Source organism: Fringilla coelebs, assembly GCF_963513975.1.
Source record: "Fringilla coelebs genome assembly, chromosome: 3".
NCBI classification, from domain to species: domain Eukaryota; kingdom Metazoa; phylum Chordata; class Aves; order Passeriformes; family Fringillidae; genus Fringilla; species Fringilla coelebs.
This window is the reverse complement of record NC_140030.1, coordinates 502985-563932: the sequence shown is the minus strand read 5'-3', so window position 1 is coordinate 563932 and position 60948 is coordinate 502985. Positions and strand designations below refer to the sequence as shown.

Here is a 60948-nt window from a genome sequence, read left to right as displayed (position 1 = left end):
CAGCCCAGCACAGCACAGCCCAGCACAGCCCAGCTCAGCACAGCACAGCACAGCACAGCCCAGCCCAGCCCAGCACAGCCCAGCACAGCCCAGCCCAGCCCAGCACAGCCCAGCACAGCCCAGCCCAGCCCAGCCCAGCACAGCCCAGCACAGCACAGCCCAGCCCAGCACAGCACAGCACAGCACAGCCCAGCACAGCACAGCCCAGCCCAGCACAGCCCAGCACAGCCCAGCACAGCACAGCCCAGCACAGCCCAGCCCAGCACAGCCCAGCACAGCACAGCACGGCACAGCCCAGCCCAGCACTCCCAGCCCAGCCGAGCACTCCCAGCCCCCGCGGGCTCTGGGGCGCACCCTGGGCCCCCCCAGGCGCTGTGGCTGCTCTGGGGGTCCCCCCAAAGTCCCCCCACCCTCAGCACCTGCGAGGTCCGGCCGTGGCATGGATCAGACCCGGGGGCTTGGGGGCTGGAAGCAACACCTGGCACAGGTGCTGGGAGTGGCAGCGTCAGCTCCCCACGGCCCTCCGGGCTCCTCCGGGGTCTCGGGAGCTCCCCAAGCCCAGCCCTGACCCCCAAGCCCTCTGAGCCCCTCAAGCCCAGCCCTGAGCCCCTGAGCCTCCCAAACCCAGCCCTGACCCCCTGAGCCCCCTGAGCCCCCCAAGCCCAGCCCTGACCCCCTGAGCCCCCCAAGCCCAGCCCTGACCCCCTGACCCCCCCAAGCCCAGCCCTGACCCCCTGAGCCCCCTGAGCCCCCTGAGCCCCCCAAGCCCAGCCCTGAGCCCCCGCTCCAAGCCCAGCTGGGTTCTCCTGGCAGAGCCCAGCCTAGGGGGTCTCTGTGGATCCAGAATTCCCGGGGGTCTCTGTGGATCTGGAACCCTGGGGGTCTCTGTGGATCTGGAACCCCGGGGGTCTCCGTGGATCTGGAATTCCCAGGGGTCTCCCCGGGGGTCTGTGCCCCCCAGCCCTGGCTGCTGCTGTGGGTCTCCGTGGGTCTGTGCCCGCTGGAATTCCAGGGCTCCGTGCCCCCCACCCACCCCCCGAGGGCCCCCAGACCAGGATCGGGGTCACTCTGGGGTCTCCCCCATCCCCCCCTGCCCAGGGAGGATCCGGGGGTCCCTGCAGCCCCGGGGTGGGGCAGAGCCCCGAGATGTCCAGGCAGTGCTGGCACCAGGGACAGGGACACGGCTGGCACCGGCATGGGGACAAGGGACGGGGCGAGAAGGGATGGCCTGGCCTGGCCTGGCCTGGCCTGGCCTGGCCTGGCTTGGATTGGATTGGATTGGATTGGATTGGATTGGATTGGATTGGATTGGATTGGCCTGGCCTGGCCTGGCCTGGCTTGGGTTGGATTGGATTGGATTGGCTTGGCTTGGATTGGATTGGATTGGATTGGCTTGGATTGGATTGGATTGGATTGGATTGGATTGGATTGGCTTGGCTTGGATTGGATTGGATTGGATTGGATTGGATTGGATTGGATTGGATTGGATTGGCTTGGATTGGATTGGCTTGGCTTGGATTGGATTGGCCTGGCCTGGCCTGGCCTGATTTGGCTTGGATTGGATTGGATTGGATTGGCATAGAACGGCTTGGCTTGGCTTGGCTTGGCTTGGCTTGGCTTGGCGGATTGGATTGGATTGGATTGGAGTGGATTGGATTGGATTGGATTGGATTGGATTAGCCTGGCCCGGCCTGCTTTGGCTTGGCTTGGCTTGGCTTGGCTTGGCTTGGCTTGGCTTGGCTTGGCTTGTCCTGGCCTGGCCTGGCCTGGCTTGGCTTGGATTGGCTTGGCTTGGCTTGGCTTGGCATAGAACGGCCTGGCTTGGCTTGGATTGGATTGGGGGATTGGATTGGATTGGCATAGAACAGCCTGGCCTGGCTTGGCTTGGCTTGGCTTGGCTTGGATTGGCTTGGATTGGATTGGCTTGGATTGGATTGGCATAGAACGGCCTGGCTTGGCTTGGTTTGGTACTGCACAGCTCCTGGCCCCACTTGGCATGGCCCAGCCTGGCTTGGCACAGCACAGCTTGGCACGCCTTGGCATGACACTGGACAGCCCTTGGCTTGATCTGGCACGGCCTGGCTTGGCACGGTACAGCTCGGCTTGGCTTGGCACTGCACAGCCCTAGACTCTGCTTGGCTTGGCCTGGCCTGGCCTGGCTTGGCATGGCACGGCTTGGCACAGCACGGCGTGGCTCAGCTTGACACTGCACAGGCCTTGGCTTGGCCCCGCCTGGCCTGGCATGACTTGGCTTGGCACGGCACAGCTTGGCATGGGACTGCACAGCCCTTTACTGTCCCGGCTTGGCTCGGACCAGCCTGTCCCGGTCTGGACTGGCACAGCTCAGCTTGGCACAGCTTGGCTTGGCACAGCACAGCCCTTGTCTCGGCCCGGCCTGGCCTGGCACAGCACGGAATGCCTTGGCATGGCTTGGCACGGCTCGGCACAGCAAGGCTTGCTTTGGCACGGCATGGTTTGGCACGGCACGCCTTGCGTTAGCACGGGGCTCTGTCCCTGCCCCGGCGCAGGAGCTCAGCTCTGCGCAGTGCTGTGCCGTGCTAAGGCATTCCATGCCGTGCCAAGCCGTGCCGTGCCGTGCTAAGGCATTCCATGCCGTGCCAAGCCGTGCCGTGCCGTGCTAAGGCATTCCATGCCGTGCCAAGCCGTGCCAAGCCGTGCCGTGCCATGCCCCGAGCTGTGCCCGTGCCGTCCTGTGCCCGTGCTGCTCCCGTTCCGAGCCGAGCCGTGCCGTTCTGAGCCGTGCCGTGCTGTGCCGTGCCAGCGGTGCCCGTGCTCAGCTGTGCCGTGCCCTGAGCCGTGCCCGTTCCCGTTCCCGTTCCGAGCCGTGCCGTGCCCTGAGCCGTGCCCGTTCCCGTTCCCAGCCATGCCCTGAGCCGTGCCCGTGCCCGTGCCTGTTCCCGTTCCGAGCCGTGCCCTGAGCCGTGCCCGTGCCCGTTCCCGTTCCGAGCCGTGCCCATGCCCGTGCCCGTTCCCGTCCCGAGCCGTGCCGTGCCCGTGCCGGTGCGCGCGGCCGGCGGGCTCTAGGACCGCGCGGCGGGCTCGGTGCTGCAGTGGAGGCGGCGGCGCTGCGGGAGGAGGCCTGGCCGGGCAGCGCAGCGGCGGCGGCGGCTCGGCGGGGCTCGGCACGGCTCGGCGGGGCTCGGCGGGGCTCTGCGCCGGGCCCGCAGCGGCCCAGGTAACCGGGACAGCGGGACGGCGGCACGGCGGGACGGCGGCACCGCCGGGACCCCGGCACCGGCACCGCCGGCCCGGCCCGACTCCGCTCGGGCGCGCTCGCGTCCGCTCGGCTGCGTTCGGTTCAGTTCGGGGGATGCGTTCGGCACGGCTCGGCTCCGTTCGGTTCGGTCCAGCCCCGTCCGGTTCGGTTCGGGTGGTGCCTTCGGAAGGGCTCGGGCCCGTCCGGAGGGGGTTCGGGTTCCTCCGCGGGGGTTCGGGTCCCTGCGGCTGAGGTTCGGGTGCCCCCGGCCGAGGTTCGGCTCCCTCCGGCGCACTTCGGCTGCCTCCGGCGGGGTTCGGCGGGGCTCGGCCCGGGCCGGCGCGGCCCCGGTGCGTCCGCCGTCCCGGGCCCGCGGCAGGAAAACACGGCAGGGCCGGGCCCGCCGGGCCCCCCCGGCCCCGCGCCGCCCCCGCCCGACCCGGCCCCGCTCGGCCCGGCCGTGCGAGCGGGGGTGGCCGCGCGGCCCGGCCGGCCCGGCCCCCGCGGCGCCGCCGTGTCCTTGAGCGCGGCGCGGGCGGCTGAAGGGCAGCGGGGCCCGGTGGCACCGCCGGCTGTCCCCCCGGTCCCCTCCCGGCCCGCGGTGTCACCGCCGTGTGCCCCCCGGGGAGACGCGGGGCCGCGGCCGCCCGTGCCCTGCCCGCGGCGGGGCCGCCCGGGGGAGCGGCCGGGCCGGGCCGGCCCTGCCCGAACTTGGGGGATTTTGCACCAAAAATCCCCCCGGGGGAGGCGCCGCGGCGCGGGGCCCGCGGGCGGGGGCGGCCGGGCCGGGCCGGGCCGGGCCTGCCGGGGCCGGGGGCTGCCCGGCCTGCCCGCTCTGCTGCCCCGCTGGGCCCGGCTCCTTCCCCCTTCCCTCTCTCCTCCGCTTCCCTCTCCCCTTCTCCGCTTCCCTCTCCCTCTTCCCTTCCCTCTCCCCTTCCCTCTCTCCTTCTCCCCTTCCCTCTCCCCTTCCCTCTCCCCTTCCCTCTGGGGGAGCACTCGATGCTCTGTTTCCCCTGCATCTCCCCCTTCCCACTCACTGCCCACTTCCTCATCACTTCCCCCTTCCTGCTCATTTCCCTCTCACTTCCCCCTTCCTGCTCATTTTCCCCTTCTCTTGCCCTCTCACTTCCCCCTTCCTGATGATTTTCCCTCTCACTTCCCCCTTCCCGCTCATTTCCCCCTTCCCTCTCACTTCCCCCTTCCTGTTCATTTTCCCTTTCCATCTCACTCCCCTGCCCCTCTGGCTTCCCATCCCACTCTTCCTTCCCCTTCCCCATCATTTCCCCTTTCCTTTCTGCTCTCCCTTTCCCTTTTTGCTCTCCCCTTCCTTCTTGCCTCTCGCCCTTCCCACTCTCTTCCCCCTTCCCTTCCCACTCCCTCCCCACTTCCCTTCCCACTTCCCCGCTGTCTCCCTCCCCCTCACTTCCCCTCTCCCCTCCCTCCCTCCTCCGTCCCCCTCTCCCTTTCCTCCCACCGCCGTTTCCTCCCCCCGCTTCGCTTTCCGGGGTGTTTCGCCTGCGCAAACCTGTGGCCAAATGAGATTTTCCTCCGAGCTCGCTTCCTCTTTCTGCCTTGCTGCCCTTTGTGTGACGTCGCCGGTGTCACCGCGGCACCGGCCGAGTTCCGTGCTGGCCGCCACACCGGGCGGCCACATCCCGTGGTGGCCGTGACCCCCGGGAGCCCCGGCTGGGGGTGGCACCGGGCCCGGCAGCCCCGGCGGCTCCGGCCCCTGTGCTGAGTCAGCTCCAAACTTCCCGGTGGAGCAGTTCGGTGACACCGAGCAGCTTTGGTGACACCGAGCAGCTTTGCTCCCTCGAGGAATGGTGCCATGGCGGTGCCCAGGGGCAGGCCCGGCGTGTCCCGGTGTGTCCCGGTGTGTCCCGGTGTATCCCGGTGTCCCCCGCTGACCCTGGCTGTCCGTGTCCCTGCCCTCCGGTGGCAGCTCCGCTGTGCCCCCGGCCCCGCGCCGTGCCACGGCAGCCGCTCGCAGACCCTCGGGCAGTGGTTTTGGTGCAGGAAGTTTTATTTTGGCACATCCCAGTTTCATTTTGGCCCATCCCGGTTGTGTTTTGGCACCTCCCGGTTGTGTTTTGGCCCATCCCGGTTGTGTTTTGGCACATCCCAGTTTTATTTTGGCACCTCCCGGTTGTGTTTTGGCCCATCCCGGTTGTGTTTTGGCCCATCCCGGCTGTGTTTTGGCACACACCCGCCCTGCCCCACGCCTCCCCACGGCTGTGCCCCGGCAGGCCGCGGTGCCCGGGGCGGTGTGTGGGCCGGCAGGTGCCGCGGGAGCGTGCCAGGCACGCGTGTGCCACGGGGGCTCCGGGACGGCCTGGGTGTGCGGGATGGCTCCGGGGCCTGGCAGGGTTTGAGTTTGGGTTTGGGTTTGGGTTTCGGTTTGGGTTTGGGTTTGGTGGGATGGCTCCGGGGCCTGGCAGGGTTTGGGTTTGGGTTTGGGTTTAGTGGGATGGCTCCAGGGCCTGGATTGGCTTTGGCTTTGGCTTTGGCTTTGGCTTTGGCTTTGGCTTTGGTGGGATGGCTCCAGGGCCTGGGATGGGTTTGGATCTGGGTTTGGGTTTGGCTTTGGTGGGATGGCTCCAGGGCCTGGATTGGGTTTGGATTTGCTGGGATGGCTCCAGGCCCCGGCAGGGTTTAGGTTTGCTGGGATGGCTCCAGGGCCTGGATTGGGTTTGGATCTGGGTTTGGGTTTGGTGGGATGGCTCCAGGGCCTGGGATGGGTTTGGATCTGGGTTTGGGTTTGGGTTTGGTGGGATGGCTCCAGGCCACGGCAGGGTTTGGGTTTGATAGGATGGCTCAAGCCCTGGGATGGGTTTGGTGGGATGGGTTTGGGTTTGGGTTTGGGTTTGGTGGGATGGCTCCAGGGCCTGGATTGGGTTTGGGTTTGGATCTGGCTGTGCTGGGATGGCTCTGAGGCCTGGCAGGGTTTGGGTTTGGGTTTGGTGGGATGGCTCCAGCCCCGCTCAGTTTCCCTCCCAGCGCAGGAGGAGCCCCTGGGAGGCTCCACTCCCCGGCTCTGCCCCATGCTCTGCCCCAGCTCTGCCCCATGCTCTGCCCCATGTTCTGCCCCATGCTCTGCCCCAGTGCTGCCCCAGTGCTGCCCCATGCTCTGCCCCATGCTCTGCCCCGTCCTCTGCCCCAGCTCTGCCCCAGGTCTGCCCCGGTGCCCGCCCCACGTGTGCCGGTGCTGTCGGGCCCGTTCCCAGCTCCCAGCTCCCAGCTCCCAGCTCCCAGCTCCCAGCCCATCCTGCCCTGCTGAGCTCGGCTCCCGCTCGGCTCCCAGCCCTGCCCCAGGCTCCCCGGGGCTCTGCTCATCCCCGGTAACGGAGCGCCTGCAGCTCCCGGTGCTCCCGGCGGGGCCTTCCCGCCCCTGCGGGGTCCCCTGGCTCCATCCACACTGTCCCACCCGCAGGGCTGGCCACGGGGGTGCCACACACCTCACTGTCCCATCCCACCCCTGAATACCCCATAGCACCCTGTAACAACCCATAACACCCCATAACATCCCATCCCATCCCACCCCATAACAACCCATAACATCCCATCCCACCCCTGCGGGGTCCCCTGGCTCCATCCACACTGTCCCACCTGCAGGGCTGGCCGCAGGGGTGCCACACACCTCACTGTCCCATCCCACCCCTCAACACCCCATAACACCCCGTAACAACCCATAACATCCCATCCTACCTCGTAACAACCCATAACATCCCATAACAACCCATAGCACCCCGTAACACCCCATAACAACCCATAATAGCCCATAACACCTCATAACATCCCATAACACCCCATCCCACCCCATAACACCCCATAACATCCCATAGCACCCCGTAACACCCCATAACAACCCACAACATCCCATCCCACCCCTGAACACCCCATAACATCCTATAACACCCCATAACACCCCATAACATCCCATAACAACCCATAGCACCCCGTAACACCCCATAACAACCCATAACATCCCATCCCACCCCTAAACACCCCATAACACCCCATAACATCCTATAACACCCCATCCCACCCCATCCCACCCTGTAACACCCCATAACATCCCATCCCACCCTATAACACCCCATAACACCCCATCCCACCCCATAACATCCCATCCCACCCCATAACACCCCATCCCAGCCCACCCCAGCCCACCCCAGCCCGTGCCCTGCGCAGGTCGGTGCTGCTCTGGCTGTGGGGCCGTGCCTGCCTTTGGCTGTGGGGTGCAGCAGGGCCGGGCCTGGGCCTGGGGGACCCTGGGGATTGTTCATGGGGGGTGGGATTGTTCATGGGGGGTGGGATTTGCTCTTTGGGGTGCCGTGGGGTGCTGGGGATTGTTCATGGGGGGCTGGGATTGTTCATGGGGGGTGGGATTTGCTCTTTGGGGTGCCATGGGGTGCTGGGATTGTTCATGGGGTGCCCTGGGGTGCTGTGGTGCCCTGGAGTGCAGGAAATCACACTCTGGGGTGCTTTGGGGTGCTGGGATTGTTCATGGGGGCTGGGATTTGCTCTTTGGGGTGCCTGGGGTGCTGGGATTGTTCATGGGGTGCTGTGATTCGCTCTTTGGGGTGCTGTGGTGCCCTGGAGTGCAGGAATCACTCTCCAGGGTGCTGTGCATCACTCCCAGGGGTGCTGTGGGGTGCAGGAATCACTCCCAGGGCTGCCATGGGGTGCAGTGACTCCATCCTTGGGTGCCATGGGGTGCAGGAATCACTCCCAGGGGTGCCATGGGGTGCAGTGACTCCATCCTTGGGGTGCCATGGGGTGCCATGGGGTGCAGGAATCACTCCCAGGGGTGCCATGGGGTGCAGTGACTCCATCCTTGGGGTGCCATGGGGTGCCATGGGGTGCAGGAATCACTCCCAGGGGTGCCATGGGGTGCAGTGACTCCATCCTTGGGGTGCCATGGGGTGCAGGAATCACTCCCAGGGCTGCCATGGGGTGCAGGAATCACTCCCTGGGGTGCAGGGGTGCCACAGGATGCAGTGACTCCATCCTGGGCTGCCATGGGGTGCAGTGACTCCATCCTTGGGGTGCACCACGGGTCTGTCTCAGTGCTGCTGAGCGCCCCAGGGTCCCCCCTCCGGGCCAGGTGTGTTTTTAGGATGGCCCCAGGGTCCCCCCTCCGGGCCAGGTGTGTTTTTAGGATGGCCCCAGGGTCCCCCCTGCGGGCCAGGTGTGTTTTTAGGATGGCCCCAGGGTCCCCCCTCCGGGCCAGGTGTGTTTTTAGGATGGCCCCAGGGTCCCCCCTGCGGGCCAGGTGTGTTTTTAGGATGGCCCCAGGGTCCCCCCTCCGGGCCAGGTGTGTTTTTAGGATGGCCCCAGGGTCCCCCCTCCGGGCCAGGTGTGTTTTTAGGATGGCCCCAGGGTCCCCCCTCCGGGCCAGGTGTGTTTTTAGGATGGCCCCAGGGTCCCCCCTCCGGGCCAGGTGTGTTTTTAGGATGGCCCCAGCTCTCGCTGGCGCTTTGCCCCCCGAGGCTCCCGGAGCTGCGGCACGCGTGGCCAGGCGCTCCTCCCGCAGGGGCCGAATGTTTCACCCTAAATTACAGCCCCGGAGCTGAGGTCAGGGCCGCCGTGCTTTGGGCACAGCCATCTGTCGGAGGCGAAACTGCGTAGCCCGGGGACGCCCACCCTGTCCCTGCCCCCCCGGCAGCAGCTCCCACGCCGAGGGGGGCTCGGGGGTGACTCAGGGGCTGGGGGGCGCAGAGGCTGGGGGTGACTCACGGCCGCCGCTCCTGTCCCCTCTGAGTCAATCGCGGAGCCGTTCCGTGATGCTGGGAAGGAGGAGGAGGAGAAGGAGGAGGAGGAGGAGGAGGAGGAGCGCGGCGGTGGCAGTGACTCAAAGTGACAACAACAATAATAATACGCTGCGGCACTTGTCACGGGAGAGGCGCTTGGACGGGGTCCCTCGTGCGTCCCCACGGCCGCCGGCGCACGGGGGACCCCGGCCAAGGCGGGGGTGTCACCGCCGCTCGCGGGGTCACCTCGGGACGGGCCGGGGGGGCACTGCGGTGACGGGATCCCACCGGCACGGGGGGCTGCGGGGGACCCCGCTCGCCGTCACCTAAAATGGCCGGTTAGGTCCCTGCAGGCTCCCGGCTGCGGCACGGCACCGCCGAGGTCCCTAAATATATATAAAAAAAAGGAAAGAAAAAAAAGGGAAAAAAAAAAAAAAAGGCGGGATTTCGGGTGGGTTTTCCATTTTCGTGCCGGTGGCTGCCGCGTGTCTCGCCCAGCCGGCGCAGGTAACCTACTTCGGAACGCCTCTGCCGCCGCGGCGAGCGTGACTCGCCGCTCCTGCCGTGCGGGAGCGGCACCGCCGGGGCCCCCGGGCAGCGCCGGCACCGGGGACGCAGCCGGCCGCGGACGGGGGCCGCCGGCCGGTACCGGAGCGCCGGGCCGGCTCCGTGACCGCCGCCGAGCCCAGCGGCGGCCGGGGGATGCCGCCGAGGACGGTACCGGCGGCCTGAGCGAGGGCACGGTGCCGAGCCCCCCGTCCCGTCCCGTCCCGTCCCGTCCCGTCCCGCAGCGGCGCGGCGGGCGAGCGCAGCCGGTAAGAGCGCGGGGAGCGGGGCCGGTAGCGCTGCCCGGTCCCGCACGGCCCCTCCGGGATGGGGCGGGCAGCGGGAGGCGGCCGGGCCGCGGCGGCTCCCCGGCTTTGTTCGGCGGCCGGGGCTGCCGCGGGGTTTGTGCGCAGAACAACTATTTTTAGAGCGTTCGGAGACCATGTTGGCTGGAAGCGAATCAAAGCCGCGAACAGCGCCAAGCGGGCTCGGCCGCCGCCGCACCGGCGGTCGGGGGGGGGGAACTCAGCCGCCCCCCGGGGCTGCCGGGGGTCCCCGCTGCCGTGGGGGGCCGGGGGCTGCGGGCGGTGCCGGCGGCACGGCGGAGACCCCCGGCTGCGGGACCCCCGAGGCGCCTCCGGGCGCGGGGGATCCCCCGAGGTGCCCGGTGCAGCCGCGGTGTCCCCGGTGCTTCCCGCTGCACGTGTCTGGCCGTGCCGTGCCGTGCCGTGCCGTGCCGTGCCGTGCCGTGCCGTGCCGTGCCGTGCCGTGCCCGCCCCGGGGCCGTGCCGAGGCGCGGCGGGAGCGGGGTCCCGGGGGGGTTCGGGGATGGTGGGGGGTTCCGGCAGTGGCACCCCGGAAGGCGACTCGAGGGGGAACGGGGCCGGGGTGCCGTGCCGTGCCGTGCCGTGCCGTGCCGTGCCGTGGGGCTGGTGGCACAGCCGCTGGCAGGGGGGCCAGTAGCAGCGGCGGGGGCTGCGGGGGGTGCGGGGTGCCAGCCCCGGGCCCTCACCGACGGCATCCCGGTGCCCGGGGGCCAAGTGCCCGGCCGAGCGTGCCCGTGGAGAGCTGGCGTGGGGGGCACCCTGTGCCGCCAAGGGGACGGGCCGGGGCTTCCCGGGGCCTCCCCGGCTGCTGCGGGAAGGGGCCGGGGAGTTCCTCCCCAGCCGGCACAGGGCTGTGCCTGGCGTACAGCGGGCACCCCACAGCCCCGGTCTGGTACTCTGCACCCCCAGGTCCCACACCCCTCACCCCAACCCTCCACCCCCAGCCTGCACCCACCCCCCACTCCCCCTGCCCACGTCCTCCCCCCAGCCCAGCCCAGCCCAGCCCAGCCCGCGAGAGGGGCCGTTCCGGAGGCGCTGGGGCAGGGGGGCTGAGCTCCCCCATCTGCCCCCCAGCCCCCGGCCCAGCACCCCGAATCCCGGGGCTCCCCGCGCCTGTGTCGGGGGGCGGCTGCACCCCCCGGCCCCCCAGCAGCCCCCGCCGCTCCGGCCGCGGGCCGGGGGGATGCCTTGGGCTGGGAGCGGTGCCGAGAGCGGCGTCCTGCCTGCCCCGGCCCCCCCGAGCCCCCGCCCGAGCCCCCCGCCCGCCGCTGGGAACGGCTGCGGCTGGAAAGCTCTAGAAACAAATTGCAGCTCCGGTGCCAAAGGCAACAGCAGCCCCGGCCATGGCGAATGCAGCGTTTGCCATAGCAACAGGTGCCGGCTGGCGCCTCCCCCCCGGCCCCCCGCAGCCGGCCCCCGGCCCCCCGCGGGCAGCACCCCGCACCCGGGACCCCGCACCCCGCGCCCCGCACCCCGTCCCGCGCAGCCGGCACCCCCAGACCCCACAGCCAGCATCCCCCAGCTCCCTGCAGCCGGCACACACAGCCTGCAACCCCCCGGGCCCCCAGCCAGCACCGGCCCCCCCAGTCCCGCACCCCTGGCACCCCACACCCTACAGGGGATGGTCCTGCCGGCCCCAGCACCCTGCACATCCTACACGGGGCAGACCCTCTGCCTGGTACCCCACAGTGTGCACTCTGCACCCCAAACCCTGCCCTGTGCGCCTGCAGCGTGTCCTGCACCCCACACACCCTGCACCCCACAGCCCTGCACCCCAAACCCTGCCCTGTGCCCCTGCAGCGTGTCCTGCACCCCACACACCCCAAACCCCACACACCCTGCACCCCAAACCCTGCCCTGTGCCCCTGCAGCATGTCCTGCACCCCACAGCCCTGCTGCCGCCACCCCCTGCACCCCACAAAATGCGCCCTGCACCCCTCGTACCCCACACTGCACACCCCCCTCCGTGCACCTCACAAGGTGCACGATGCGCCCCAAAACCTGCACTGGGCACCCCGTGCTGTGCAAAGGGCACCCCACACTGTGCACCCGTCACCCTGCACCCCACAGCAGGGACACTGTGCCCCACAGCTGCACCCTGTGGGCTCCCCATGCCTCACACCGTGCCCCCTGTGCCCCAAACCGCTCCACACCTGCACCCCGTGCTGTGCACCCCTCACCCACACCCTGCACTGACACTGCACCCCACACCGTGCACCCCCTGCTCACCCCTCACCCACACCCTGCACTGACACTGCACCCCACACCGTGCACCCCCTGCTCACCCCACACCCTGCACCCCCTGCTCACCCCTCACCACCCACCCTGCACTGACACTGCACCCCACACCGTGCACCCCATGCTGTGTGCCCCTCACCCACACCCCGCACTGACACTGCCCCCCACACCGTGCACCCCCTGCTCACCCCACACCCTGCACTGCCCCCCACACCGTGCACCCCATGCTCACCCCTCACCCACACCCTCTGTGCACCCCCTGTTCCCCCCGCACCCTGACCCTCTCCCCGCACCCCCTGTTCCCTCCTCACCCCGACCCTCTCCCCGCACCCCCTGTTCCCTCCTCACCCCGACCCTCTCCCCGCACCCCCTGTTCCCCCCGCACCCTGACCCTCTCCCCGCACCCCCTGTTCCCCCGCACCCTGACCCTCTCCCCGCACCCCCTGTTCCCTCCTCACCCCGACCCTCTCCCCGCAGCCCCGCAGCCCTGGCCGGGCCGGGGTCGCGCCCGCGGCGCTGGCGGGGCAGGAGCGCAGCCCTGCCCGGCCGAGTCAAGGCTGTGGCACGTTAATAATTGCCGGGGCTGGGGCCGGGCCGGGGGCGGCGGGGCGGGAGCCCCCCCTGACCCGCGTCCCTCTGCGCTTCCCGCAGGGCCAGCAGGATCCAGGCAGCGGCGGGGGACGGCTCCCGGACCCCTCCTCGGCGCAGCGGGCTCCGCTCAGGTGCTGAGAGGCGGCGGCCCCCGGCCCCACCATGCCGTCCAGCGGGAGCCTGGACGCCGGCAGCCCCGCGCCCAGCCGCGAGGCGCTCGACACGCACAAGGTACGGCCCGGGGCTGCGGGGGCCCGGCCCGTCCCGGGGGAGCCCGGCACGTCCCGGGGGGCTCCAGGGCTCGGCTCCTTCCCGGCCGGCGGGAGAAGGGGGCGCGGGGCCCCCGGTGCCCCGGGGCGGAGGGGACGGCGCGGGGCGGGGGGAGCGGGAGAGGCCTGAGCCGCGGGCGGGATTAGCGCGGATTGAGCTATTCCTGGCGCTGGGCAGCGCGGGGAGTGGATGGGACAGAGATCTGATGTCACCTCCCGGCTGCGGGTAGAGCTGGGCCAAGGCGGCTGGCGGGGTGGGGGTGTCCCCAAGCGGGCTGTGTCCCCCAGGATGGGGGATGTCCTAGCCCCGGAGGGGGTGCTGGGGTCATGCCCTGTGCCAGGCCGGATGCGTGGTGGCCTGTAACGCTCGTGCCGGCCCTGCTCCCCCCTCGGGGGGTCCCACCTGTTCCGGGGGTCCCTGCACCTCCTCCATGTGTGACACCGGGCTCAGGGGGGACACCTCGGCCAAGTACATGCCGGTGCCAGGGCTGGCAAGGCCGTGGCTCTTCCTGTGGGGCAGTGTCCATCAGCGCAGGGCAGGGCTGGTCAGGGCGTGGGCCCCGGGGCTGCGGCCAGCTGGACACCGTCCCACTGCGGGCACGGCCAGGTCGGGGTCATCCCGGTTCCTGCTGGCCGGCTGGGTCACGCTGCTCTCACACGGTGATGCTCCCCATCCTCCAGCCATTGCTCCCGGCGGGGCTGGCCGGTGTGACCGCTGGGATGTGTCCGTGTGTCCCCTGGGATGTGTCCGTGTGTCCCCTGGGATGTGTCCGTGTGTTCCCTGGGATGTGCCCGTGTGTCCCTTAGGATGTGTCCGTGTATCCCCTGGGATGTGTCCGTGTGTCCCCTGGGATGTGTCCGTGTATCCCCTGGGATGTGTCCGTGTGTCCCTTAGGATGTGTCCGTGTGTCCCCTGGGATGCGTCCGTGTGTTCCCTGGGATGTGTCCGTGTGTCCCTTAGGATGTGTCCGTGTGTCCCCTGGGATGTGTCCGTGTGTCCCCTGGGATGTGTCCGTGTGTCCCCTGGGATGTGCCCGGCACGTTTTTGGCGCAGCTGGGGCACGGGGAAGCCGGGGGTGGGTCGGTCTTGCCCTTCAGTGTTGCCGGCAGGAGCCAGGAGCAGGGTGGATGCAGAGCCCCCGTGCTTTGAGGCGGTTCTGGGGGCACGGAGGGCACAGGGCAGAGCTGGGGCAGTGCCCGCTGCAGCCCGGTGCCCCCGGGAGCAGGGCAGAGCCGGGGCAGTGCCCGCTGCAGCCCGGTGCCCCCGGGAGCAGGGCAGAGCCGGGGCAGTGCCCGCTGCAGCCCGGTACCCCCGGGAGCAGGGCAGAGCCGGGGCAGTGCCCGCTGCAGCCCGGTGCCCCCGGGAGCAGGGCAGAGCCGGGGCAGTGCCCACTGCAGCCCGGTACCCATGGGCACAGGGCAGAGCCGGGGCAGTGCCCGCTGCAGCCCGGTACCCCCGGGAGCATGGCAGAGCCGGGGCAGTGCCCGCTGCAGCCCGGTGCCCCCGGGCCGTGGCACTGCCCGGCGCTGGCAGCAGCGCTCGGCCGGGCGCTGTCCCGGGCTGACCCCGTGGGATGCGGCGTCGCCTCCCCCGCGGCCACGCGCCGAGGTCACCGTGCCGAGGGCGGCCGCTGCCCGCGGGGCCGGCGCGGCCGAGCCTCCCCCGGCGCCTCCGGCGCGGCGGGGCGGCCGGTGCCGGTGGCTCCCGGCGGGGCCGAGCCCCGCTCCCAGCCGGGGCAGGTCTGCGCTGCCGGGACCCCGGGGGCCGCGGGCCGGACCGTGCCGGCGGTACCGCGGAGCGGGGCCGGTACCGGGGAGCGGCGCCGGTACCGCGGAGCGGAGCTGGAGGCGCAGCCAGCACTGCGTCATGCCGCAGCTCGGCCGCGGTTCCCTCCGGGCTGTTGCTTGGCAGCGGAGCAGGAGCGGCACCGGGGACGTGCCACGGAGCCCCGCGCTCCGGGGGACGGGCGCGGGTGATGGATGGGCGATGACTCAGCTCCCGCGGGATGATGCGGGCGGCGAGGGGCTGCGGCACCGGCTCCCCTGCCGGGATGGGGGCACGGAGCCCCCTCTGCCAGCCCTGCTGCCGCCAGGGCTGCAGCCCCACTCCTGCCCTGCTTTTGGGGTCCCTGCTGTGCCCCCGGGAGGGTTCCCTGTCCTGATAGGCGCTGGGAGCATCTCCCTGGTTCTACGGCAGGGACCCTGCTGTCCCCTCACGGTGGCAGCCCTCGAGCCAGCTCTGCCCCTCCAGCTTTTCACTCTGGGGTCCCCCTAGCCTCTCTGGGTGCCCCCCAGCTGCATCCTCTCCTGGCCATGGGAGGCCTGGCTACCACCTGGTGCACATGACACCCCCAAATCTTTCATGTACATCCACTAAATGCTGCCAGGGCCTGGATGAGGCCAGGGAGGGACAACTGGCTGGGGCAGTGCCAGCAGCCAGGGTAGCCCTGGGGCAAAGGGACAGGTGCCAGGGTCTCCCTGGGGCAGGCCTGCACCCCTGGGTGCTGCCCTGGCCTTGCAGCACAGCGAGGCACAGGGGGCCTGTGGGGCAGGGACCCCAGAATCCCCTCAGGGACTTCTGCACAAGGGTGCTGCTGAATCTGGGATCCTGACATCGTCCTTGGACCTGTCCCAAAAGTTTCCAGCAGGATGCCATGTGGAATGGGGCCCGGCCCTGGCGGAGGCCCTGCGTGCTGCGGTGTCTCCTGTCCTCATTCAGTGCTGGCAGTGCCAGCAGGTGCCAGGGCTGGGGGGGTCCCCACGTGGGGCTGGGTGGTCCCCACAGGGCTGGGGGGGTCTGTGCACGGGCTGGAGGCTGCTCAGCCCCACAGGCAGGCGAGTGGGGCTGGGACAAGCACGGTTCTGGAGGGACACCATGGGCCTGGGACAGACCTACGTGCACCAGGACCCGGCAGGGCAGCAAGGTGCACAGGGCAGGCAGCTGAGCCTGGGCTGGTGGCACAGAGGGAGCTGGTCTGGGGACCACGGCTGGGGCACCACGGCAGCGCGACACCGTGGCAGCGGGGCACCGGAGCCGTGGGAAACCGCGGCCGTGGGGCACAGCGCGTCCCAGTGCCGTGGGATGTTCGTGCCGGACCCCCGGGGATGTTCCAGATGCATCCCGAGGGCGCGGCTGCCCAGCTCGGGGGCGCAGGGCAGGAATGCGGCGGCGCCGCGGTGCGGGGCCGCCCGGCTGCAGCTGCCTGCCGGCGCTGTCTGCCTGCCAGCCCCATCCCCTCCCTGGCCTCTCCCTCACCAGCCCCCCGCCGGCCTCTCCTCCTTCCCCCGCTTCCCCTCCGCGGCCTCTTCCTGCTTGGCTGCTGCCGCCGGGATCTTCTGGGGCTCAGGTGAAACCCACCCCGCGCCCTGCCCGTGCCCCCCCTTGCCCGCCCTGTGCCCCCCGGTGCCGCGGTGCCCGCAGCGGGGACGGGGCCCCGGTGCTGGCGGCTGCCGGGGCACGGGAGCCACGGGAGCAGGTTCCCTTCCCGGGGCCGCCTTCCTGCTGTGCCGCCATGCTGGCACATGCGTGCTGGGCCACCGCGCCAGGGACGGGCACGGGGCACTGCCAGCTGCTCTGGGGCACGGCGGGGTCCCCAAAGAGGGCGGCTGCCCGCTCCCGGGGTGCCCGGCTCCTGCTGCTGGCCCTCGTCCCCAGGGAGCCTCGTGGCTGCCCGCAGGCCCGTCCCGTGGGGTGCCCACAGGGCCCTGGCTGCCTTCTGTGGCACGGGGTTTGGGGGGTGGCAGCAGTGGCACCTGTCCTGAGCCAGCCGCGGCACGGTGGCACAGGGCAGGAGGGTCACCCGCCGAGGCTGTGCCGCAGCCCAAGCGTGGCAGGAGCCACTGTCACCCTTCCGAGCGCCCCGGTGCTGCTGGTGCAGCCCCTGTCACCCTTCCGAGCGCCCCGGTGCTGCTGGTGCAGCCACTGTCACCCTTCCGAGCGCCCCGGTGCTGCTGGCCCAGCGATGCTCCCCGCTGGCTGGGCAGGTGCCCCTGGTCCCCCCGCGGTGCCCGCCGTGCCCGTGACCCCGTGCCCAGCCCGGCTGCCCGGCGGTGTAACCGTCCTGTCTGTGTCCGGCTCGCAGGGGGAAGAGGAGCCCGAGGAGAACCCGAGCAAGGAGGAGAAGCAGGAGCCGGGCACGCCCATGAGGAAAGCCGGGCGGCCCGGGAGGAAGCGCAAGCATGCCCAGGTGAGCCGGCACGGCGCCAGGTGGGGGGCAGTGGGTGTCCCCCCGCGGGGCTGTCCTGCTTTGGGGACAGGGCTCAGCTGCTGGCGTGCCACGGGCTGGCCTGGCTGCCCCGTGTGCCGGGCTGCTGAGGCAGAGGAGCCCCCAGAGGGGCTGTCCCTCCCCTCCTGGCCCTCAGCCACCCCTCCTGTGCCCCGGGTGGCTCTGCTCCACCCTGCACTCACTCCCTGCCTGGGTGGCTCTGACCCTGCTCCCCCACCCTGGGGCTGCTGGGCCCAGGCAGCAGAGCCCCCTGAGGGTCTCCCCAGCTCCTGCCCACGGGTGATGCCCACCCAGCACTCCGGGCTCGCTCAGCCCTTGCTGGGCCACCGTGCCTGCCAGGGCCAGCTGGGAGTCACGGGGTGCTCAGGGCTTTTGGGGTGTGCTGGGACAGGGCCCCAGGGGCTGAGGACACTCGTGGCTCGTCCCTTCCAGGCTGTGGTGTGTCCCAGTGCCACTGGGGAGCCACCTCCCTGCAGGGTGGCACCTGGCTGCTGCCACAGTGAATTTGGTGTGAGGGGAGGAGCAGGTTCCTCTGCTGCTGAAGGCCCAGAGGGAAGGTGCCCTCGGGTTCCAGGCTCAGACAGTGTCCCCAGTCCTCATTCCCACAGGAGGGGACAGGGGAGTGACAAACAGGCCCAGGGTGATGAGTGGGCCAGGGGAATGAGCAGGGCCTGGGGGACAAACAGAACTGAGGTACCTCCACCCTTAGAAAGCTGCAAATCCTTTTAGGAAAAGTTTCTGGCAGCCAAAAGGGTTCATCCTGTGCTGGGACACTTCAGGTCCAAGCTGCCTGTCCCGACAGTCCCTGATCCCTGCCGTGCCTGTCCCTGGTCCCTGATCCCTGCCATGCCTGTCCCTGGTCCCTGATCCCTGCCATGCGGTGCCAGGTCACGGCACAGCCGTGTGTCACAGTGTCACCCGGGGTGGGGCTGTGCGGGCTGGCCGGCTCAGCCGGCGGTGGCCCCGGGCCGGGGGAACGTGCCGGCCGGGAGAGCCGCTGCTGGAAGAACAATGCTGGCACGGGAGCAAGCGGAGAGCTGCGCAGGAGCAGCGGGGCCTGGCATTCAGCAGGGCTCCGGCCAGCACGGCCCCAGCGCCCCCGGCACGATGGAGGAGCGGCAGCAAGGCCAGGGCAGCGGGCACATCCTGCCCCGAGCGGGGCAGTGCCCGTCCCGGTGTGCTCCGGCACTGCCGCCTGTGCCACGGCTGGGCCAGGGCTGGGCCAGGGCTGGGGCTGGTGCTGGTGCTGGTGCTGGTGCTGGTGCCAGAGCTGGTGCCGGTGCTGGTGCTGGTGCCGGTGCTGGTGCTGGTGCTGGTGCCGGTGCCAGAGCTGGTGCCGGTGATGGTGCCAGTGATGGTGCCGGTGCCAGAGCTGGTGCCAGTGCCAGAGCGGGTGCTGGTACCAAAGCCGGTGCTGGTGCTGGTGCTGGTACCAAAGCTGGTGCTGGTACCTAAGCTGGTGCCAGTGCTGGTGTTGGTGCTGGTGCTGGTACCAAAGCTGGTACCAAAGCTGGTACTGGAGCTGGTACCAAAGTGCTGGTGCTGGTTCTGGTGCTGGTGCTGGTGCTGGTGCTGGTACCAAAGCTGCTGCTAGTGCTGGTTCTGGTGCTGGTGCTGGTTCTGGTGCTGGTGCTGGTACCAAAGCTGGTGCTGGTTCTGGTGCCAAAGCTGGTGCTGGTGCTGGTGCTGGTTCTGGTTCTGGTTCTGGTTCTGGTGCTGGTGCTGGTTCTGGTGCTGGTTCTGGTTCTGGTTCTGGTGCTGGTGCTGGTTCTGGTGCTGGTTCTGGTGCCGAAGCTGGTACCAAAGCTGGTGCTGATTCTGCTGCTGGTGCCGGTACCAAAGCTGGTGCTGGTTCTGGTGCTGGTTCTGCTGCTGGTGCCGGTACCAAAGCTGGTGCTGGTGCTGGTGCTGGTTCTGGTACTGGTACCAAAGCCGGCGCTGGTGCCGGTGCCAGCCCTTTGCCAGCAGCTGCAGTGCCAGGAGGGCAGAGCTGGCCGGGCCAGGGGAGCCCCCGCTGACAGAGCCACTCACATCTGCTCCCTGTCCCCGCTGTGCCAGGGGCTCCGGGGCAGGCCCAGGGCAGCTGGCTCTGCCGAGGGCACCAGGCCGGCCCTGGGGGTCCCTGCACCTGTGCCCAGGTGGGCAGGTGGGCCAGAGGGGCCCTGTCCTGGTCAGGGGTGCGAGAGGGCGCGGGGTGCCAGAGGGGGGCTGGCTGGGCACGGGGTGCCAGAGGGGGGCTGGCTGGGCACAGCCCCGTGGGGACGGGTGTCACGGTGTGGGTGAGCTGTGCCAGGCTGTCCTGTGGTGCGCCGTGCCATGCTGAGCCGTGCTGAGCCATGCCATGGCTCCAGGACCAGCGTCCCCGGTGCCAGCTGTGCCTGGCAGAGGGACACCCCTCAGCAGGGTGGCTCTGCAGGTGACAGGGGCACCTTCCCTGCGGTGGGGTGGGCACGAGAGTCCCCAGCCCCAAGTGCCACCCCCCGTCATCCCGTTGGGGAGCGTCCCCGGTGTCGCCCTGTGTCCCCAGGGCACGGGGCCGTGCGGAGCAGCCTCCTTGGCGGGGCCCAGCGGAGGGGAGGGAGCAGGAGAAAGGCAGACCTTGTTCCCAGCGCCCGGCGGCCGCAGGAAGCGCCGGCTGGGGGGGCAGGAAGGCTCTGGGGACGGGGACAGGGACGGGCAGGGGACAGGCCACCACCGGGTGGCTCCTGGCGAGCTGGGGTCCGGTCCTGGCGCATAGGGGAGCTGGGTGCCAGGCTTGGCAGCCGTGCAGGGCTGGCGGTGGGTGTTGGTGGGGGGGACGGATGGGGCGTGCAGGGCGTGCTGGGTGGGCCGTGTGTCCCTGTCCTGGCAGGGGACACCGTGCCTGTCCTGCCCCAGCGTGCCAGGACCCTCCTCCCCAGCACGGCTCCTCGGCAGCACCGCGGCCCCGGCCTTGTGCACCCGGTCCTGGTGCCACTGCCAAAGCCTGGCAGCACCCAGGGGAGCCTGGGCCATGTGTGCCCAGCACCCAGGGGACACCGTGCCGTGTGTGCCCAGCACCCAGGGGACACCGTGCCCTGTGTGCCCAGCACCCAGGGGACACCGTGCTGTGTGTGCCCAGCACCCAAGGGACACCATGCCGTGTGTGCCCAGCACCCAGGGGACACTGTCCCATGTGTGTGCCCAGCACCCAGGGGAGCCCGTGCCGTGTGTGCCCAGCACCCAGGGGACACCGTGCTGTGTGCCCAGCACCCAGGGGACACCGTGCCCTGTGTGCCCAGCACCCAGGGGAGCCTGTGCCATGTGTGCCCAGCACCCAGGGGAGCCTGGGCCATGTGTGCCCAGCACCCACGGGACACCGTGCCATGTGTGCCCAGCACCCAGGGGAGCCTGTGCCATGTGTGCCCAGCACCCAGGGGACACCGTGCCCTGTGTGCCCAGCACCCAGGGGAGCCTGGGCATGTGTGCCCAGCACCCAGGGGACACCGTGCCGTGTGTGCCCAGCACCCAGGGGACACCGTGCCATGTGTGCCCAGCACCCAGGGGAGCCTGGGCCATGTGTGCCCAGCACCCAGGGGACACTGTGCCATGTGTGTGCCCAGCACCCCACACCAGCTGAGCCCCCTGGGCCTGTCCCAGCAAGGGGCTGGGCTGCGCTCCCACAGCCCCCTGAACCCCACAGCCCCGCTCAACCCCGCAGCCCCCTGAACCCCACAGACCCCCTGAACCCCACAGCCCCTCAAACCCCACAGCCCATCAAACCCCATAGTCCCCCCAAGCCCCACAGCCCGTCAAACCCCACAGCCCCCCCGAGCCCCACAGCCCCCTGAACCCCACAGCCTGCCTGAACCCCACAGCCCCCTGAGCCCCACAGCCCCCCATAACCCCACAGCCCCCCGAGCCCCACAGCCCCCCCGAGTGTCCCAAGCCCCGCTCCTGCCCCGGAGCACAGCGCCGGCCTTCCCGTTTCCTCCCGTTTCCTCCCCGGCCCCAGCGATTGTTCTCGCACGGATGCGGCCCCGGAGCGGCGGGAGCGGGGCCAGGGCCGCCGGGACCCCTCAGCTGTGTCGGGGTGACACCCGGGGGTGCGGTGGTGTCCTGGTCTGGGACCTGTCCTGGTTTGGGCCCTGTCCTTGCTGTGGGACTGGCAGGGACTTTGCTCCCTGGTGTCCACCTTGCCCCGTTTCCAGCTCCCTGCGCTGCTCCTGGGCCACGCTGTGGTGTCCCTGCTGTCCCTGCTGTCCCCCCAGCCGTGCTGTCCCTGCTGTCCCTGCTGTCCCTGCTGTCCCTGCTGTCCCCCCCATCCGTGCTGTCCCTGCTGTCCCTGCTGTCCCTGCTGTCCCTGCTGTCCCCCCAGCCGTGGTGTCCCTGCTGTCCCTGCTGTCCCCCCAGCCGTGGTGGCTTTCTGGCCCTCCTGGGCTCTGCATCCCCGGGCCAGGCACGCCAAGGCCTGGCCTTTGGCCTCTGAAAGCCCAGCTGTGCCCTGTTCATGGCCTGGGACAGCACCCCCTGATCCTCAGCACCCCCAAACCCAGCACCCCCTGATCCCCGGTACCCCCTGATCCTCAGCACCCCCAAACCTAGCATCCCACTGATCCCCAGCACCCCCCAAACCCAGCACCCCCTGATCCCTGGCACCCCCCAATCCCCAGCACCCCCAAACCCAGCACCCTCTGATCCCCAGCTCCCCCTGATCCCCAGCACCCCCAAACCCAGCACCCCCCAATCCCCAGCACCCCCAAACCCCGGCAACCCCAAACCCAGCCCCCCCTGATCCCCAGCTCACCCTGATCCCCGGCACCCCAAAACCCAGCACCCCCTGATCCCCAGCACCCCCTGATCCCCAGCTCCCCCCAAACCCAGCACACCCAATCCCCAGCCCCCCTGATCCTCAGCACCCCCTGATCCCTGGCACCCCCAAACCCAGCCCCCCGATCCCTTCCCCGCCGGCTGCAGCGGCAGTGGCAGCGCTGGGGCTGCAGGGAGCAGGTGAGGGGTGGCAGTGCCATGGGGGGACAGGCCAGGGGGTCCTGTGCCCCGTGTCACCGGCAGGGACCTCGGGGAGGAGGCGGTGCCTGTCACCTGCCACCCCCTGGAGCCTGTGCCTCGGTGCCAGCGGCACCAAGCAGCGGCACCACCCTGAGCTCACGCCAGGGCCCCCAGCTGGACTGTGTCCCCTGTGTCACCAAACGGGCCATTGTGGCACCTGGAGTTCACTGGGGACAGGCAGGAAGGGTCCACTGCCCACTGTGCCACCCTGGCATCATGCTGTGTCACATGGCATCGTGCTGTGCCACGCTGGCATCGCGCTGTGCCACCCTGGCATGGCACTGTGCCACCTGGCATAACACTGTGCCACCCTGGCATCACACTGTGCCCCCTGTCATCACACCGTGTCACCTGCCATCGTGCTGTGCTGCCCTGGCATCGCACTGTGCCACCCTGGCATCGCGCTGTGCCACCCTGGCATTGTGCTGTGCCACCCTGGCATCACGCCATGTCACCTGGCATCGTGCTGTGCCACCCTGGCATCGTGCTGTGCCACCCTGCCATCACGCTGTGCCACCTGGCATCGCGCTGTGCCACCCTGGGATCATGCTGTGTCACATGGCATCACACTGTGACACCCTGCCACCACGCTGTGCCACCTGGCATCGCGCTGTGCCACCCTGGGATCATGCTGTGTCACATGGCATCACACTGTGACACCCTGCCACCACGCTGTGCCACCCTGGCATGGCGCTGTGCCACCCTGGCGTCACGCTGTGCCACCCTGGCATGACACCGTGTCACCTGGCATCACGCTGTGCCACGCTGGCATCACACTGTGCCACCCTGGCATCATGCTGTGCCACCCTGGCATTGCACTGTGCCCCCTGTCATCACACTGTCACCTGCCATCACGCTGTGCCACCCTGGCATCACGCTGTGCCACCTGGCATTAGGCTGTGCCACCTGGCATCACGCTGTGCCACCCTGGCATCACGCTGTGCCACCCTGGCAGCGCCCTGTGCCACCCTGGCATGACACTGTGCCCCCTGCCATCACGCTGTGCCACCCTGGCAGCGTGCCCTGGCATCACGCTGTGCCACCCCGGCACCCTGCTGTGCTGCGGGAGGACACCGGGGCCACCAGGAGGGAGTGACAGCAGCTCCAGGGTCGGGCTGGGCTGGGCTGGGCTGGGCTGGGCTGGGCTGGGCCTGTCACACACACACACACGTGTCATGTACACACCTGGCACACACACTCAATTGTCACATACACCTGTCTCTCTCTCACACACACACACCTGTCACACACACACCTGTCAGACACACACACACCTGTCACACGCACACACACTTGTCATGTACACACCTGCCACACACACATTTGTCACATACACCTGTCTCTCTCACACACACACACACACCTGGCACACACACACAATTGTCACACACACCTGTCAGACACACACACACACCTGTCACACACACACACACACACACATACCTGTCACACACACACACACACACACCTGTCACACACACATTTGTCACACACACCTGTCACACACACACACACACACACACACCTGTCACACACACACACACACACACACACACACACACACACCTGTCACACACACCTGTCACACACACCCACCTGCACACCTGTGTGTCGTGGGGTTCCCCCAGGGCCCAGCTCTGCGTGTCCCCAACACCCTCCCCTGTCCCATGTGCCAGCGGTGATGGGCCACACCAAGGGCCCCCCTGCTGTCCCCTGCTGTCCCCTGCTGTCCCTCACCCCGGTGCGATGGCACAGGTGTGCCAGGCAGGATGGGCAGTGCCAGTGTCCCCTGTGCCCACAGGCCCTGGACACCTGGGGCACACCCAGCGTGCTGTGCTCTGGATGGCACCGTGACCCCATGTCCTGGTGCCCAGAGGGTTGTGGCACCTGGCTCTGAAAGTGTCCTTCTGCTGTGGTGTCCTGGCCCTGTGTCTGCTCCTGAGGGTGTCACAGCAGCCTGTCCATGTCCCTGTGGTGTCCTATCCCTGTGTCCTGCTCCTGAGGGTGTCACAGCACCATGTCCATGTCCCTGTGTGGGGCCATGTCCCTGTGTCCTGCTCCTGAGGGTGTCACAGCACCATGTCCATGTCCCTGTGGGGCCATGTCCTCATGTCCTGCTCCTGAGGGTGTCACGGCACCATGTCCATGTCCCTGTGGTGTCCTGGCCCTGTGTCCTGCTCCTGAGGGTGTCACAGCAGCATGTCCATGTCCCTGTGGTGTCCATGTCCCTGTGGTGTCCTGTCCCTGTGTCCTGCTCCTGAGGGTGTCACAGCACCATGTCCATGTCCCTGTGGTGTCCTGGCCCTGTGTCCTGCTCCTGAGGGTGTCACAGCACCATGTCCATGTCCTTGTGGGGCCATGTCCCTGTGTCCTGCTCCTGAGCATTCTGTGGCTCCCTGTCCTGATCCTCGTGGTGTGTCACCTTTTGTTATGGTCCTGAGGATGTCACGGCATTGTGTCATTGTCCCAAAGGTGTCTTGTCACTCTGTGCACGTCCTGAGGGCGCGGTGACATTGTGTGACATTGTGTCACGGTCTGAGGGTGTTGCTGCAGTGTCCTGGTCCGTGAGGGTGCCACACACCCCTGTGTGACTGACACTCTTGGGAGTGCCATGCTGGGGTGTCCTGGTCCTCAGGGTGACACAGCAGCGTGTCCTGGTCCCAAGGGTGTCACACCCATGTGTCCTGGCCCTGGGGCTGCTGTGACACCTGTCCTGGTCCCAAGGGTGTCACACCCATGTCTCCTGGCCCTGGGGCTGCTGTGACACCTGTCCTGGTCCCAAGGGTGTCACACCCATGTGTCCTGGCTGCTGTGACACCTGTCCTGGTCCCAAGGGTGTCACACCCATGTCTCCTGGCCCTGGGGCTGCTGTCCTGGTCCCAAGGGTGTGACACCCATGTGTCCTGGCCCTGGGGCTGCTGTGACACCGTGTCATGGTCCCAAGGGTGTCACACCCATGTGTCCTGGCCCTGGGGCTGCTGTGACACCTGTCCTGGTCCCAGGGTCCCCTCGGCAGGCAGCAGCACCTCTCCCACCTGGCGATCCCGAGGTGGGACCGAGGCTTTTCAGCGCAGGGATGTCCTGCTGTCCCCCCCCGTGCCAACACCAACCGCAGCTCTTCCCCCCCTCCCAGCAGGCGGAGAGCAGTGACACCCCCAAGGACACGGCGGCCGTCCCCAAGTGCCCCCCGCCCTGCCCCGAGGCCAGTCCCGCCGAGCCGCTGCCCAACGGGGACGTGGAGGGCGACGCCGAGGAGGCCGGGGCCAGCCCCAAGGGCGGCCGGCCCGAGGAGGACGAGACGGAGAGCCTGGCGGACGGGGAGACGGGCCGGGCGCTGGAGAACGGCCGCTGCACGCCCAAGGAGGGGCTGGACGCCCCGGCCGAGGAGGGCGAGCTGGCCCCTAACGACGCCCAGAAGAAACGCGGCAGGAGGAAACTCCTGGAGGCCACGGAGAAAGGTGAGAGCTCAGCCCTGGGGGCTCCCCGCTCCAGGGCCCGGCCCCCAGGGAGCCCAGGGACCCCCAGCCCCACAGGGACCCCCAGCCCCACAGGGACCCCCAGTCCCACAGGGACCCCCAGCCCCCAGGGACCCCCAGCTCCCAGGGACCCCCAGCTCCCAGGGACCCCCAGCCCCCCAGACACTCAGAGACCCCCAGCCCCACAGGGACCCCCAGCCCCACAGGGACCCCCAGCTCCCAGGGACCCCCAGCCCCACAGGGACCCACATCCCCCCAGGGACCCCCAGCCCCCCAGACACTCAGAGACCCCCCAGCCCCACAGGGACCCCCAGCTCCTCAGAGACTCAGAGACCCCCAGCCCCACAGGGACCCACAGCCCCCAAGGACCCCCAGCCCCCCAGAGACTCAGAGACCCTCAGCCCCACAGGGACCCCCAGCCCCACAGGCACCCCCAGACACTCAGAGACCCCCAGCCCCACAGGGACCCTCAGGGACCCCCAGCCCCACAGGGACTCCCAGCCCCACAGGGACCCCCAGCCCCCAGGGACCCCCAGCCCCCCAGAGACTCAGAGACCCCCAGCCCCCCAGGGACCCTCAGGGACCCCCAGCTCCCAGGGACCCCCAGCCCCACCATCCCGCTCCATGGGGGCTCTGGGCTGGGCAGTGCTGCTGCAGGAGGAGGAGGAGGAGGAGGAAGGGCTCAGCCCCTCCATGCCATGCAGGATTTGGGGTGAGGGGCTGTTCCCACGTGCTCATTCCCCTGCCGGCAGGAACAGGGGTTGGGCTCCTTGCAGAGGATTTCCTCCTTGTGCTCGGTGCCCCGTGGTGCCAGCACGTCCCTGTCCCCCTGTGAGACCCCCCTGGCACCTGTGCCAGCCCTGCCCGAGCTGGGGGTGTGGGGGCCACCGGAGGTGCTGGGCTGGGGGCACCAGGCAGGGCAGAGGGGCCAGCGCCGTGCTGAGGGCTCAGCCCTGCCCAGCTGGGGCACAGCTCAGCACAGGGGGTCCCGGGGGGGCCCAGGGCATTTCTGGGCATGTCAGGGGGTGCCCAGGTAGTGCAGCCACCCTGTAGATCCGGGCCCAGCGCTGGGTGCCCAGGACACCAGGGACAGGGACAGGGACAGGGACAGGGACAGGGACAGGGACAGGGACAGGGACAGGGACAGGCTGGGGACAGCCCCGAGCAGCCTGTGATGCTGCAGGGCTGGAGCGGCTCTGCCGGGGTGAGGCTGAGGGAGCTGCGGCTGCTGAGCCCGGGGATCCCCGGTGTGACACCTGCGGGGAGGGCTGTGCAGGTGAGCCAAGGTGTGACACCTGCGGGGAGGGCTGTGCAGGTGAGCCCCGGTGTGACACCTGCGGGGAGGGCTGTGCAGTTGTGACACCTGCAGGGAGGGCTGTGCAGGTGAGCCAAGGTGTGACAGCTGCGGGGAGGGCTGTGCAGGTGAGCCAAGGTGTGACACCTGCGGGGAGGGCTGTGCGGGTGTGACACCTGCGGGGAGGGCTGTGCAGGTGAGCCCCGGTGTGACACCTGCGGGGAGGGCTGTGCAGGTGAGCCCCGCGATCGCAGGGCACCCCGGGTCAGGAGCAGAGGCCATGGCACGGGCTGGAGCCCAGGTGTTCCTCTGGACCTCGGGACAGCCTTCTCAGCATTCCCAGCTCCAGCACTTGGGCCCTCCTGACTGGAATCATCACAGAGTGACTGTGCCGTGCCGAGCCAGGGAGGGTCGGGATGGACAGGGAGCTGGGATGGGGCTGGAAGGGGCTGGGATGGAGCTCAAGAGGGGGCGATGGCCGGGACAGGCAGGGACGGAGCTGGAATGGGCTGGGATGGCCGGGGCAGGCAGGGATGGAGCTGGCAGAGGGCAGGGATGGCTGGGGCAGGCAGGGATGGAGCTGGCAGAGGGCAGGGATGGCTGGGGCAGGCAGGGATGGAGCTGGCAGAGGGCAGGGATGGCTGGGGCAGGCAGGGATGGAGCTGGCAGAGGGCAGGCATGGCTGGGGCAGGCAGGGATGGAGCTGGCAGAGGCAGGCATGGCGGGATGGATGCATGGATGAGCCGCACGCTGCAGATGCTGCCGCAGTCACGAGGCACAGCCGCGGGAGCGCCGCAGCCGCGCTCGGGGGGAGCGGGGAGCGGGGAGCGGGGGGGCCCCGGCAGCCCGAGGGCAGCCGGACCCGGCTGCGGGTGCGGGCACGGCCGGTGCGGCGTCCGAGCGCTCCCCGGGCCCCGGGGCAGCTGTGAGGCTGCCGGGAGTGGGCTCCATGCCTCCCTCCCTCCATCCCTCCCTCCATCCTTCCCTCCCACACGGAGCCATTTCCAGCGCTCCGGCTGTGCCCGGCCCGGGGTCACCGGCACCTTCCTGCCGGACCCTGCCGGACCCTGCCGGCCCCCGCGGGGATCCCGAGCCCGGGATGAGCCCCTGGAAATCCCCGCCTCGGTCAGTGCCCTCCAGTCCCGGTGACAGAGGGGACCAGCGTCTCAGAACAGGCCAGCCCCCCTCTGCCGTGCCTCAGTTTCCCCCCCCGAGATCCCTGTGGATGAGGATGGGATGCCTGGGCACACCTGGAGTGCACACACGCTGCTCCCCCATGTCCCAAGGTGTCCCCTAGAGTCCCGGGGTCCTGCAGTGTGCCACACCGCCCCGCAATGTCCCCCCTTGTTCCCCCACGTCCCCTGGTGTCCCCCAGCACCCACAGCAGAGCTCTCCTCCTCGGCCCTTGCTGCTTTGGGGGGCTCCAGCTGTCACGGGGGGCTGGATCCCCGTGTGCCAGCTGCAGGGCTCTGTCCCTGTGTCACACAGGGCCGCCCCGGGGGCTGTGCCAGCACGCGGGGTGCCAGCGGTGGGTGGGAGCCCCCCGCTCCCCAGCAGCGCCCCGCTCCCCGGCCGCCCCCGCTCCGCGGCGGTTCTCAGCCCCCGAAACCCTCGGGGTTATTTTTAGCCGCTTTCCTGGCAGCGTCTCGGCAGACCTGCGGCGCGGATGTGCCGAGAGCGAGCACAGGAAGCAGCGGCGGGGCTGCGCCGCTTCCCCTGCCCGCCGGGGGGGTCCCTGCCCCGGACCCCCCAACCCCGCCCGGCAGCGACCCCCGCCCGGCCTGGGGGGCTCTGGGGGGCTCTGGACAGCCTGGCTGGGCCCCCCCTCCCCCCTTGGAGTCCTGGGTGGGGGCTCCATGGCCCCGCGGGGTCCGGGGGTCCCCATCCATCGCCCCGCGGGATCCGGGGGGGGCCCCATCCATCGCCCTGCCGGGTCCCGGCCCCACTGACGGCCGCTCTCTGTTCCCTGTGCAGGCAAGGACGAGAAGGAGGAAAACAACTTCGACAGCCTGAAAATGGAGGCAAGTACGGCCTGGGGCTGGACTCTGCAAGGCTGGGCCCAGGAGATGGCACAGCACACCCAGGAGATGGCACAGCACACCCAGGAAATGGGCACAGCTCACCCAGGAAACGGGCACAGCCCCACAGCACACCCAGGAGATGGGCACAGCTCACCCAGGAGATGGGCACAGCCCCACAGCACACCCAGGAGATGGGCACAGCTCACCCTGGAGATGGGCACAGCCCCAGAGCCCACCCAGGAGAGAGGCACAGCCCCACAGCACACCCAGGAGATGGCACAGCACACCCAGGAGATGGCACAGCACACCCAGGAGAGGGGCACAGCCCCACAGCACACCCAGGAGATGGGCACAGCCCCACAGCTCACCCAGGAGATGGGCACACCCCCACAGCCCACCCAGGAGAGGGGCACAGCCCCACAGCACACCCAGGAGATGGGCACAGCTCACCCTGGAGATGGGCACAGCCCCACAGCCCATCCCAGGAGATGGGCACAGCACACCCAGGAGATGGGCACAGCCCCACATCCCAGGAGATGGGCACAGCCCCACAGCCCATCCCAGGAGATGGGCACAGCCCCACAGCACACCCCAGGAGATGGGCACAGCTCACCCCAGGAGATGGGCACAGCCCCACAGCTCACCCAGGAGAGGGGCACAGCCCCACAGCCCATCCCAGGAGATGGGCACAGCCCCACAGCACACCCAGGAGAGGGGCACAGCCCCACAGCCCACTCAGGAGATGGGCACAGCCCCACAGCTCACCCTGGAGATGGGCACAGCTCACCCAGGAGATGGGCACAGCCCCCAGCCCAGCAGGCAGTTGGTGCTCCCCTGCCCACGGGCACCATCTCCCCCTGCTCCCTCAGCCCCATGGGGCAGCAGTGGGGCTCCCTTCCCCACGGGGTGGGTGTCCCAGGGGGTCCTGGGCTGCCAGGCCACACAGCCAGACCCCGGGCAGCACTGGCACAGTGCTGGGGACCAGGTGGCCCTGGCAGGTGCCAGGTGAGTCCCTCCAGCCCTGCAGGGGATGGTGCCTGCCCAGGCTGAGCCCCCTCCCCAGTTCCCTCGCTTCCCTGAGCACAGTGTGTCGGATCTGCTGTGGGGTGCATCCGTGCCTGGGTGGTGCCCACCGGGGTGCAGCTGTGATGCCGTGGCAGCCAGGTCGTGGAATCCCAGACTGGTTTGGGCTGGGAGGGACCTCAGAGCTCATCCATGGAGGGACAGCTTCATAGACCAAGCTGGTCCGAGCCGTGTCCTGTCTGTCCTGGAGCACTCCCAGGGCATCTCTGGGCACCCTGTGCCAGGGTGTCACCACCCCACTGGGAAGAACTTCTGCCCAGTATCACACCTCTGGACACCAGGTCCCGGTGCCAGGCCACATTCATGTCCCCACATGTGCCCAGGCAGGCAGTGTCCCCCTCGCCCATCTCCTCACGCCCGAGGTGTGCCCCCCACAGACCCCTGGGCAGCTCCGCTGTGTCCCCTCTGCTGTGTCCTGTGCCCTGTTCTGTGTCCCTGTGCTGTGTCCCTGTCCTGTGCCCTGTGCTGTGCCCTGTGCTGTGTCCCTGTGCCCTGTGCTGTGTCCCTGTGCTGTGTCCCTGTGCTGTGCCCTGTGCCCTGTGCTGTGTCCCTGTGCTGTGTCCCTGTGCTGTGTCCCTGTGCCCTGTGCTGTGTCCTGTGCTGTGCCCTGTGCTGTGTCCCTGTGCTGTGCCCTGTGCCCTGTGCTGTGTCCCTGTGCTGTGCCCTGTGCCCTGTGCCCCTCTGCTGTGTCCCCTCTGCTGTGTCCCTCTGCTGTGCCCCTCTGCTGTGCCCTCTGCTGTGTCCCTGTGCTGTGCCCTGTGCTGTGTCCCTGTGCTGTGTCCCTGTGCTGTGTCCCTGTGCCCTGTGCTGTGTCCCTGTGCCCTGTGCAGTGTCCCTGTGCAGTGTCCCTGTGCCCTGTGCTGTGTCCCTGTGCTGTGCCCTGTGCTGTGTCCCTGTGCTGTGTCCCTGTGCTGTGTCCCTGTGCCCTGTTCTGTGTCCCTGTGCCCTGTGCTGTGTCCCTGTGCTGTGTCCTGTGCCCTGTGCTGTCCCCTGTGCTGTGCCCCTCTGCTGTGTCCCTGTGCTGTCCCCTGTGCTGTGTCCCTGTGCTGTGTCCCCTGTGCTGTGAGCCCTGTGCCGTGTCCCCTGTGCCGTGTCCCCTGTGCCGTGTCCCCTGTGCCGTGTCCCCCGCGCTGTCCCCAAGCACGGCCCTGGCAGGCCCTGGCAGTGCCCTGACCCTGCTCTCTCCCCTGTGCTGTGTCCCCTGTGCCATGTCCCCAAGCACGGCCCTTGGCAGGCCCTGGCAGTGCCCTCACCCCGCTCTCTCCCCTGTGCCGTGTCCCCTGTGCCCTGTGCCGTGTCCCCCGTGCTGTCCCCAAGCGTGGCCCTGGCAGGCCCTGGCAGTGCCCTGACCCCGCTCTCTCCCCTCTGCCGTGTCCCCTCTGCTGTGTCCCCGTGCTGTCCCCCTGGCAGTGCCCTGACCCCTGTGTCCCCCTGGCAGTGCCCTGACCCCTGTGCTGTCCCCCTGGCAGTGCCCTGACCCCCGTGCTGTCCCCCTGGCAGTGCCCTGACCCCCGTGCTGTCCCCCTGGCAGTGCCCTGACCCCTGTGTCCCCGCAGGGCTCGCGCGGGCGGCTCCGCGGCGGGCTGGGCTGGGAGTCGAGCCTGCGGCAGCGGCCGATGCAGCGGCACACCTTCCAGGCCGGGGACCCCTACTACATCAGCAAGAGGAAACGCGACGAGTGGCTGGCCCGCTGGAAGAGGGAGGTGAGGGCTGGCACCGGCGGGGTGGGCACAGGGGGACGGTGGCACCGAGCCCGGGCTGGCACTGGCGGGGTGGGCACAGGGGGACGGTGGCACCGAGCCCGGGCTGGCACCGGCGGGGTGGGCACACGGGGGATGGTGGCACAAAGCCCAGGCTGGGGCTGGCCGGGCACACACGGGACGCTCAGTGCCCACGGGGCTCGGGTGGGCACACGGGGCACGCTGGCGTGGCCGTGCCCCGGGGCTGGTGCAGAGGCTGCTCCGTGCTGCCGGTGGTGTCTGCCCCGCTGCACCGGAGCCTGTCCCCCCGGCTCCGTTCCTCGCCCCGTGCCCCCGGGGCCGCCCTCTCTCGGCAGCCGCGGGCAGCAGCCGGTGCTTCTCCCGCGGGATGTGCCGCCCGTTCCTGCCGGTTTCCCGGGGAACCGGCGTGTGACGCAGCCGGGCTCGTGGTGGGAGCCCGGCAAGGGCACGGCACGGCCGTGGGCAGCAGGGACAGGGGCTCTGGGGGTGCCCTGGGTCCCCATCACACCCCTCACCCCTTCTCAGCATTGTCCCCACTGCCAGCGGGGTCTCCCTGGCAGTGTGTCCCCTTGTGCCACCTCCTTGGCACTATTTGTAGCCCTGCTGCCAAGCACCCTCCTGCTGGCACCCACAGGGACGGTGGCACAGCCAGGGTGTCACACTGGGCATGGCCAGGCCATGCCGTGGGGCACAGGGCATGGCTGGCAGGGCCACAGTGTCCCCATGGGGCACGGGGCACAGCTGGTACACTCACAGTGTCCCACAGGGCACAGGGCATGGCTGGCATGGCCACGGTGTCCCCATGGGGCACAGGGCACAGCTGGTCATTCACAGTGTCCCACAGGGCACAGGGCATGGCTGGCACGGCCACGCTGTCCCCATGGGGCACAGGGCATGGCTGGCAGGGCCACAGTGTCCCCATGGGGCACGGGGCACAGCTGGTACACTCACAGTGTCCCCATGGAGCACAGGGCACAGCTGGTACATTCACAGTGTCCCCATGGAGCACAGGGCACAGCTGGTACATTCACAGTGTCCCACAGGGCATGGCTGGCATGGCCACGGTGTCCCCATGGGGCACAGGGCATGGCTGGCAGGGCCACAGTGTCCCCATGGGGCACGGGGCACATCTGGCACGTTCAGTGTCCCACAGGGCACAGGGTGTGCCCCCTTCCCTCGAGGGCCTCCAGAGCTGTCACTGGTCACCCCTGGGCCGTGATTTTGGGGAGCAGAGCTGGCTGGTGGCCCAGTGGCCATCCACAGCTGCTGGGGTCACCCCCTCTGTGCCACCCACTGCCCATGTCCCCCTCTGGGGACACTCCCCACCGTCTGTCTCAGCTGGGGTCACCAACCCCACTACCGTGGGCACAGGGACAACCCAGCCCCCTCCAGCCTGGCCTCCTCTTCCTCACCCCTGAGCCTCTGAGGGGAGCAGCTGGCATGGGGACAGGGACACCCAGGGTCAGTGCAGTGACACAGGGACAGGGACAGGGACACCCAGGGTCAGTGCAGTGACACAGGGACAGGGACAGGGACACCCAGGGTGAGCGCAGTGACACGGACACAGGGACAGGGACACCCAGGATCAGTGCAGTGACACAGACACAGGGACAGGGACACCCAGGGTCAGTGCAGTGACACAGACACCTGGGGACAGGGACACCCAGGGTCAGTGCAGTGACACAGACACAGGGACAGGGACACCCAGGGTGAGTGCAGTGACACGGACACCTGGGGACAGGGACACCCAGGGTCAGTGCAGTGACACAGACACAGGGACAGGGACAGGGACACCCAGGGTCAGTGCAGTGACACAGACACAGGGACAGGGACACCCAGGGTCAGTGCAGTGACACGGACACCTGGGGACAGGGACACCCAGGGTCAGTGCAGTGACACGGACACCTGGGGACAGGGACAGGGACACCCAGGGCCAGTGCAGTGACACAGACACAGGGACACCCAGGATCAGTGCAGTAACACGGACACAGGGACAGGGACACCCAGGGCCAGTGCAGTGACACGGACACCTGGGGACAGGGACACCCAGGGTCATGCAGTGACACGGACACAGACACAGACACAGGGACACCCAGGGTCAGTGCAGTGACACAGACACCTGGGGACAGGGACAGGGACACCCAGGGTCAGTGCAGTGACACGGACACCTGGGGACAGGGACAGGGACACCCAGGGCAGGCGCTGTCCCTCTCATGTCCAGGCTGGGACCCCCCACCCCGTGCCAGCTGTGGAGATGGGGACAGAGGTGGGACCATGGGGTTGGGATGAAGATGAAGGGGATGGGGCAAGGGATGAAGGAGGGAATGGGATGGGATGGGATGGGATGGGATGGGATGGGATGGGATGGGATGGGATGGGATGGGATGGGATGGGATGGGATGGGATGGGATGGGATGGGATGGGATGGGATGGGATGGGATGGGATGGGATGGGATGGGATGGGATGGGATGGGATGGGATGGGATGGGATGGGATGGAGAGGGGATGGAGAGGGGATGGAGAGGGGATGGGGAATGGGAGAAAGAGGGGGATGAGGATTGGAGGGGAGGCAAGGACAGGGAATGGGGTGGGATGGGGATGGGAATGGGGATGGGGATGGGGATGCAGGTGGAATGAAGATGAAGATGAGGGTGGGGGTGAGCAGGGACAGGGATGGGGGATGGGGATGGGGATGGAATGGGGATGGGGATGGGGATGGGGATGGGGATGGGGATGGGGATGGGGATGGAATGAAGATGAAGATGAGGCAGGGACAGGGATGGGGGATGGGGATGGTGATGGAATGAAGATGAAGATGAGGGTGGGGGTGAGGCAGGGACAGGGATGGGGGATGGGGATGGGGATGGGGATGGGGATGGCAATGCAGGTGGAATGAAGATGAAGATGAGGGTGGGGGTGAGCAGGGACAGGGATTGGGGATGGGGATGGGGATGGAATGGGGATGGGGATGCAGGTGGAATGAAGATGAAGATGAGGGTGGGGGTGAGCAGGGACAGGGATGGGGGATGGGGATGGAATGGGGATGGGCATGGGGATGGAATGAAGATGAAGATGAGGCAGGGACAGGGATGGGGGATGGAGCTGAGGATCGCGGTGGGGGCAGACAGGGCTGCCGGAGCTGCCGCTGGCCCCGGGGCAGATCGCTTGGGACAATTGTCCAGCGGCACATCCAGACAATGTCCCTTAACGACCGGCGATGGGACATTTCCTGTCCCCCCGGGCGGGCAGAGCGGGGCCCCGGCGGGATCGGCACCGAGGGGGGGACACGAGGCCCCGCTGTGACCCTGCCCCAGGACACTCGGGTGTCACCCACCCCGTGTCCTTGGCCCAGGGCCACTCGTGTCCCCAAACGTGGCAGGTCCTCAAAGCCCGAGCTGGGCGGGAGGAAGCGGGGTGTCCCCGGGGTGGCACCGGGGCACCGCCGTGCTCAGCGTCCCTTGCGGTCCCTCCGGGATGAGGCGGTGGTCCGGGGACCCTCGAGCAGGGGGGGCAGGGCAGGGGTCCCGCCGACCCCCGGGGTGACACCACCCCCCTTTGCACACAGAGGGGTCCCTGAGGCACCGCGTGGGGGGACCCCCGGGACACCGGGCACACCGGGGACACCGGGGACACCGGGGCTGGCAGGGCACGGGGGGGCAGGGCCTGTCCCGGGCTGCAGGGAGCCGAGCGTGTCCCGTCCGTACCGGGTCGAACCGGGACAGCGGGCTGGTACCAGCCCCGCACCAGTGACTGAACTGGGCTGAACTGGGCAGAGTGACCACAGACCAGTGACTGAACTGGGCTGAACTGGGCAGAGTGACCACAGACCGGTGTTTGTACTGGGCTGAACTGGGCAGAGTGACCGCAGACCAGTGACTGTACTGGGCTGAACTGGGCAGTGTGACCACAGACCAGTGACTGAACTGGGCTGAACTGGGCTGAACTGGGCAGAGTGACTGCAGACCAGTGACTGAACTGGGCTGAACTGGGCAGAGTGATTGCAGAACGGTGTTTGTACTGGGCTGAACTGGGCAGAGTGACCACAGATCAGTGACTGAACTGGGCTGAACTGGGCAGAGTGACCGCAGACCGGTGTTTGTACTGGGCTGAACTGGGCAGAGTGACCACAGACCAGTGACTGTACTGGGCTGAACTGGGCAGTGTGACCGCAGACCGGTGTTTGTACTGGGCTGAACTGGGCAGAGTGACCGCTGACCAGTGTCCGTACCGGGCTGAACTGGGCAGTGTGACCGCAGACCGGTGTTTGTACTGAGCCAAACCGGGCAGAGTGACCGCAGACCGGTGTCCGTACCGGGCCGGACCGGGCAGTGTGACCGCAGACCGGTGTCCGTACCGGGCCGGACCGGGCAGAGTGACCGCAGACCGGTGTCCGTACTGGGCCGGACCGGGCAGTGTGACCGCAGACCGGTGTCCGTACCGGGCCGGACCGGGCAGTGTGACCGCAGACCGGTGTCCGTACCGGGCCGGACCGGGCAGTGTGACCGCACACCGTGTCCATCCTGCCGGGTCCGGCCGGTGCAGCCGGACGGTGTCCCCCCCCACCCCCCCAGTCCCAGCCGGTGGCACTGGGGACACTGGTGCGGGGGGCGGGGGCGGCTCCAGCCGTGCGGGGCGAGGCCCCCGGGGCGCCGCCGCCCCCGCCCCGTCCCGGCGCTCCGCACAAAGGCCGGGGGGCCGCGGCCCCGGGACAAAAGGCAGCGGGAGCGGCCCCGCGGCGTGCGGCGCAGCCCAGCCCGGAGCGGAGCACGGCCCGTGAGTACCGGGAGGGCCGGGCCGGCACCGGGGCACCGGCGGGACAGCGGGGCCGGGAGGGGAGCGCCGGCACGGGGACCGGGGCCACACCGGGAGGACACCGGGGCCACACCGGGAGGACACGGGGCAAGCGGGACCGGGCCGGAGCGCTCGGGGCCGTTCGGTTCCGTGCCGGGAGCCCGCTCGGCTTCGTTCCCTTCTGTTCGGAACCGTTCGGTTCTACTCGGGACCGCTCGGATCCGGCCCGGAGGCCGCTCGGCTGCCTCCGTTCTTCTCGGCTCCGCTCGGTTCCGCTCGGTTCGTCTCGAACCTTTCGGTTCTGCCCGGTGCCTTCGGTTTCGCCCCGTTCCGTTCGGGTCCGGCCCGGGCGCCGCTCGGGTCTCTTCGGCTCCTCTCGGTCACTCCGGTTTTGCTCGGCTCCGCTCGGTTCCGCTCGGTTCCACTCGGGCCCTTTCGGTTCCACTTCGGTTCCGGTCCGGCCCGTGCCCCCCGCGCGCCCCCCCCCCGCCCCCCGGCGCAGCCAACCAGCCGGGCCGGGAGGCACCACGTGACCCGGGGCCCAGACAAAGGGCCGCCGGGCTGACCCGCACCGGCCCGGCCGGCTCCGCGCGTTCCGGCTCCGCGCGTTCCGCCCCGGCCCGGGCCCCGCCGGTCCCGCGGGTACGTGAGCGGCACCGGCACCGATACCGGCACCGGCACCACCGCGGGCCGGGCCCACGGGGAGATCCCGCCGGGGCCGGGGGGCTCGAGGGGGGAGAGGGTGACATGGACCGGGATGAGATGTGAGGGTGCCGGGATGGGCTCGGGGGTACCGGGATGGGCTCGGGGGTACCGGGAAAAGCACAGAGGGTACCTGGATGAGCTCGGGGGATAGCGGGATGAGCACAGAGGGTACCGGGATGGGTTCGGGGGTACCGGGACGGGCTCGGGGGTACCGGGATGGGCTCGGGGGTTACCGGGATAAGCACAGAGGGTACCGGGATAAGCACGGAGGGTACCGGGATGGGCTCGGGGAGTGCCGGGATAAGCACCGAGGGTACCGGGATAAGCACCGAGGGTACCGGGATGAGCTCGGGGAGTACCGGGATGGGCTCGGGGGTTACCGGGATAAGCACAGAGGGTACCGGGATAAGCACGGAGGGTACCGGGATGGGCTCGGGGAGTGCCGGGATAAGCACCGAGGGTACCGGGATAAGCACCGAGGGTACCGGGATGAGCTCGGGGAGTACCGGGATGGGCTCGGGGGGTACCGGGATAAGCACCGAGGGTACCGGGATGAGCTCGGGGGTCCTGGCATGGGCCCCGGGGTCCCGGGATGGGCTCGGGGGGTCCCGGGATAAGCACCGAGGGTACCGGGGCGGGCTCGGGGATCCTGGCATAGGCCCCGGGGTAAGTTCCGAGGGTCAGGCACGGGCGCCGGCCGGCAGCCCCGCGGCGGGCTCCCCCGGTGCCGAGCCGTGCCGTGCCGTGCCGTGCCCGGGGACCGTGCCATGCCGTGCCGTGCCGTGCCGTGCCGTGCCCCGGGGCCGTGCCATGCCGTGCCGTGCCCCGGTGCCGAGCCATGCCGAGCCGTGCCGTGCCGTGCCCCGGTGCCGTGCCGTGCCCCGGTGCCGAGCCGTGCCGAGCCGTGCCGTGCCCCGGGACCGTGCCGTGCCGTGCCGTGCCGTGCCGTGCCCCGGTGCCGTGCCCCGGTGCCGAGCCGTGCCGTGCCGTGCCCCGGTGCCGTGCCGTGCCATGCCGTGCCGTGCCCCGGGGCCGTGCCGTGCCATGCCGTGCCGTGCCCCGGTGCCGTGCCGTGCCCCGGTGCCGAGCCGTGCCGAGCCGTGCCGTGCCGTGCCCCGGTGCCGTGCCGTGCCCCGGTGCCGAGCCGTGCCCCGGTGCCGAGCCGTGCCGAGCCGTGCCGTGCCCGCAGGCCGAGAAGAAGGCCAAGGTGATCGCCGTGATGAACGTGGTGGAGGAGCCGGCGCGGGCCGAGGCGCAGAAGGAGGAGGAGGCCAGCCCGCCGCCCGGGCCGCAGCAGCCCACCGACCCCGCCTCGCCCAGCGTGGCCACCACGCCCGAGCCCGCCGTGGCCGAGGCCGGCGACAAGAACGCCTCCAAGTCCGCCGACGACGAGCCCGAGTACGAGGTGAGGGCCCTGGGGACACTGCCGAGACACGGGGACACTGCTGGGACATGGAGGGGACACTGCTGAGACATGGGGGGACACTGCTGAGACACGGGGGGACACTGCCGAGACATGGAGGGGACACTGCCGAGACACGGGGACACTGCTGAGACACGGGGGGGGACACTGGTGAGACATGGGGACACTGCTGGGACATGGGGACACTGCATGGGGGGACACTGCTGGGACATGGGGGGACACTGCTGGGACATGGGGGGGACACTGCTGAGCCATGGGGGGACACTGCTGAGCCATGGGGGGACAGTGCTGAGACATGGGGGGACAGTGCTGAGACATGGGGGGACACTGCTGAGACATGGGGACACTGCTGAGACGTAGGGACACTGCTGAGACATGGGGGGGACACTGCTGAGCCATGGGGACACTGCTGAGACACGGGGGGGGACACTGCTGAGACACGGGGGGACAGTGCTGAGACACGGGGGGACACTGCTGAGACATGGGGGGGGACACTGCTGAGACATGGGGACACTGCTGAGACACGGGGGGGGACACTGCTGAGACACGGGGGGACAGTGCTGAGACACGGGGGGACACTGCTGAGACATGGGGGGGGACACTGCTGAGACATGGGGACACTGCTGAGACACGGGGACAGTGCTGAGACACGGGGGGACACTGCTGAGACACGGGGACAGTGCTGAGACATGGGGGGACACTGCCGAGACATGGAGGGGACACTGCTGAGACATAGGGGGACACTGCTGAGCCATGGGGACACTGCTGAGACACGGGGGGACACTGCCGGGACATGGGGGGACACTGCCGGGACATGGGGACACTGCCGGGACATGGGGGGACACTGCCGGGACATGGGGACACTGCCGGGACATGGGGACACTGCTGGGACATCGGGGGACAGTGCTGAGACATGGGGGGGGACGCTGCTGAGACATGGGGACACTGCTGAGACACGGGGGGGACACTGCTGAGACATGGGGGGGACACTGCTGAGCCATGGGGACACTGCTGAGACATGGGGGGGACACTGCTGAGACATGGGGGGGACACTGCTGAGCCATGGGGACACTGCTGAGACACGGGGGGACACTGCTGAGCCATGGGGACACTGCTGGGACATGGGGGGACACTGCTGAGACATGGGGGGACACTGCTGAGACACGGGGACACTGCCGAGCCATGAGGACACTGCCGAGCCATGGGGGGGACACGGGGACTGCTGAGACACGGGGACACTGCTGAGACACGGGGGGACACTGCTGAGACATGGGGACACTGCTGAGACACGGGGACACTGCCGAGCCATGAGGACACTGCCGAGCCGTGGGGGGACATCCCAGGGCACTGGGACATCCCAGGGCACTGGCTCCATCTCGGGGAGCAGCAGCTCCCTCTGCACCCTGCCAGGACCCGGCCGTGCCTCCCCTGCGGCTCCAGCCGGCGGGGCGGGAGGCACCGGGCGGGCCCGGTCCCGGTGGCGGTCCCGGTGGCGGCGGCCCCGCGCTGACCCCGCCCCGTGCCCTGCCCTGCCCTGCCCGCAGGACGGCCGCGGTTTCGGGATCGGCGAGCTGGTGTGGGGCAAGCTGCGCGGCTTCTCCTGGTGGCCCGGCCGCATCGTGTCCTGGTGGATGACCGGCCGCTCCCGCGCCGCCGAGGGCACCCGCTGGGTCATGTGGTTCGGCGACGGCAAGTTCTCGGTGGTGAGTGACACCCCTCGGGGGGAGTGACACCCCTCGGGGGGAGGTGGCACTCCTCGGGGGGAGTGACACCCCTCGGGGGTGAGTGACACCCCTCGGGGGGAGGTGGCACCCCTCGGGGGGAGGTGGCACTCCTCGGGGGGAGTGACACCCCTCGGGGGTGAGTGACACCCCTCGGGGGGGAGTGACACCCCTCGGGGGGAGTGACACCCCTCGGGGGTGAGTGACACCCCTCGGTGGTGAGTGACACCCCTCGGGGGGAGTGACACCCCTCGGGGGGAGTGACACCCCTCGGGGGTGAGTGACACCCCTCGGTGGTGAGTGACACCCCTCGGGGGGAGTGACACCCCTCGGGGGGAGGTGACACCCCTCGGGGGTGAGTGACACCCCTCGGGGGGAGTGACACCCCTCGGGGGGAGTGACACCCCTCGGGGGTGAGTGACACCCCTCGGTGGTGAGTGACACCCCTCGGGGGGAGTGACACCCCTCGGGGGGAGGTGACACCCCTCGGGGGGAGGTGGCACCCCTCGGGGGGAGTGACACCCCTCGGGGGTAGGTGGCACCCCTCGGGGGGAGTGACACCCCTCGGGGGGAGGTGGCACCCCTCGGTGGTGAGTGACACCCCTCGGGGGGAGGTGGCACCCCTCGGGGGGAGTGACACCCCTCGGGGGGAGGTGACACCCCTCGGTGGTGAGTGACACCCCTCGGGGGGAGGTGGCACCCCTCGGGGGGAGTGACACCCCTCGGGGGGAGGTGACACCCCTCGGGGGGAGTGACACCCCTCGGGGGGAGGTGACACCCCTCGGGGGCAGGTGGCACCCCTCGGGGGGAGTGACACCCCTCGGGGGGAGGTGACACCCCTCGGGGGGAGTGACACCCCTCGGGGGTAGGTGACACCCTTCGGGGGTAGGTGGCACCCCAGGGTGACAGCGGGTGACGGCGGTGTCCCCATGGCCACCTCCCGTGTGTCCCCAGGTGTGCGTGGAGAAGCTGCTGCCCCTGAGCTCCTTTGCCAGCGCCTTCCACCAGGCCACCTACAACAAGCAGCCCATGTACCGCAAGGCCATCTACGAGGTGCTGCAGGTGAGGGGACACTGCTGAGCCCTGGGGACACTGCTGGGCCCTGGGGACACTGCTGAGCCAGGGGGGACACTGCTGAGCCAGGGGGGACACTGCCGAGCCCTGGGGACACTGCCGAGCCAGGGGGGACACTGCCGAGCCCTGGGGACACTGCTGAGCCCGGGGGACACTGCTGAGCCCTGGGGACACTGCTGAGCCCTGGGGACACTGCTGAGCCAAGGGGACATCCCAGGACACTGGGGAAGCAGCAGCTCCCTCTCCACCCTGCCAGGACCCGGCCCTGCCTCCGTTCCTGCCCCACCTGGAGGTCTCTCAAAAAGCACGGGGGTGTGGGGGACCCCTAAGGACATGTGTGTCAGCTGTCCCAGGCTGGGGGGGACCCTGGCTTTGGGGGGGCCGTGTGGAGGTTCCTGACCGTGCTGGTGCCCCCGGGGCTGGGGCTGCCGGGCTGGGCAGTGGGGGAGCAGCCTCGGGGACCCCGAGGATGGGCCGGTGACACCTGCCCCCCCAGGTGGCCAGCAGCCGGGCCGGGAAGATCTTCCCCGCGTGCCCCGAGAACGACGAGACCGACACGTCCAAGGTGGTGGAGATCCAGAACAAGCAGATGATCGAGTGGGCCCTGGGCGGCTTCCAGCCCTCGGGGCCCAAGGGGCTGGAGCCCCCCGAAGGTGGGCTGGGACCGGGGACGGCGCCCGGGGCGGGCCTGGGCGGGGAGGTGACCCTGCTGGGGGGGGGACCCTGCCGGTGTGCCCCGGTGGGGGACCCCGCTGATGGCAGCTCCGGTGGCCCACAGAGGAGAGGAACCCCTACAAAGAAGTTTACACGGAGATGTGGGTGGAACCCGAAGCAGCCGCCTACGCGCCGCCCCCGCCCGCCAAGAAGCCCCGCAAAAGCACAACGCAGGAGAAGCCCAAGGTCAAGGAGATCATCGACGAGCGCACCCGAGGTACCGCGGGCTGCCCTCCTCCTCCTCCTCCTCCCTGGGGGCTGCTCTGCCCTGGGTACCGCCGGGCTGCCCTCCTCCTCCTCCCTGGGGCTGCTCTGCCGGGCTCCCTGCGGGCTGGGGCGCACCCGAGGTACCGCCGGGCTGCCCCCTCCTCCCTGGGGCTGGGGGACGAGAGCCGCTCCCCCTGCTCCCCCGGGGGGTCCATCCCTCCCTCCCTCCCTCCCTCCCTCCCTCCCGGGGTCTCTCCTTTCCCCCCACTACCTGGGGCAGCCCCTGACTGTTCCCCTGCTCCCCCAGAGCGGCTGGTGTACGAGGTGCGGCAGAAGTGCAGGAACATCGAGGGTGAGTGCGGGGCTGGGCACGTCCTGCACCAGGGGGATGGATGGGCTGGGGGCTGTCCCTGCCTGCCTGAGCACATCCTGCACCCAGGGACGGGCTGGGGGCTCTGTCCCTGCCTGTCTGGGCATGTCCTGAACCCAGGGATGGGCTGGGGGGCTGTCCCTGCCTGGGCTGGGGGCTCTGTCCCTGCCTGCCTGGGCTGGGGGCTCTGTCCCTGCCTGCCTGGGCATGTCCTGCACCAGGGGATGGGCTGGGGGGGGCTGTCCCTGCCTGCCTGGGCTGGGGGGGCTGTCCCTGCCTGAGCACATCTGCACCCAGGGACGGGCTGGGGGCTCTGTCCCTGCCTGCCTGGGCTGGGGGTCTGTCCCTGCCTGTCTGGGCACGTCAGGGCACGGGGGGCACACAGGGCTGTGGGGCAGCTCAAGGGAAGAAGGCCAGGCTTGTCCCACCCCTCAGCCTGGCTGGGTGAGGGGCAGCAGCTGTGAGGTGGCAGTGGCCCACCCTGGATGGTGGCAGGGCCCACCCTGGGTGGTGGCAGGGACCCCCAGGATGCTGCCTAGGGCTGTTGGGAGTCTGGGGTGGGGCTGGAGGGCAGTGGGAGCCCTGTCTGCTGGTCACCAGCTCTGCTGTGACCCCAGCGTGGGGTGAGCGTGTCCTGGGGACTGCAGGACAGGGGTCACTGTCCCCACCACGCTGGCATGGGGTGCCAGGGCAGTGGGTTGGGGTGTCCCCACCAGGCTGGCATGGGGTGCCAGGGCCATGGGTCAGGGTGTCCCTACACTGGGTGGAGTGCCAGGGTGGTGGTTTGGGGTGTCCCCACCACGCTGGCATGGGGTGCCAGGCCATGGGTCAGGGTGTCCCCACCACGCTGGCATGGGGTGCCAGGCCATGGGTCAGGGTGTCCCCACCACGCTGGCATGGGGTGCCAGGCCATGGGTCAGGGTGTCCCCACCACGCTGGCATGGGGTGCCAGGCCATGGGTCAGGGTGTCCCCACCAGGCTGGCATGGGGTGCCAGGGCAATGGGTCAGGGTGTCCCCACCAGGCTGGCATGGGGTGCCAGGGCCATGGGTCAGGGTGTCCCTACGCTGGGTGGAGTGCCAGGGTGGTGGTTTGGGGTGTCCCCATACTGGTGTGGGGTGCCAGGCCATGGGTCAGGGTGTCCCCACCACACTGGCATGGGGTGCCAGGCCATGGATCAGGGTGTCCCCATGCTGTGTGGGGTGCCAGGGTGGTGGTTTGGGGTGTCCCCATGCTGGTGTGGGGTGCCAGGGTGGTGGTTTGGGGTGTCCCCATGCTGGTGTGGGGTGCTAGGGTGGTGGTTTGGGGTGTCCCCATGCTGTGTGGGGTGCCAGGGTGGTGGTTTGGGGTGTCCCCATGCTGTGTGGGGTGCCAGGGCGATGTCTCCCCTTCTCCCCCAGACATCTGCATCTCCTGCGGGAGCCTCAACGTGACCCTGGAGCACCCTCTGTTCATTGGGGGGATGTGCCAAAACTGCAAGGTACGGTGTGGGGCACGGCCTGGGGGGCTCACAGGGCGTGCCCTACCCTGAGCTGGGGTCCCCAGCGTCCCCAGGCCCGCGGTGACACCCCGTCTGTCCCCAGAACTGCTTCCTGGAGTGCGCCTACCAGTACGACGACGATGGCTACCAGTCCTACTGCACCATCTGCTGCGGCGGCCGGGAGGTCCTCATGTGTGGCAACAACAACTGCTGCAGGTGCCACGGGGCTGCCTGGGGGTGCCTGGGGGTGCCACAGGGCTGGGGTGCCATGGGGCTGCCTGGGGGTGCCATGGGGCTGGGGTGCCACGGGGCTGGGGTGCCATCGGGCTGGGGTGCCACGGGGCTGGGGTGCCACGGGGCTGGCTGGGGGTGCCACGGGGCTGGGGTGCCATGGGGCTCGGCTGCCATGGGGTTGGGGTGCCACGGGGCTGGCTGGGGGTGCGACAGGCTGGAGCTGCCACGGGGCTGCCTGGGGGTGCCACGGGGTTGGGGTGCCACGGGGCTGCCACAGGGCTGGCTGGGGTGCCACGGGGCTGCCTGGGGGTGCCACGGGGCTGGGCTGCCATGGGGTTGGGGTGCCACGGGGCTGCCTGGGGTGCCACGGGGCTGGGGTGCCACGGGGCTGGGGTGCCACGGGGCTGGGGTGCCATGGGGCTGGGGTGCCATGGGGCTGGCTGGGGTGCCATGGGGCTGGGGTGCCACGGGGCTGGCTGGGGTGCCACAGGGCTGGCTGGGGTGCCACGGGGCTGCCTGGGGGTGCCACGGGGCTGGGGTGCCACGGGGCTGCCACAGGGCTGGCTGGGGTGCCACGGGGCTGGGGTGCCACGGGGCTGGCTGGGGGTGCCGTGGGGCTGGGGTGCCACGGGGCTGGCTGGGGTGCCACGGGGCTGGGGTGCCATCGGGCTGGGGTGCCACGGGGTTGGGGTGCCACGGGGCTGGCTGGGGGTGCCACGGGGCTGGCTGGGGGTGCCACGGGGCTGGGGTGCCATGGGGCTGCCTGGGGGTGCCTGGGGCTGGGGGTGCCACAGGGCTGGGGTGCCACGGGGCTGGCTGGAGTGCCACGGGGCTGGGGTGCCATGGGGCTGGCTGGGGGTGCCATGGGGCTGGCTGGGGGTGCCACGGGGCTGGCTGGGGGTGCCATGGGGCTGGCGGGGGTGCCACGGGGTTGGGGTGCCACAGGGCTGGCTGGGGGTGCCACGGGGCTGGCTGGGGTGCCACGGGGCTGGCTGGGGGTGCCATGGGGCTGGCTGGGGTGCCACGGGGCTGGCTGGGGGTGCCACGGGGCTGGGGTGCCACGGGGTTGGGGTGCCACAGGGCTGGCTGGGGGTGCCACGGGGTTGGAGTGCCACGGGGCTGGGGTGCCATGGGGCTGGGGGTGCCACGGGGCTGGCTGGGGTGCCATGGGGCTGGGGTGCCATGGGGCTGGGGCTGCCTAGGGGTGCCACGGGGCTGGCTGGGGTGCCACGGGGCTGGGGTGCCACGGGGCTGGCTGGGGGTGCCATGGGGCTGGGCTGGAACCAGGCAGCTTCCACTGGGGCCCCACTCCTGTCTGCCCCAAGGCTGGGCGAGTTTGGTGTTGCCACATTCCTGCCATGTGTTTTGGTGATGCCGGTCCTGGTGTGGCACTGGGCAGTTTTGGTGATGAAACCTTTTGATAAAGGTTTGGTGGCGCCACAGTTTTGGCATAGGAGTTCATAGGAGTCCTAGTTTGGGGCTGGGATGTTGTGGCAGTGCTGTGGTGTGTGGCACAGAGCAGGAGGGTATGGTGGTGCCAGGGAGGTTCTGGTGGTGCCACTGTCCCCGTGGACATCAGGCTTTGATGTCCCAGTCTGAGTAGGATATGGTGATGCCACCGTCCCACCATGGTCAGTGATGTCAGTCCTGTGGGAGGTTCTGGTCCTGCCATGGAAATTTGGTGATGGCATTAAGGAAATGTCTCAGTCTGAGCATTCCTGAGCCTCCTGGGCTGTCACACTGCCAGTGCCAGGGACTGTCACCGCTGTGGCCAGAGCCCTGTGGCTGCAGATGGCCCAGCTGGGCTCCTCACAGCCCCATGCCCAGACCCTGTTTCCCCACTGGCTCCAGCCCAGCTTGCCAATGGCACAGTCTGAGATGTCTTGCTCAGTAAAGCCATTTATTTGTGGCACAGAAATACAAACACAGCCGAGCTGGTGCCTCCGAGGAGGAATCCCCACTAAAGAACCCCTGGGTTTTGTCCCCTCAGTGTCCCCCTCTGCAAGTCCCACTGTTCCTCCAGAGTCCTCAGCTGCTGTGCATCCACCTGGCTGGCAGGCAGCTCTCTATCTCCTTAGTTGTGTTATCTGGACTCCTGCTGGGTCTCTGTGTCCACTCACCCAGCCAGGCCACCCTTCCTCATCCTCTTTGTTATTCCAAAGCTCAGCAGTTCAGGCTGGGGCTCCACCCAGAGCTCAACCTCTGCAGCTCAGTCTGCATTTTAAACCCCTACCTGGACCAAATTTATTCACCTCAGGACCAAATCTGGGATATTTTGTGATGGGCATTACAAAATATCCTCATATCCAGTCCTGATGTGGAGCTAGAGAAGTGTTGGTAGTGCCGCAGACCTGGCATGGAAATTGGGTGCTGCCAGTCCTGCTGTGGGGCTTGGCAATGTTTTGGTGATGCCACAGCCCCAGCATGGAATGTTCTGGTGATGCTTCAGTGCTGGTGTAGGATTTCAGTGATGCCAGTCCTGGTTTGGGGCTGGGAGGATTTGTGATGTCCCCAGTGCAAGACTGGAAAGATTTTCATGGTGCCACATTCCTGCTGTGGGCTGTTGATAATGCCAGTCCTGCTCTGGGATGTTTTAATCATGCCTCAGTCTCCATGTGTAGGGTTGGGAGGTTTGGTAATGTTCTGCTCCAGGTGTGGGATTGGGGGGGTTTGGCAATGCCCTGGTCCTGCCTGGGTGGAGCTGGGAAGGTTCTGGTGATGCCACAGTCCTGGCACAGGGACTGGGTGATTCCAGGTCTGGTTTGGGACTGGGGAGGCTCTGGTGATGCCACAGTCCTGGCACAGGGACTGGGTGATGCCAGGTCTGGTTTGGGACTGGGGAGGTTCTGGTGGTGGCACGGTCCTGCCATGGGGTTCTGGGTGGTGCCAGGTCTGGTTTGGGGTGGTTCTGGTGATGCCACAGTCCTGGCACAGGGACTGGGTATTCCAGGTGTGGTGTGGGGCTGGGGAGGTTCTGGTGATGCCACAGTCCTGCCCTGGGGTTCTTGGTGATGCCAGGTCTGGTTTGGGGTGGTTCTGGTGATGCCACAGTCCTGCCATGGGGTTCTGGGTTATGCCAGGTCTGGTTTGGGGTGGTTCTGGTGATGCCACAGTCCTGGCACAGGGACTGGGTGATGCCAGGTCTGGTTTGGGACTGGGGAGGCTCTGGTGATGCCACAGTCCCGCTGTAGGGCTGGGGAGGTTTCAGTGATGCCGCAGTCGCAGTCCCTCTGTAGGGCTGGGGATGTTCTGGTGATGCTGCAGTCCTGCTCTGGGGTTCTGGTGATGCCACAGTCCTGGCACAGGGACTGGGTGATTCCAGGTGTGGTGTGGGGCTGGGGAGGTTCTGGTGGTGGCACAGTCCTGCTCTGGGGTTCTGGTGATGCCACAGTCCCGCTGTAGGGCTGGGGAGGTTTCAGTGATGCCACAGTCCTGCTGTAGGGCTGGGGAGGTTCTGGTGATGCCACAGTCCTGCTGTAGGGCTGGGGAGGTTCTGGTGATGCCACAGTCCTGCTGTAGGGCTGGGCCAAGCTTTGGCAGTGCCCAGTCCCAGCACAGAGCTGGGCAATGCCCGTGGTGTCAGACCAGGGGTGGGACTGGGCCGGTCTGAGGCCCCCAGCACAGGGGACGGCCCGGTCGTGCCCTGGAGCTGCCGAGCTCCCGGCGGTGCCCCGGCCCTGGCACCAGCCCCGTGCTGACCCTGGCTGCCCCCGTGCCAGGTGCTTCTGCGTGGAGTGCGTGGACCTGCTGGTGGGCCCGGGGGCGGCGCAGGCGGCCATCAAGGAGGACCCCTGGAACTGCTACATGTGCGGCCACAAGGGCGTCTACGGGCTGCTGCGGCGGCGCGAGGACTGGCCCTCGCGCCTCCAGATGTTCTTCGCCAACAACCACGACCAGGAGTTTGTGAGTGCCCCCTGCACTGACCCCCACCCTCCCCTCCCTGCTGATCCCCACTGACCCCCAGCCCCTCCCTGCTGACCCCCCAGCCCCTCCCCACTGACCCCCCAGCCCCCCCTCACTGACCCCAAGCCCTTCCTCGCTGACCCCCAGCCCCTCCCCTGACCCACTGACCCCAAGCTCTCCCTGCTGACCCCTCCCAGCCCCTGCTCTGCTGACCCCCAGCCCCTCCCCGCTAACCCTCAAGCCCTGACCCCCTCCCCACTGACCCCCAGCCCCTCCCCTGACCCACTGACCCCAAGCCCTTCCTCGCTGACCCCCAAGCCTTGCCCCACTGACCCCCAAGCCTTGCCCCACTGACCCCCAGCCCTTCCCCAGTCACCCCCAGCGCATCCCTGCTGACCCCCAGCCCCTCCTTGCCCTGCTGACCCCCTGCCCTGGCTCCAGGACCCCCCCAAGGTGTACCCGCCGGTGCCCGCTGAGAAGAGGAAGCCCATCCGGGTGCTCTCGCTCTTCGATGGCATCGCCACAGGTGGGTGGGGGTCCCAGCCCCGTGGACCTTGCAGGGTCCCACCAGGGCATGTGGGCTTTGATTGCTGGGGTGAGAGGGGCTGGTGGTCTCAGGCCATGGGGTGTGGGCAGGTCCATGGGTGTTCCCCTGGACAGGAATATGGGTGTTCCCCTGGACAGGTCCCTGGGTGCTCCCCTGGACAGGAATATGGGTGTTCCCCTGGGCAGGTCCCTGGGTGTTCCCGTGGATGTTCCCCTGGGTGTTCCCATGAGCAGGAATATGGGTGTTCCCCTGGACAGGAATATGGGTGTTCCCGTGGGCAGCCCCCACTGTCTGCTCCACCCCAGGGGTCACACACCAGGGGCGAGCAGGAAGGGGTCAGCTCTGGGGGTGGCACAGGTGGGGACGGGGCTGGGGGCCCGTTGTGCGTTGTGCCCACTCCCCATGGCTCCCCACAGGCCTGCTGGTGCTGAAGGACCTGGGCATCCAGGTGGACAGGTACATCGCCTCCGAGGTGTGCGAGGACTCCATCACCGTGGGCATGGTGAGGCACCAGGGCAAGATCATGTACGTCGGGGACGTCCGCAACGTCACCCAGAAACACGTAGGTGCCATCCTGACCCCCTCCCTGCCAGCACCAGGGCCCCCCCAGGGCCTTGGGGCAGCCCTCGGGCCCAGGCTGGGGGTGTCAGTCTGTCCTGAGCTGGACTCTGTGGTCCTGGTGGGTCCCTTCCCGCTCAGGGGGCTCGGCCACTCTAGCTGCTCTGTGAAGGCCCCGACAAAGCAGGAATGATGAGGAGAGCTCCCTCTCTTATCAGAAGGCTAATTAATTGCTTTATTATATTGTATTGTTCTATACATCTAAAACTGAACCTGCCAAGCACTCAAGCCTGCACACAACTGCTCACACTGCTCTGAATGTCGTGACTGTCCCCCGACAGTCCTGAGACACACACACACACACCTGGGCCTGATGGGCAAGGAAACAAAGCACCGTGACTTTGGGTAAACAATCTCATTAATGCATTCTACTTTTGCACAAACACGGGCACAGCAAATGATAAGAATTGTGTTTTCTTTCTGAGGTTCAGAGAATGTGAATCCCAGAAATATTTTTGGGAAGAACTGTGCCTTGCTTTTCTCTGTGAAGAGAAACGTGGGGCTCCAAGCCGCCATGGTGCCCCTGTGCCCCGGGCTGTGGCCGTGCCTGGCTCACCTGGGCTCTCCTTTCCCTCCTGCAGATACAGGAGTGGGGCCCCTTTGATCTGGTCATCGGGGGGAGCCCCTGCAACGACCTGTCCATCGTCAACCCGGCCAGGAAGGGTCTCTACGGTAGGAGAGGGCTGGGGCTCCCCGGGGTGGGGCTGGCCCCCCAGGGCTGACAGAGACCCCAGCCCTTAGCCCAGCCCTCCTGTCTCCTCGCAGAGGGCACTGGGCGCCTCTTCTTCGAGTTCTACCGCCTGCTGCACGAAGCCCGGCCCAAGGAGGGCGACGACCGGCCCTTCTTCTGGCTCTTCGAGAACGTGGTGGCCATGGGCGTCAGCGACAAGAGGGACATCTCGCGCTTCCTGGAGGTCAGTGCCCGCCTGGGGTCCCCCCCTCCGGCCCTGGGACCCCCGGGTCCCGCCCCCACGGCTGCCCAGCCCCACTGGCGCTAACCCCGGTGACCCCTCTGCCTCCCTCAGTCCAATCCCGTCATGATCGATGCCAAAGAAGTGTCTGCAGCACACCGGGCACGCTACTTCTGGGGGAACCTGCCGGGCATGAACAGGTGAGCAGCCCAAAGTGAGCCCCTGGCTGGCTCCGGGAGGGTGGGCTGTGCTCCTGGTCCCTCCCTCAGCCCAGCTGTGGCTCTGGGGGTCCCCGACCCTGGTCAGGGCTGGGCAAGAGCAGGACTCTGACAAAGAGGTGGTGGCACACCCTGGAAACCTGTGGTGGTTCCCCCTTGGGGTGGCTGGTCCTGTCCCAGGGGGGTGGCACTGAGCTGTCCTTTGTGTCCCTCTTGGATGTTGGCTGTGGTGGCCCACAGCTAGTGGCCACAGAGGGGCTCCCAGAGGAATTGCTTTGTGCCCATTTCCTGCCACACACCCCCAAAACAAGCCGTGGCCACCTTGTGAGCCCCACAAATCCCAGCTGGAGCCCTGCCCCGTGCCCACGGTGGGGGAGGACAGCATGGGGACACGGTGCTGCCGCCCCCTGCCCACCGTCTGTTCCCCCCAGGCCACTCGCATCCACCGTCAATGATAAGCTGGAGCTGCAGGAGTGCCTGGAGCACGGCAGGATAGCAAAGGTCAGCCCGGGCTGGGGGGTGAGGGGGCCTCAAGGGGCAGGAGCGGGGTCCCAGCGCTGTCAGCAGCAGGGTGGGGGTTCCGGGAGGGATCAGTGGTGGCTCCCAGGTGGGAGTTGCCCACCTGGTGCCCTGGGGGCTCCATCCCAGCCCAGCCTGACCAGCCCGTGCCTCTTGCAGTTCAGCAAAGTGCGAACCATCACCACTCGCTCCAACTCCATCAAGCAGGGCAAGGACCAGCACTTCCCCGTGTTCATGAACGAGAAGGAGGACATCCTGTGGTGCACGGAGATGGAGAGGTAGGGCGGGGGGCCCCGGGCAGGGCGCTGGCTCCCGCCCACGCCACACCCCGACCCGCAGCCAACGTCACCTTCGGCTGGGTTCAGGGTGTCCCCAGCTGGCTGCGGGGTCCCAGACAGCACAGCCCTGTTCGGGACAGGCTGCCCCAGCTGCCAAGCAGTTCTTGGCCACAGGCAGCCTTAGCAAGCTTAAGTGATCTCAGCTCTTTAGTGATTATCGGCTCATTGTGAATTCGGCCCTTCAGCTTGCTAGGTGCCTGGGCAGGCAGAGGAGACGGCAGTGTGGGGTTCCACAGCCATGTCTTTATTGATTCTTCTGCAAAGGTTCCCAGGGACAGCTCTTCTGCCCGAGCTGGGCAAAAGCAGCTCTTTATATGGGGTACAGGGGGATCAGAAATTGTCCAACGGCAAAGGTTAAAGGAAAGTGACCTGTAGGGTTACAGAGAGATAAGCAAGGCTCCAAAGGTGGAAGAGGGGCTTTGAGCCCATTCACCACGACTTGGCATTTCCTACCTTAGGCTGCTGAATGCCACAGAGGTACTGCAGGACTGGTGCCTGCTGCACTGACCCCTCCCTGTCCCCTGTGTCCCGCAGGGTGTTCGGCTTCCCCGTGCACTACACGGACGTGTCCAACATGAGCCGCCTGGCCCGGCAGAGACTGCTCGGCAGGTCCTGGAGCGTGCCGGTGATCCGCCACCTCTTCGCGCCCCTGAAGGAATACTTTGCCTGCGTTTAGAGATGGGCAGGAACTGGCCACACACGGAGCGAGTCGGTAACAAACCCATCCACGCCATGAGAAGTGAACACACGGAATGAGAGAAGAGTCAGCACCCAGAAGAGAGACGGGATTTCGCAGCCCGACGGGAACCCAGCACACGTCTCCCCGAGCGAAAGGGGTCGGTGTCCTCTCCGGAATTTCCCAGGATCAGCTTTAGCTATTTAAAAACAAACAAAAACCACAAGAAGCAAACAAAAAGACGAAGCCAGCGAAAGCAAACAAGCGACGATGAAACTGAAGAAAAAAAAAAAAAAAGAAGAAAAAGAAAAGAAACCAAAACCTTTTTTTTTTTTTTTTTTGGGTAACCTTTTAATTTTCCGCTCTTTTCTGGCTGGGTTTTCCCGTCGGTTTGGTTTCCACTTCTCGGAGCAGCGGGGCGAGACGAGACGCCGTCGCCAGCGCTGCTCTCGGAGAGGGGGAAACGGCAGCGGGAAAGCCCAGCGGGGAGGGAGGCGGAGGCAAAGGAGACCCTGCTCTGCTCCGAGACCCGCTCCGAGACCGCTCCGCTCCGTCCGCGCCAGCGCCCGGCCGGCCCGGCCCCGGCCCCGGCGGCTGCGCCTCGCTCTGTTCCACCAGCACCGCTCTCCGGTGACATGGAGCCAACCCGGCAGGGAGGCCGGGAACACACACACCACACACACACCTTTTCTACAGTATTTTGGGTGCCTACCACACGGGGAACCTTGAAGAGAGCAGATCCTAGAAGCCGCTGTTACCTCTTGTTTACAGTTTATATATATATGATAGATATGAGATATAGATATATATATATATAAAAGGTACTGTTACTACTGTACAACCTGACTTCATAATGGTGCTTTACACAGCGGGGTGAGTCGAGACATCAGCTTCCACGTTGCCTTACGTGCCGGGCCTTTCCGAGCGAGCGGCAGGGCCGGGGCGGCCGGGCGGAAGCGTCTCCATCCCGAGTCATGCAATAACCTTTTTCTGTCCCGAACGGAAGCGCCTCGGCGGTGCCCCCCTGCCCCGCCGGCGCCACCCCACAGCGTACTGGTGCTCTTCTGCGTACGTGGTGTCCGGCAGGGCCCGCGCCGGGCGTGCCCCGGTGCCCCGGCGGCGGCGGGGGGTGCTGCCCCCCGGCCGCGCTTCTCGCCCGCCGGGGCGGCGCGGGGCACGGCGCCGCGGACGGGCTCCGGCCGAGGGCGGCGGCGGGGACGCCGGCAGGGCAGGGGGGACGGAGCGGCGCCCGTGCCGGAGCGCGGCCGGGGCGCTTTCGGCATGGCGCGGGGATGGCCGCGGCTCCCGGACCCTGGTGCTACATCCGCGGGGCCGGGCTGGCGGCAGGGGGGCGATGCCCCGGCGAGCCGGGACGGGACCCCGGCGGCGTCACCGCGGCCGCCGGGCCATCGCTCCCCTGCCCACGCGCGGTTCGGAGCGAGCGCGTCCCCTCGGTGACCGGGCACCGCGGCGGCGGCGGCGGCGGTGTCGGTGTCGGTGTCGGTGCTGGCGGCCCCGGCCGCAGGGGCCGGGAGCCGCGGTGTGAGCAGAGCGCGGGCAGGTGCTGGCAGTGCGGTGGATGGTGCTATGCTCCGGCGGCCCGGTGCGGCCCCGGCGGGGCAGGGACTGGTGCTAGGGCGCGGGGAGGCTCCCGGGGGCCCGGGCCCGTCGCTGTCTCTTCTCTAACTGTGAAAGGTGCGGGCCCGGGGCCGCGCTCGCTGCGGGGTGCTGGCTAATGGCAGCGAGCCGCGGCCCGCGCGCCCCGAGGTGCTGGGACCGACGGCGGCGGGGGCGGCCGCGGGGCCCCCACTCCCCTCCCTCCTGGTGCTACTGGGGGCTCGGGGGCCCCTCTGGGTGCGGGGGGCACGGGGAGCTGAGCCGGCGCCGGCGGCCGCGGTGGGGGCACCGCGGGGCCTGGCTTTGCCGGGTGTGAGGGGGGCGAGGCGGGGGCGCCGGCCCCGGGCTCCGGGCTCCCGCTCGCTCCCGGGGCCGGGTGGCACGGGATGGCACGGCATGGCACGGCATGGCGCAGGACCGCTGCCCCGGGCACGGGTCCTGCCTGCCTGCTGCTGGCTGAGCCCTCGTGGCCCCACGAGCCCGTCTGTGGGGCTGCCGTGGCCCCGGGTGTCCTGTGTGGGGCACGGTGGGCACCGCGGGTCCTGCATGGCCCTGCAGCGCTGCCGCAGGTCCTGCATGGCTCCGTGCCCCTGGCCGCAGGTCCTGCATGGCTCCGTGCCCCTGCCTGTGGGTCCTGCACGGATCCACTGCACCAGCTGTGGGTCCTGCATGGCTCCACTGCACCGGCTGTGGGTCCTGCACAGTCCCACAGACCTGGGTGTGAGTGCTGCATGGCTCTGCAGCGCTGCTGCAGGTCCTGCATGGCTCCGTGCCCCTGGCTGTGGGTCCTGCACGGATCCACTGCACCGGCTGTGGGTCCTGCACGGACCCACTGCGCTGGCTGTGGGTCCTGCATGGATCCACTGCGCCGGCTGTGGGTCCTGCACAGTCCCACAGGCCTGGCTGCGAGTGCTGCACGGCCCTGCAGTGCCAAATGCAGGCCCTGCACTGCTGATTGCAGGCCCTGCGTGGCCTCGCTGTGGCAAAGGCAGGGCCTGCATTGCCCTGTGGCGCTGGGTGCTGATCCTGCATGGCCTTGAGGTGCTGGGTGCTGGTCCTGCACGGCCCTGCCACATTGTTGGCAGGTCCTGCACGGCTCTGTGGCACTGGGTGCTGACCCTGCGTGGTCCTGCAGCTCTGGGTGCAGGTCCTGCACGACCCTGTGGCTCTGGGTGCTGACCCTGTGCAGTCCTGCAGCTCTGGGTGCAGGTCCTGCACGGCTCTGCAGCTCTGGGTGCTGACCCTGCATGGCCCTGCAGCTCTGGGTGCAGGTCCTGCACGGTCCTGCAGCTCTGGCTGCTGGTCCTGCACGGCTCTGTGGCTCTGGGTGCAGGTCCTGCACGGTCCTGCAGCTCTGGGTGCAGGTCCTGCGTGGCCCTGCAGCTCTGGGTGCTGACCCTGCACGGTCCTGCAGCTCCGGGTGCTGACCCTGTGCAGTCCTGCAGCTCTGGGTGCTGGTCCTGCACGGCCCTGCAGCTCCAGGTGCTGACCCTGCGTGGCCCTGCAGCTCCAGGTGCTGACCCTGCGTGGCCCTGCAGCTCTGGGTGCTGACCCTGCACGGTCCTGCAGCTCTGGGTGCAGATCCTGCACGGTCCTGCAGCTCCGGGTGCTGACCCTGCGTGGCCCTGCAGCTCTGGGTGCAGGTCCTGCACAGTCCTGCAGCTCTGGGTGCAGATCCTGCACAGTCCTGCAGCTCTGGGTGCTGACCCTGCACGGTCCTGCAGCTCCGGGTGCTGACCCTGCGTGGCCCTGCAGCTCTGGGTGCTGACCCTGCATGGCCCTGCAGCTCCAGGTGCTGACCCTGTGCAGTCCTGCAGCTCTGGGTGCAGGTCCTGCGTGGCCCTGCAGCTCGGGGTGCCGGTGCTGCCCCGTCCTGCGGCACTGCCCGCGGGTCCTGCACGGCCACGCTCTGGGTTCGGGGGTCCCGGCGGACCCCCGGCTCAGCCCAGCCCTGCAGCTCCTCCTGGGACCCCCCTGGCCCTGCTGCACCTTTGGGGGCCGGGTCCCAGCAGGGGCTGCGGCGCGGGGCCGGTGCCGGTGCCGGTGCCGGTGCCGGTGCCGGTGGGGAGCGGTTCCTGCTGGGAGCAGGTGCCGGCGGCGGTGGGGACCGTGGGGATGCCTGGGGCAAGAGTTCAGTTTTTAACGTACCCGACTCACGTCTTTTTTTAAAAAACAACCAGACAAATTCTGTTGCACAGCCCTAGATGAAAACTCAAAACAACACAGCAAGGCCTGAATTCCTTAAGATCCGCCGAGGGAGTGGGGACAAACACGGTGCTAAAACATTTTATTAAAAATATATATTGTTAAATTAAGTCTGCTGTCTGGACAATGACTGTTTTGTTTCTCGTAGTGGAGTTTCAAAGAGCACTATTATTTTACTCTTATATATTATTATTAAAAAAAAAAAACAAAAAAGAAAAAGGCATTTTAACTTTGTACTTGAAAACTAAATGAGAGATTTCATGTGTTTTAGCCTAGACATTGAAGTAGCTGACGCTTAACTATTTGTGGGAATCATGTACTCATCATCCCAAGGAATACGCTGTAGAGCTGGTACCCTCCTTCCTCCTCCTCCTCCCTCCTTCCTCCCTCCCTCCTTTGATTTGGCTCCGCCGCCACATTCCCGGCGCCGCCGCGGCCGCCCCGGCTGCTCTCCCTCCCTCCCTCCCTCCCCTTCCCCCGCCCCGACCCACCCCCCGGTTTATTTTCTACTTCTCTCTCGGTTCGTTGCCCCTGTTTTTTTGTTGGTTTGTTTTTTTAGGGTCGCTTCTCTATTTATTGCCGCTGAACTGTGCATTTCACGGCCGGAGGTGCCGCGGGCGCCCGGCGCTGTTGTATCTGTGTGAGTATTGCTCGTGACATAGCTGTTCTGAACTAATAAAGGTCAATGCGTGCAGCAGATGTAGAAAGTCTGTCCGTCCCGCTTCCATCCCATCCTCCTTTTCTTTTTCTTTGGTGCCCAGAAGAGTATAATACGGACGAGCTCCTTTCTAATGTACTTGTGCTGGAGAACACTTGAATAAATGTCCTGTTTTGTGCAAAAAAAAAAAAAGAGAAAAAAAGAGGAAAAAAAAAAAAGAGAGGAAAAAAAAAACACCTCTGTGTGGTTGCGTGGTCTGTCTGTCTGTCTGTCGTGGGGTGGGTCCTGGTGGGTGGGGAATCCAGGTGCCAAAGGGGTCCTGCCCTGCTGTGCCCTGGAAGGAGGTGAAATTTGGGTGATTGTGGGGCCCTGGGGGGACCCTGGCAGGTGCTGGAATTGGGGTGACTTTGGAGCCCTGGGGGGATCCTGAGGTGCTGGGATTGGGGTGATTGTGGGGCCCTGGGGGGGCCCTGGCAGGTGCTGGGATTGGGGTGACTTGGGAGCCCTGGGAGACCCTGTCAGGTGCTGGCATTGGGGTGATTGGGGGGGCCCTGTCAGGTGCTGGGACTGGGGTGACTTTGGAGCCCTGGGGGGATCCTGGGGTGCTGGGATTGGGGTGATTGTGGGGCCCTGGGGGGGCCCTGGCAGGTGCTGGGATTGGGGTGACTTTGGAGCCCTGGGGGGATCCTGGCAGGTGCTGGGACTGGGGTGACTTTGGAGCCCTGGGGGGATCCTGGGGTGCTGGGATTGGGGTGATTGTGGGGCCCTGGGGGGACCCTGTCAGGTGCTGGGATTGGGGTGACTTGGGAGCCCTGGGGGGATCCTGGGGTGCTGGGATTGGGGTGATTGTGGGGCCCTGGGGGGACCCTGTCAGGTGCTGGGATTGGGGTGATTTTGGAGCCCCAGAGAGCCCTAGGGGGATCCTGGCAGGTGCTGGGATTGGGGTGACTTTGGAGCCCTGGAGAGCCCTGGCAGGTGCTGGGATTGGGGTGATTGTGGAGCCCTGGGGGGATCCTGGGGTGCTGGGATTGGGGTGATTGTGGAGCCCTGGGGGGATCCTGGGGTGCTGGGATTGGGGTGATTGTGGGGCCCTGGGGGGATCCTGGCAGGTGCTGGGACTGGGGTGACTTTGGAGCCCTGGAGAGCCCTGGGGTCCCTGTGGGTGGGGGGGTCCCAGTGCAGTGGGGTCCCAGCCCTGAGGGGATTGTGTTCCCCATGAGTGATGGGCTCCCAGGGGTCCCAGTCCCAGGTGGGGGGCTCTGGGTTGAGCCCAGCTCCCTTGGGCCCTGGGGACCTTGGTGGGTGCACCAGCCCCCAGCAGAATGGGAACCCCCATTTCTGCCTCGTGCTGGGGTCTGGAGCATGGTCCAGGGGGCTGGTGGGGGACGTGGGGTGGGCAAGCAGTGGCTGTGACAGGTGTGACAGCCTGGGGACCTGCCAGGCTCTCCAGGTAACCTCACAAAGCACAAAAAGGCCCAGTGCTGGTGCTGGGCTGGGGCATGGAGGGATTCAAGAGCAGCCCTGGGAGAAGATGTGGGATGTGGATTTATAGAAAATGCTCAACATTTGGTAGAAGGTTCACGTAGTGTGTATTTGCCTGTAAACTGTGAGATCAGAAATGTTGACTTAGAAAGGTTTTGGAATAAGATTGGCATTGTTGAGAGAGAAATTGAACTAGAAATAAGTTTTAAAGGATGGTCTTGTAAATAAGATTAGACACTTTAGAGAAATAAAACTATGTAGTAGGATCCACGAGGGGTAATTTTAGATTATTCGTTTTAAGGTATTTACAGTGTGGTGTGGCTAAAGTTGATAGACCAAGAAATGCTTCTAGTTTAATCAGGAAATTGTTCCTGCCCTATCAGGGCCACAGAAGGGGGGAATTTCTGACAGGAAGATTCCAGGCCTGGAAGAGGCAAGGTCTGGAGGGCACATGCTGGTTTAACACGTGTGGACAGCATTTCCCCAGCGTGGCAGCTGCTCCTGCACCAGGCACAAACACCAGCCCAGGTCGTGGGCTGCAGGCAGCTGTGGCCACCAGGCTCCCAAATATTCCTTGTGGGTTCCTGAGCTGGGGCTGGACAAACGGCTGCTGCTGCTGCTGCCCAGCTGTGGGGAGCACAAATTCAATAATGCCTTACCTGGGGTGGGCCAACAAGGCGTGGGAGGAGGGATGTGGCACTGGATAGCAAGAATGAAGAACTCACCAGCCACGAGGGCACTGGGCAGGCACCCCAGGATGAGGAAGAAACTGATAAGAGCAGCTGGAGAAATGTGCTGAATCAGCTCCTGCAGGGGCAGACTGCCCCCACCGACCCAGAGACCCAAAAAGATCCACAAGAAAAGGACACCGAGCATGGGGCTGATCAGCACGAGAAGCAAAGGACAAAGTTAACCAATGGAAGGGAGATTACTAATTAATGAGGGAAATGTGTAACTCACATTTATTGTTAAGTAAAATCCACCTTGTTCACTTTGGCATGGGGTTTCATTTGCAGCTTAATTCAGGCAGAGGCTTCTCTCACTAATTGGATTTTAACAGAGCCAAACATCAGCAGCACTGAGCTGCTGGAGAGAGCCCAGAGGAGCCCTGGAGCCAGGCTGGGAGAGCTGGGGGTGCTCACCTGGAGAGGAGAAGGATCCAGGGAGAGCTCAGAGCCCCTTGCAGGGCCTGGAGGGGCTCCAGGAGAGCTGCAGAGGGACTGGGGACAAGGATGGAGGGACAGGACCCAGGGAATGGCTCCCAGTGCCAGAGGGCAGGGCTGGGTGGGATATTGGGAATTGGGAATTGTTGTGCCCTGGCAGGGTGGGCAGGGCTGGCACAGGGTGCCCTCCCTGGGTCCCTGGCAGTGCCCAGGGCCAGGCTGGACACTGGCACACCCTGGCACAGTGGCACTGTCCCTGCCATGGCAGGGTGGCCCTGGCTGGGCTCTGAGCTCCCTTCCCACCCAGGTCTGTGCCTGTGCTCACCAAACCTGTGCAGCCCTGACCCTGAGCCCAAGGGCAGCAGGACCCAGCCCGGCTGGAGGGGACACCAACAGGGACGTGACAGGGACAAATGCCACCCGCTGCTCCGGGGAGGGAGGAGCCCCTGGCAGTGACAGGGGCTGGGGCAGCTCTGGGAGGACCTGGGGGTCCTGGCAGGGACAGAATGAACGTTTGTGCCTAATACAGGGGGGACAGCAAAGCCCCAGAGACACCAAAGGGTCAGGGGGTGTCCAGGACAGGAGCTGGCAGAGCTGGGCAGTGCCCGAGGACAGGGTGGCACAGCTGGGATGGGATAATGGGATAATGGGATGGGATAATGGGATGGGATGATGGGATGGGATGGGATGGGATAATGGGATAATGGGAGGGGATAATGGGGTGGGATGGGATGGAATGGGATGGGATGGGATGGGATGGGATGGGATAATGGGATGGGATGGGATGGGATGGGATGGGATGGGATAATGGGATGGGATGGGATGGGATAATGGGATGGGATGATGGGATGGGATGGGATGGGATGGATGGGATGGGATGGGATGGGATAATGGGATGGGATAATGGGATGGGATAATGGGATGGGATGATGGGATGGGATGGGATGGGATGGGATGGGATGGGATGGGATGGGATGGATGGGATGGGATGGGATGGGATGGGATGGGATGGATGGGATGGATGGGATGGGATGGATGGGATGGGATAATGGGATGGGATAATGGGATGGGATGGGATGGGATGGGATGGGATGGGATGGGATGGGATGGGATGGGATGGGATGGGATGGGATGGGATGGGATGGGATGGGATGGGATGGGATGGGATGGGATGGGATGGGATGGGATGGATGGGATGGGATGGGATGGGATGATGGGATGGGAAGTGGACATTAGGATGGGGATGAAGCAGGAGGTCCCCCCTGCTCCATGATCCAGCCCCGTGTCCCCACTGCTGCCCCACAGGCCAAGGGCCACCTCTGTCACTCCGGGTGTCCGGTGCCACCAGCAGTGTGCCAGGCTGATCACAGGGGAGGGGTGGGGACAGCACCGCTGTCCTGTCACCACTCCTCAGGAGCCTGAGGCCACTGAGATGGGCTGTGCCAGGAGCTCCTGGGGGCCACCAGGACAGTCCAGGGCTGGCAGCTGATGGAGCATACTGGGCTGTGCTGGGCACTGCCGGGTGTTACTGGACCGTGCTGGGCCATGCTGGTCTGTACTGGGCAGCACTGGGTATTTCTGGGCAC

General features: G+C 67.7%; 1 protein-coding gene across 2 annotated transcripts; it reads left to right on the top strand.

The window, feature by feature from the left end:
- Positions 1 to 3076: 3076 nt before the first annotated feature.
- Positions 3077 to 53318, top strand: DNMT3A (DNA methyltransferase 3 alpha). Of its 2 annotated transcripts, none has more exons than XM_084202817.1 (23): positions 3077 to 3196; positions 12732 to 12902; positions 17023 to 17127; positions 25331 to 25652; positions 28939 to 28985; positions 31625 to 31771; positions 38475 to 38690; positions 40253 to 40411; positions 41384 to 41491; positions 42000 to 42156; positions 42282 to 42434; positions 42732 to 42776; positions 44194 to 44273; positions 44377 to 44489; positions 48227 to 48410; positions 48852 to 48936; positions 49374 to 49519; positions 50157 to 50247; positions 50341 to 50489; positions 50601 to 50686; positions 51136 to 51205; positions 51383 to 51501; positions 52096 to 53318. In XM_084202817.1, the coding sequence occupies exons 2-23, from the start codon at positions 12834 to 12836 to the stop codon at positions 52235 to 52237; spliced, it is 2793 nt and encodes a 930-aa protein (XP_084058943.1). In that variant the 5' UTR covers positions 3077 to 3196; positions 12732 to 12833; the 3' UTR covers positions 52238 to 53318. The 2 variants fall into 2 exon arrangements, with proteins under 2 accessions (XP_084058943.1, XP_084058942.1); XM_084202816.1 differs by having other exon boundaries at positions 25328 to 25652.
- Positions 53319 to 60948: the final 7630 nt, after the last annotated feature.

Bases quoted from the DNA above. Each gene is read 5' to 3' on its own strand.
- DNMT3A (XM_084202816.1), top strand. From the start codon at position 12,834: ATGCCGTCCAGCGGGAGCCTGGACGCCGGCAGCCCCGCGCCCAGCCGC. The intron at 28,986-31,624 runs GCAAGTACGGCC...GTGTCCCCGCAG, and splicing joins TCGACAGCCTGAAAATGGAG to GGCTCGCGCGGGCGGCTCCG. The intron at 44,490-48,226 runs GTGCCACGGGGC...CCCCCGTGCCAG, and splicing joins GGCAACAACAACTGCTGCAG to GTGCTTCTGCGTGGAGTGCG.